At 41.7% G+C, this 72,089-nt stretch overlaps 1 protein-coding gene and 2 long non-coding RNA genes across 3 annotated transcripts; 2 read left to right on the forward strand and 1 right to left on the reverse strand.

Annotated features, from left to right (window-relative positions):
• The first annotated feature begins 6,012 nt into the window (after nt 1-6,012).
• On the forward strand, nt 6,013-18,068 carry LOC102020314. The gene is made up of 5 exons (XR_263152.2): nt 6,013-6,332; nt 6,722-6,932; nt 7,050-7,160; nt 17,148-17,225; nt 17,615-18,068. It is a non-coding gene; the product is annotated as an uncharacterized LOC102020314 (long non-coding RNA).
• A 10,419-nt stretch (nt 18,069-28,487) lies between these two features.
• LOC106150059 lies at nt 28,488-56,099 on the forward strand. The gene is made up of 3 exons (XR_001236630.1): nt 28,488-28,750; nt 54,585-54,672; nt 55,487-56,099. It is a non-coding gene; the product is annotated as an uncharacterized LOC106150059 (long non-coding RNA).
• Nucleotides 45,554-47,668, reverse strand: LOC102020539 (cytohesin-3-like). The gene is given in 4 exon segments (XM_013521492.1): nt 45,554-45,885; nt 45,888-46,055; nt 46,168-46,228; nt 47,060-47,668. Coding segments are annotated over 4 exon segments (1,170 nt in total).
• Nucleotides 56,100-72,089: the final 15,990 nt, after the last annotated feature.

The following is a 72,089-nucleotide window of genomic DNA, read 5'->3' on the forward strand; positions in this document are numbered from 1 at the left end:
AGTAATTATTAAAACATGCAGAAAAAAACACTTGAGAAATCAACAATAATGTCTGTTGATACCATCCTCCTTGTGCAATGTGTGCACAGACATAGATTCCAACAACAGTAGCGCCTAGTAAGTTCCAGTTCACTGGGATTCTTGGATAGGGAGAGTTGTTATTAGATTTCCTGGTTAACTCTGGATTCACTAGAAAATGCCTGTTAACCCCAGCCTGATCATTCCCATGTGTGTGAGATAGCCGTATGCTTTTGTCTTCTTGCTTTCTAAAGCTTAGCTCAAAAGATAAAACCAAACCTTCATTGGTTTTGCCAAGACTTTCTGGCCCCGTGGGTTAATTGTAATCAACAGTTCTTAGTGCAGGAATTAAGGATGTCAAAGCTGAAGGATAGAGTCTGGAAGTTACTTTTTGTCCTAAAATCCTGAAAAGGTTTGTTTCCTAGTTATTTTTCTCATTCTTCCAAAATAAGAACCCACAAAACAGAACATAAACCTCAATCGTAGCCACAGGTGAGTGAATACCATGGTCTGTTGAGCTGCAGGCATCTGAGGATTTCCTTCCTTTGTCTCCCCCCACAGCATTTGCCGCTGAGTTGCTGGAGTGTCTTCTCGCTTGTCATTTTTTTGCATCCCAAGGTGTGCACTCATGTATGCTCATGTTAAAGCAGCAGTGAATTCTTGAAGAACCGGCTTTGGCACCGGTCTATGATGTTTTTTTTCTACCTTCGGGGAATGAGGAAGGAGGCAGGAGTCCTTGAGTCTCTTAGTTTCTGTGAACCCACATTTCCTTGATGACTTCACCCTGTCTCATTATTGAAATACTGTCTGCATGCCAAAAGACAGCAGTATCATGGGCTCAGGAACATAAGCCTCTTTCAAGTTTTGACTGTTGGAGACACTCAAAGAAGACCAGAAAGACATGATTGATGGCACAGTGAGATGTAGTCTAGAAGCTGATGAAGGTGTGACATTTATATAAAGGGAAGGGTTGATCATTGGACTTCCAATAATAATTGATGGACAGCAAATACACGGCTTTAAAATAGAATGTAGATGTAAATATACCATTTTGTAAGATTTGTAACAAAAATTTGTATGAATGGAAGTTAATAGTTCTATGGGAGTGGTGGAAGCAAGAACCATGTCAGTGCTACCAAAATGGCAAAATTCACATTGCATCGAAGTTCTCTAAAAGCTTTGGTACCTAATGATCTCTAAAGGAAACATTACACTCAACCACCCAAGCATTTTAGTGCCACACACACAAAAAAATTAATCAGAAAGAAAAACTTCAGGTGCTCCTTTACCTTGACTTTATTTAAGCAGTCATTATTTTCCAGTTTAAAGTGTCTTATAGACCTCAAAGTACAGAGAAGGAGGCTTCCATTCAAAGGCAATTTATCTTTTTTCTTTAAAAGGTATGGCTTTTATTTCTCTATTTGTACATGTCTGCAGTAGATAATGATCACATTCCTTGCGTGGAGTTAGTGCGTGCACACGGCACATCTTCATTCCTTTTCTTGTCCCCTTCCCCACCTCCCCTTCTTCCCCATCCCTCCCTCTCTTGAGTCCCTTCCCATGTGAGAAAGGTCTGTCCCCCTACTTCGTCTTGTCTTTTATTTTGCTCTTTATTTGTAATTTGGGTTTTTCGTAAGAGAGAAACAATGCCATATTTAAGCGTGTGTATCTGATTCATTTCATTTGACATTATGGACTCAAAGTGCATCCATTTTCCCACAGATGACTCAAGTTCATCTTTCCTTACGGCAGAGCAGTACTCTATTGTGTGTAAACACCACTTTTCCTTTATCTAGTCTCCTGTTGATGGACATATAGGCTGCTTCCAAGATTGAGTCATCATGAACTGTGCTGCTATAAAGATGGGTATGCATGCATGACTGCAGTATTATGTATTTAACTTTTTTGGGAAGATACCTAGCAGGGAAATAGCTGAGACAAATGATATTTTTTGCTTTAGTTTTTCGAGGAATCACCGTAGTGATTTCCATAATGGTTTTACTATTTTACATTCCTACTAGGAATACTGAGGAGGGGTTCTTTTTCCCCACAGCCTCACTAGCATGTATTATTATTTGATTTCTTCATGATATCTATTCTTTCTGGGGCAAGGTGGAATGTCATTATTGTTTTAATTTGCATTTCTCTAATGGCTGGAGATGTTGAGTGTTTTTTCACGTATTTATTGGCCATTTATACCACTCCCGCGAAGTAAGTATTCATTTCCCTTATCCATTTTTTATTAGATCTTTTGTTTTAAAGAGTCTAATTTTTTAGGTTTCTTTATAGATTCCAGATATTAGTTCTCAGTCTAAGGAATGACTGGCACTTTTTTCTCACTCTGTAGGTTGTCTTTGCACTCTGTTGGTTGTTCCTTTTACTGTGCAGAAGCTTTTAAATTTGGTATGATCACATTTGCTGATTCTTAGTACTATTTCCTGTGTAACTTGGGTTCATAGGTTTCTGTTTAGAAACTTATGCCTATGACTTCAAGAGTTTTACCTGTTTTGTCTTCCAGTAGTTTATTTCTATTTTAGCATTTGGTTCTTCAATCTATTTAGATTTTAGTTTAATATGTGGCGAGAGATTCAAGATAGATTCAATCTTCTATACTGGAATGAATCTCCCATTTTCCCCAGACTATATTTCCTTCAGTGTACATTTTTGGCCTCAAAGGCATTTTACCTTAAGATATCTCAAATTATATTAATTTTTATTAATTTGAAATGTATATTGCATTATGACAAAAATAGAAGCGAATCAACAAGAGCATACTGTTAAAAGAAAAGCTTCAGACAAATAAAATTTAAGAGAGCATGGGCAAAGATCAGTTCATGAATTGAGTAGTACTTGAAGCCAAAAGAAATTCCAAGAGCTCCGCTCCACAATGCGAACAGCGTGCTTTCAAAGGCTTTTTTCAAAAAAGTAACTTGAAATGAACATTTCTAAGTTGTGTTCCAGGTTAGTTACACAAGAGCTCTGGTTGAGAGACAGCCTTAAGCTAAGAGACTTCTTATTTGCTTTAACAGTTCTCCCTTTTGGTCAACCTTAGTCTTGAAATTTGATCCACAGGTGGGGAATTAATGGCACTGTCTGAGACCATTAGAGTCCCAGGATTTGGTCACTCATCTGGTCTCAGTGTAGAATTCTCAAGTCACAATATTGGGCTCACTGAGTGGTTCCTTTTATTGTTCACGGTTTTTGTCATTCTGCCTTGGGTGAGACCACTGCATACACAGTGGATGACTGTGTGTAAATATTTCAGAGACCTACATCTTCTATTTTCTTTTATTTTTAAATTTTGAGGCAGACTGTTGCTAAATCACTAAGTTGCCCAGGCTAGACAGATCATCCTGCCTCAGCCTCCTAGAGTGCTGTGATTACAGGAATGTAAATAATAGAGTGCACCAGGGAAAACTATCATGATGACTTTCAGGATGACAATACCAAGCTGCATGATATGCTTCCAAAACAGAAGAACTCCTAAACCAAGGCAGCATGCACCTAACCAACTAAAATTAAATAAATCAAAGAATGAGCCAGAAGACAGATCTAATTGTTTTAACTATAATCTGCTTGCTGATTTCTTGTAACCTTGTTTCTGTAATAACAGATCTGTAGCTACAAGGGCAGCAAGAGGTGTTTGTTATCACTCATACTCTTCCCATTCAGCCAACTGAGAATTCAAAGAAATTTTGTCACCTACAGCAACGTGTAGCAAAGGAATGAAAAAGCTTGTTATACAACCATAAGCTTTGCAGCAGAATCAGTTATAGTGACTAATGTTTAAGAGATTTCTAATCATTATTAAATTTGTATTCATACCAAAGCAGGGAGGAAACATTCTATGAAAAGTTGTCCATTTGGAAGGATTTATTCCTTCTGAAAATCCTTTAATCTGTAGTTTATATTAAGAGTTGTAGATCAAGGATCAGTTTAGCTCTGGAATGACAGTGTTTCTATTGGAACTCCTAATCCATGTTGGCCTCTTATTTTCTACTTATTGGACATAGTACATGGCTGTTCACTGAATCTTCCCCAGATACAAATATCTCTTTGAAGGGCACAGCTGCTCCCTTTGAAACATCTTGTGCAGAAGGTCACTAAAGGAGAAGCAATAGTCATATTTATCACAGGCTACTAACAATATGGAGGCTTGTGAATTTTTCTTGAAACTCAAAGTATCTTTCTCTTTGGTTTTCTTGTTCAGTTGTGGCATTATATAACTGCAAAACCCTCTTTACATGATTTATCTGCTACTAGATTTTTAAAAGGACTTGAAAATGTGGACCCAAATCCCAACCTATAGAAAAGGCCAAGTGGCCAAGTGTGCAATCTGACTAAATTGTCACACTTGTAATGTAAGTGAAATCAATTACAGGATGAAGATCAGCCTTAGTCTTGGTCAGCTTGGTCAGGCTTCCATTCAAAGGCAATTTATCTTTTTTCTTTAAAAGGTATGGCTTTTATTTCTCTATTTGTACATGTCTGCAGTAGATAATGATCACATTCCTTGCGTGGAGTTAGTGCGTGCACACGGCACATCTTCATTCCTTTTCTTGTCCCCTTCCCCACCTCCCCTTCTCTAGGAGATCTTTAGGATCATGTAGGGGCTGGGGTTTAATATGGTATATCAAACATTCCAGTGGGCTCCTTGCAGAAGTTATCAATTGTGAAATCCTAATCATAGCATTATTTTTCCCCACATAAACAGAAGACACATGGAAAAGAAGAGCAACAAAAGTTTTGTGATTATAGAGGAGTTTTAATCTGTGATCTTTGGAAAGCTACCTATGTCTAGGATGTCATCTGCTTCTGGACAGTTTTATGTTGAAGTCTCCAACAGGTGTATATTTCCATGAGTTTGTAAGGCTCTTTTGGGCAATGAGATGTGGACCAAGTCCAAGGCCTTGAAGTGTTGCTGCAGGGTGAATGGTGAGAATTGGGCATCATCCCTTTCAACAGATTCAAGGGCAGTCTTTCTCTGGCATTGTCTTCAAAAGAGCCAATCTCCAGGTCATGGATTGCAAAATGTCCGATCATCATTAGTTGGTGGGTCATGAAGGGCTTTTCATTTTACCTGGTGAAAATATTCTTTGGCATCATGTATTAAAATATTGTGACACTGAGTCATGTTGGAGTTTATAAGAACAGAATATACATGAGGTTCTATTATTAGAGGCATAGGTCTTCCAAGGACTGCTTCGTAACTGTTTCTTCCAGAGTATGTTAATTTGTGTATCCAGTGGAGGTAAGTCTGATTGTCATGAAGGTCAGTGCTAACCTTTGCCCAAGGCAATCCACTAGACTTAGAACTGTCAATTTCAGTTTTTGGGAAATGTCCTCATCTTCTCAATCTTTGAAGAAGACCAAAGCTATCTGGGGAAGTAGTAATGTCATTGTGTTGTAACACCTTATTTGTTCTATAACTAATCTGGTGACATGAATGCCTTTACCCTGGATATTTCTCCAGGAATAACCCACAAAGGAAACACATTTTCTAATACCTTTTTAGCTACTGTTGTAGTTTGACCTTCCTGGATGGGAAAGATCCAGTGCAACCACAGAACACACATTGTTACAAGACCACACTAATTTTCTACTGAGAACTTCACGGAAACAGTCTAATCACTCGTTTTGTGGGAGAAGTTGCCACTGGAGAGAAGCCAACAAGAACAGAATGTGCATCTTGGAGAAAGGTGACTGCCATAGTTTGGAACTGGAATGCTCCCAAGAGGCCCATATGTTAAAGGTTTGGTCCTAAGTTTGTTGTTTTTGGTAGTTTGGGCTTTTAAGAGATGGTGCCTAGAGGGAGGCAGTTAAGTCATCTGGTGTGTCTGGTGTGTGCCCATAAAGGAGATATCACACCCCCAGCCCCTTCCTGTTTCTGTCTTTCACTTCCTGGGCACCATGATGTGAATAGCTTTTCTTTACTAAGTGCTTCCTACAGTGATGTTCTGCTTTGCCACAGGCCCAAGAAAAGTGACACCAGTGATGAACCAAAACAAATCTCTCTTCCTTTGGTTATTGCAAGTATTTTGTCATGGTAACAGGAAGCTGAGTAACACAGAGAGCAAGGATACGCTTGAGTCCAGTGTCATTATCCATTGCAGTCCAGCACTGAGAACCTATGAGGTTACCATCAAGTTTCCTTCCTGCTGAACTTAACCAAGTCTGCAGTTGGACAGAGGAGATGAGGCAATACAATTTGCTTCATAAAAATTGATGATAGTTGTCATCACCATCATCTCTGCAGAGCACTACTTGGCAGTGATGTTTGTGCTTGGCACATGGTTATTGCTTTTGTACAAAGGGTGAGTACAGGGGAGGCAACGTTCCTGTCTTTGTAGGACTCACGTTCAGAGATAGACATACTGCAATGGACTTCTCACCAAGGGAACAATGATAAGGTTATTGACAAAATTCAATATACGCATTTGATTCAGCTACCAAAGAGCAACACCTAAATTATTATTTAGCATCATAACTATTATAACAAAGAGATCCAAAACACCATGGCTCAGAGAAGATAGAGGTTGATTTGTCTCTCACCTAATGTGTGTGTGTGTGTGTGTGTGTGTGCATGTGTGTGCATCCTGGGGTGTTACAGATGTGTAGGAGGCTTTCTGGAGCCCAGTTTTCTTCTGTCTTGTTTTTTCTCCAACTCTAACAATTTTCCTTGGTGTATTGGTGTGTTGTCCAGATTGCAACTACCAGGAAAGGGGAAGAATATGGAGGTGCACACTTCGAAGACCTTACAGGCTTGTCTGCAAGTAGCACACTTCCTTTCCATCGGGCAGAGTGTGGCCACAGGATCAGCCAGCGCTAGGAGGCCTCACGGCGATGTGGTGTCCGTTTGGCAGCACAGCAAGCGCACACATCTCCATCACCATGGAAAAACAGGGTATGACGAGGTAGGCCGAGCATTAGAGAGTGATTCAATCATGCGGCGCTATAGCTGCCTTGCAGTTAGGAGGTGGGGCCTGGCTGTAGGTGAGTCACTGTCACTGATAGTGTACATCTCCCTGCAGGCTCCCTTCTTCCTCTGCTTCCTCGCTTCCATGACATAAGCAGCATTTCCTCCGCTTCATCTCTCTGCCACACTGTTTCATCTTTGGAGCTGGTCAACCGTGGTCTGACATGTGAGCCAAAATCAACCTCTGCTCCTTAAATTTATGGCTGTCAGGTACTATGCCTCAGTGATGAGATAGAAACTAAACCACAGCAGGTAGATTTTGATGAACAGCCATCACACTGTGCTATGCCTTGCATTTTGATATAGTGTCTTTTCCTAGTTTCCAGGTTGTTTTTCAGTCTAACAGTACATTTGCAGAACTCAGTGATTTCCACTGTATTTAGTGTGGCTGTGTGTTAACTTTGTTTGGTTTTCTAAACTTCTATATGCTTTCTTAAGTCCTTCCTACAGCATTCAACATTTGAAAGAAAAAAAATTCTTTTTCTTTCATTTGCATAAATGAGGATTTCTGGCAGAAGTTCCTTAGGATAGCTAGTGTCACAAATCTAGGCTTGGGGATTTCAGGTTTGAAGACTCGGTTGAAGGAAGAATGACCTATGGGAACAGAAAGAATTCCAAAAGCTGGGGAGGACGGAGGTTGAGAGACGAGGGGTTTGGACACTGAAAGTACAAACTCCTCACAGTAGGAAGCCCTCCAGGGATATGAGATCTATTCATCACCGTCTATTCATCACTGTTGTTTTGTCAGACAAAGCTCTTCTTTGCCCCAAAATGGTTACTAGCTGTTTAGTTATAAGAAATAAGATTGGCAACACAAGCTCAGCTGAGAATCTGTGGGAAAAGTGCCTTCATTTATGGCTAGTTGCAACAGTTTCAACTAAATACATATTAATATTATGACATACATTCAGCAAAGATGGCAGGAGGTGATACCTCCAGTACAAATCCTATCCCTTCTCCCTCAGATTTTGAAACTCAATTAGACCAAAAAAAAAAAAAAAAATAGATTTTGAAAAAAAAATAGCTTTCCAAAAATATTTAAATTCCCAGGCAACAGAAGATTTCTTTTTTTTCCTTTCTTTTTATTTTTTTTTTCTTGGACTATTGATCTCATGAAATAAAAGATGCCCTATTTGGAACCAGTAAGTCTTGTATTCCAAAAGATTCTCTCTGCTTTTGGGTGGGCTCTTAAAAACGTTTAGGTTACCTAAATCTTACAATTAACCCCTGTTGTGCAAGGTGTAACCTTTCTGGGAGATATTTTCAATGGAAATACAGTGATACCCTAATTTACAAACTTAATTTGTTTTATGATTTTGAGGAATATGGCTGCATTTGTGTTTGCATGGGGAAGATGGCCGTGGTTATGTTTCTCAAACTATGCACAGTTTGAGAACAGAAGCAAAATTTTGCCAAATGCTTTTATTTGCAAACCAAATTGTTTCCAGACAACAACATTTGTGAATCAAAGTATTATTTTTTTTTGTGGGAATTGATTTACACTGTTCCCCATTTTTAATACAATGCAATTCAGTAGAACCATTTTTACGTCTTAAGACATTCACTCTTTCAAATAAGTAGCTCCAAATCAGCCACTACCAATTAGCAAATTTTTTATCCTGTATTTTTGCTTCTATTGCATTTGAAGTAGACATTAAATTTCCTCAGAAAGGCATGATTAATGTTCAAACTCAGCCTTTCTGTACTGTACATGAGGTACATTTGGTTGTTAAAGATGAATTGCAAAGCAATAGCTGAGTGGAGCCAAAATAGTCAGTGCAGTTACACTTTGATGCATTTTGGAGATAATGATCTTTAAATCAATTTGATTGAAAAAGAAAATAAATGTCAACCTAAATACCAAAGAGAGAGTAACCTATTCCAAGATTGTTAGAATCATAAGCAGTTCCCTTTCCTCTTAATATTGTTCTGAGAACTATGTCAATACACTTGTCTCAGGGTAATTAAAAAAGTCTAAAAAGCCAATACCTACTTTGTCAGAAGCACATATATAAATACAACTTGGCCTATGAAGAAACACAGGGTTCTGTTTGTGCCCAGTTAACTTCTAGCTACAAGTATTTAGCAGTTATTCTTAGTATTTCCATAAAGAACTCTCTTCTGAAAAGCTCAAAATATTCTAGAATCATAGAAGTTGTAAAGGACTTGAGAAACAAACTCCTTCATTTTACAAATTTGGAAGCCATGGCTCACAGAGGTTAAGTGGCTTGTCCACACTGCCCTGACAGCCTGTTTCTCCCGACTAGCTCCATACATGTCCTGGTGTCCTTGCTTTAGATCATTTGCAGTCTCTTTTGCTATATATTAGGAAACACCTCCTTCCTTAAAAACTACTGTGAATTTTGGAGAAGAAGGAGTTGTATAATATAATGTAAATAAATGCTGACTAGAGCTCACCTTCACTCTATCACATAAAGCCTACAGAGACAGACAGGCTGTATAGTTCAGCTTTTCAGTGAGGCCTGATTGGCAGGAAAACTTCAGTAGGAGCCTGAGAGGATCTCACAGGTACATAATAAGGAAGAGACAAGCCAACACTGGCAGTGTCAGAATGCAGGAACGCTCAGCTTAGACAGGAAGAAAACAAATCAAGAAAAAGTAGTGACCAGTAGCCATTAAGAAAGAAAGCCAGGCCCACATCAGAAGCCAGAGGACAGAAATGGAAGAGATTGGATTCAAAAATGGAGAAGGAAACAAGCAAAATGAGTCACTGGGTTGGGTCAAGTGGCTGGAAATGGCTGATAGACACTTAAACCCAAGAAAGTTAAATAAAAGAAGTGGGGCAGATGGTAAATCTTTTAACTCCAGGGCTATACATAGGGCCCAGTGGAGAAACCTTCACCCCAAAGTGGAGCTCCAACTCCAGCTATGATTTTCCTCATTCATCTAAAGTTTATGAACAACTGTATGCTAGACATTGTGCTAGGGAATATGTCAAAGAAGATAAATGTAGCTCCCTTTTCACAGACCTCCCAGTCTAAATAAATCAGTACACAAGTAACAACTTCTTTATCGCTGTAGCCAAAGTTATGAAGAGAAAGCACAGCATGCAAAGAACATTGATTTTAAGTTGAAGACAAGGGCAAGAATTATGATATCAGTATATAAAACAGAAGAAATAGAGAATGGAAATAAATTAATTTGTATTTTACATCTATACCATCCATTACTGATAAAGAACATCAGACAACAATGTGCACCTGAACAAGCCATGTGTAACAAACTCAATGGTGAGGGTGAGAGACAGGGATCCACTGGGAGAGCCAGAGAACATGGGCAAACTCGAGTCCCTCATGCCTCTAACTTTCTCTCGCTCTAGAGGTGAGACTGCAGTGTATAAGAAATAAGTTGTTAAAATTGAAGATCATCACTGTCAGTCTCTGCCCTCAGTGCTCCAGATCTGACTCCCAACATGCACTTGGTTTTCCCATTACTGGGGACTGCTGTGTATCCCACTACCTTAATTTTTAGCTCCCGTAATGGAGTCTGTCTGCATTATTCCCAGTATTCTGGATATAGTACCTATGTGCTAAAATCTTTGTTGGTAAGTATCTGCACTGAAGAAGGCTTGAGTTCTTCCAAGGTAATAGGTATGCCTTGCTTATTACTAACATGTAGGTTAATGCTTTGGTTTTTAATTTCCTTCCCTGGCTGAAACCCCTAGCACTGCAGAATTTCCAATGATGCCCTTATCTCTCAAGTCAGAGGAATACAGTCCTGCCAGCTAGCCCAGGTTTTGGTACTTGGCCCACAGTCACTGACCCTACTCCAAGAACAAGGTCCTGATGAGGTCCCAGCTTCTATCTAGTGTTGGCAGCATCAGAATTGGTTGACCAGAGTCCATCAGGGTGCAGGTGGAACTAACTAACTCTACGGTATCAAATCCTCCCAAAATATTCCTTGACTCTGAAATTGCCAAGTATGACAGGAAGGGTGTTGAAGATAGACTAAAGAATTTCACTTAACAGCAAATGGTTACCTAAATGTCTTGAGCTGCTCTAAGAGAAATATAGGAGGAATGTTTTATTTTATTTATTTTTTTTTAATTTTGAAGATAAAAGGAGGGAAACATTAACAGACATACAACATTTTACAATATATCACAAGCACAATACAGACAACACAGAGTTACAAACAAAGTGGTAGGGAATTAACAATGGTGGTTGTATTACATATTGATATCTTCAAAGTGGCTTCTCGTCAAAACAGATATAAACATGCAATACTGGTCAACCAAAGACTCATTGACAGTTTCTTTCAGCATAGAAACAGAAGACAGAAGAACAACCATGTTAACCATCCTGTATATACATACATACAAAATTTCTCCTTCTTTCCCTTCTCTTTTCCCACATCCCAGAAGCCCTTTACTCTTCATTGGTTTCCTATCATTTCACAGTGTCTATCATACCTCCGAGTTTAAATTAACTCTTTCAAGTTTTACACTAGTGACACAATGCGGTGCTTGCACATGTATGTTTGATTTATTTCACTTATGAGTATGGTCTCTAGTTGTGACCATTTAAATATAAAGGCCTCGAGTTTATCTTTCTTTATAGCTGAGTAATATTCCATTATATAAAAGTACCATAATTTTCTTATCCAATTCTCGGTTGATGGACATTTGGGTTGCTTCCACATTTTAGCAATTACAAATTGTGCTGCTATGAACATAGGTGCACATATATCACTGTGATATGATGTTTTTAGATCTTCTGGGAAAATACCCAGCAGGGGGATAGCTGGGTTGAATGGGACCTCTAAACCTAGTTTTCGGAGGAATCTCCAAACCGATTTCCACAGTGGTTTCACCAGTCTGCATTCCCACCAGCAGTGGAGAAGGGTTCCTATTTCTCCACAGCCTCGCCAGCATTTGTTATTGGTTGATTTCTTAATGCTAGCCATTCTTACTGGGGTAAGGTGGAATCTTAGTGTTGTTTTAATTTGCATTTCTCGAATGACTAATGATGTTGAACATTTTCTCATATATTTATTTGCCATTTGTATCTCCTTGTCTGAGAAATGTGTATTCATCTCAGCTGCCCATTTTTGGATTGGGTCGTTGAATTGGGAGGGGCTGAAATTTTTTAATTCTTTATATATTCTAGATAGAAGCCCTTTGTCTGAGGGACAATCAGCTAAAATTTTTTCCAAGTTTGTGGGTAGGAGGAGTGTTTTAATACCACTCTGTTTAATGCAGAGTGTACAACACATCAGATCATCTCACGAGCACAGAATGGTTAACTAGTGTTAAGTTGGCCTAAAGTTGCCTCTCTTTAAGTTTGTCCTAAAGGCTTCCTGTAAATAATGAACTACAACCTAACTTGATGTGTATATAGACTCTATCCTAATAGTGTAACAAAATCAGCCAATCACAAGCAGCCAATCTTTCAACCCATGTTCAAATGAAACAAACATGAGCTTGTAACCAATCAGGCTGCCATTTTCTGTACATCAGTTTCTCTTCTCTGGCTGTACAACCTGTGGGTGTGTTGGGGCAGAGCAATTCTGAGCCAATTTTGGTGCAGAATGTTTCCCAATTCTAGAATTATAAATCCAATTAAAATCTACAAAACAGGATTTGTTGTCATTCTGTCCTTTAACACTAGAAACAGGGGTCAAACTACTGAAAGGGCCCAAGATTATTCACGTAAGAGAAATTGAACCTGAAGGAGCTAGGGGGTTAGCCTGAAGGAAGGACAGAGCTGCTTTCAGATGTTAGAACAGCGGCTAGGGAGTTTCACTTGCTCTAAATTGTCAAAAAAGCCAATAGAAAGCAAATGTGAGACAGATTTCCAAATCACTACAAGCAGAGTTTTCTAACACCCAAATTCTAACAGATGTGCAAAGACCACAGGCTGCTGTGGGATCAGAGGTGGGGGAGAAGGTGGTGAACATCAAGCCGGAGTTACCAGCCATGCATACTAGGGTTTCCGTGACTGTTCTGAAAGAGACTCACTTTATTTTCTCTCAGGCTAAATGTGGATAAGTCTGGACCCTTTCCCCTGTGCCCACCAAAGATGCGTGCACTCTTGGCTCCCAAGCACTTGAGGCTTGTGCTCAGGGAGAAGCAACTGGTCCCTCTAGGAGACCCTCTGACTCACCTCGGGGAGAGTCAGGATTTCATGTGGTTTTATTTTTTTATTTTTTATTTTTTATTCATTTTTTATTTTTTGGTTTTTTTCTCTGGTACCGGGAACCGAACTCATGACCTTGCACTTGCCAGGCAAGTGCTTTGCCACTGAGCTAAATCCCCAGCCCCTCATGTGGTTTTAAAGAAAACTGTGAAGGTGCAAAATTTGTCCAGGTGATACTGATAACAGTGATGCTACTATTTATCAAGGGCTAGTGTGTGCCAGACACCTTGCTAAACATTGTATCTCATGAAATGAAAATAGATGCTATAGTCCCTATTTCCAGTAAAAGTAGCAGAAATTCAGAGAACTTAAGTTTCCTGCAAGATCACTCAGCTGAGGGGTTGTGTGAGCCCAAGTCTGAGCTGTGCTTATGGCGGCTCTCGGTTTTTCTCCACTGTGAAGACCAGCCAGCCCTTGCTCCTATGGCTGTTTGCTGAAATGCTCTTTCTCGTCCAGTGCTACCATTCTCAACGTCTAAGACTCCCTGGGCCAGTGGGAACAGCCTGTGAATTAAATTCTGACAGGCCTGGGTTTAAAATCCAGCTTACTATTTGTAGCTACGTGATCTTGGTGATCCAGCGTACTATTTGTATCTACGTGATCACGTATGCTCTTTAGCTTTTAATTTCTTCATCTTTTATATGGCAGAGTCACTCTCTTTCTCCCTTCAGTCAGGTTCCAAAATGGGCAAATAAGCAAAAATTAGAAATACAGTTAGTTATACCCTTGATAAATCCCTTAGTAGTCCCCTGTGTATATGAGGCAACTTTTTTTTTTTTAACTGGAGCTACAGATGTGATTGAGAGAGGCAAAGTTCATGTTCTCAGAAGACTTGGTATTTGCTGGTGGGAGACAGTCATCACGTAGCAGTGAATGTTAAGCACTATTCAAAGACTTCAGCAGGGTCAGGGAAGGATAAGAAAAGGCTTCTCCAAGGAGGTGGCATTTCAGCTGAGTTCTGAGTGACAAGGAGCCTCTGTACAAAGATTAAAGGAAATAGCTTCCAGACAGAAAGAGTAACTGGGATAAAGCTCTCATGGGGAGAATGGGCCAAAATAAGGCAGCCTGAAGGAGGATGGTCCAAGAAGAAGCCAGGAAGTTGGGCAGGGAATTTGATCATTTAGGGCTTGTTGTTCTCTAAGTGTACTGCGAGAATTTCAAGTGAAGTCAGGTCATAAGCTATATCCCCTTTCAAGATCTTCCTGACAGCTTTAGGGGAAATGGCCTTCAGCTACTGGGTGAAAGGAAGGGGAAGAAGGGAGACCATCTAGGATGCTTTGTAACTCTGCAGGAATGAGATGCTGGAGGCTTGGACCCAGGGTGATGGAGGAGGTGGGAAGCAGCAGCAAAATAAGTTCCTGTTGTGGAGGGGTAATTGGCAGGGATCACTGTGGATTAGACATGAGGTGTGGAAAAAAGAGAAATCAAGAACAATTCAAGTCCAATACAGTTAGTTTTTCTCCAGTGCTTGTAATGTTTCTTTACTTGAATTTCAAATATAGTTGTCTTTCAGTTGGAGGTCATATTGTAGGAAAATAATGTGCTTCTTTAAACACTAGTCTCATTTTTAGTCTGCAAACATGCTCATACTATGAAAAGCACACAGGGTAAATGCCTATATAGTGGAATAGCCAAGATCTCATGGCAACCATGATATATGAGTTTAAGTGTATTCTCAGTCTCCTTCTCTTTCTCTCAGGTTGAATTCAGATTAGTGAAATGTGCCTATAGAGTGAACCCACACTAGTGAGGACCATGCATTATGTTAGATCATGTTTTGACTAGAACTCCTACTTTATATTTGGTTAACTCTGTAAGATGCGGTCTGTTTGTCTCACACGTGTAGTATGGGGTAGAATAATAATGCCCTTCTCCTACTGTGATTGCCATGAAGCTTATGAAGTTTCACAGAGTGATAGTTCATTGGGATGATTCAGCAAAACTTGTGTCCCTGCTCCTTCACTGAAGATCTTTGAATACTTTCCAACAATTAATTCATTCAGCTACTATTGCTTCTATCAGGATGTGCTTCTTCTTGGCAAAGAGCCAACTAATCACAGACTTAAACCTCTAACACTGTGAGCCAAAAGAAACTTTTTCTCTTTATAAGGTCATAATCTTAGCATTTTGGTATAGTTATGGAAAACTGACTAACACAAACTTCATAATTACAAGCGTAACCCTCAATTACCAGTGTAACCCTGTCATTTTATTTGAAGATATTTAATTTGGTTACCTTTTCCACATCCTTTTTATTCCTTTTGTGTGAGAGGTAGCATAAGTCAGAAGCTCCAAAGATTAAACCATGGACATTTCTGATGGGGGTGGTGAAAGCATTATTCTGTCTACCACAGCAGCTGTCCATCCAAGGGAAATCTGTTAACAGAGGACCTGCTCAGAGTTCACATCCATGCCTACTCCTGCTCAGCCAGTATGCTGGAGTTTCCAATAAGTGATCACAGAGATACTAGTAGTGATCAGTTGTTCAGGATAAACCCATTGCCAGACCCAGTTCCAGGTTATTGGTCCTGATTTCAGGTTGGAAACTTTGATGCCTGAATCCAAGTTGCACTGCCTTCCTAGGTCCATCAGAGGGCCCAGGTGTAACTCAAAATCTCAATAGCCCCTGAAGTCCTCAGAGGACCACAAGAGGTTAGACTCAGAACTGTGGAGGGCAAAGGTGTTTCTGGGTAGCCACCAGGGTCTGTTCATAGTCTTGCACAGAAAACCAAAAGTTAAAACTTATGTCTCTAATTCCTCAGATCTCTGAAGCCAAGGGACCCTTAGCCAGAACTGTGACTATATGACAGCCTGTGAGCCACACTGAGGCAAGACAGAGCAGCTCTGTAGTTCCTGGGAAGCCTGGACTTTCTCCACCTGCAGCCAGCAAGAGCTGGCCTGTCAGCTCTACATCTTTGGGCAAAGGGCCTGGAGAAAGAGGCCACATGCCATGCTGGCATGTTTTATGTGTGTATGTGAACTGACCTTATTTTAGGGATGAAAAAATACCCCTATGTACACTCTTAGATAAGAATATCCATGTGACGTGTTATTCGGGCCAAAGTCTCTGCTCCCTTTTCCTTATATAATCAAATCAAATATAGTTTAATCCAAAACTAGGAAAGAGGTAACTAGCTAGAGATCTCTTTGGCCAACTCTCAACTTTGGGATGAACTTAAAAAAGAAAAAGCAATATTTAGTCTTCTCTTTCAGACTTTTAAAAAGTTCATTGACTGACTCATGTGTTTGTAATGGATTGAGGTTGTGGAGCACAGCTCCTGGTCTTACTGGACTTAGAGAGTAAAAGTAGAGACCAAAGTGATTTTCGGTGGCAGAAGTGTGAGCTGCTGAAGTTGGACCCCTGGATATTTGTGCTGCATAAAGGAAATCCCATGAGACAGGCCAGCGTCTGGGAGTGTGGATGAGCAAGTATGTGCTAGAAGAAAAACATCAGAGCATTCTTTGGCCCAGTGGAGAAATCTTGAGCCAGGTGCTCAGCGAGGAGGCTGAGCAGTGTGGTGTGGAGCAGAGAAGTGCTCCTGGGGGTCAGAGGCCCGTGCTCCTCGTCTGCTCTGAGCAGCATGCGGAGGGGCGCTAGTCATGCAGAGGCCTCTGAAACTCAGCTGTCACCTAGGAGTGAGGGGTGCAGAGGGCCAGCTAGGCCTGCCGTGCTCTTCTACTCTTTGGCCGAGCTCCTGGTGGAGCAGAGACAACTCATGGCCTTGAAGAAACACCACCATCCAGCTGACGAGAAATAAATTGTTTTAATCTGGCAAATGCTGTGATTGATCAATGCTATCTATGCCTTAAACAGAGAACAATTTACAAAGAATAGAAAAAATGCATACGACTTCTAAAACTATAAGAATGTAACACAATTTTCTTTTGATTCATGAAGCATTTTGCAGTCTCATAGCTGCTTTGACTTATGCATATTTATGAAGGGAGGCCCAGCAGCAATTTATTCTAACACTTAAATCTTTTCTCCCTACCAGTCTCCATTGTCAGCTAAACCCAGGTGAAGAGGAAAATGGAAGCAGCATTTCCAGGCCCACCCAGCGCCCTCTTCTCAGGTACTTTCTGCACCTTGCTGCTACTCACAACCTTCCCACAAGCAGACGTTATGCCCTGCCCCAGCCTGGCACTGCTGTGCACACTGGACAGAGAGTAATGGGTGAACAGCCCAGAACTCTGCTTTCAGGAAGCTCCCATCTTTGTGGGGAAATAAATAAACAAGATTATTCAGGTGGCCACACCTGCCTCATAGCAAATCACAGCAACAGTATCAAAGATGATGGGGCAGATGGGGCGGTTGTGGGTTTGTTTTTTGTTGCGAAATCAAGAGGCTTCATGCATCCTACACAAATGCTTTACCAGTGAGCCACATACCAGCCGCTATCTCCTAACTTCAGATTTGTATAATATTCTTATGTGCCATGTTATTTCATTTACTTTTTTTCAGCACTGGAGATTGAGAATGGGGTTTGTCCATGACAGGAATATGCTCTCACACTGAGCCACCTCCCCATAGTGCATGGTTGGCAATGTGGAAGGGAAGGCAAGAGGCCTCCCTGAGGAGAAGCTCTTCCGCTGTGTTCACCGGTGAGGTCACAGAATAACTCAGAACTCACTGACGGGAACGTTGCTCTCTCCAACACTGGTCAGAAATGTGTTCTAATTGATCAGGTGTTGTGGTTTTTCAAGATAGCGTTTGAGTAGAAGCCTGAGTGATGAAAAGGAGCCAACCACGTGGATATCTGGGGAAGGGTTTTCCAGGCAGAGGGGATAGCAAGTGAAGGACTCAGAGATGAGAAACTAAAAGACAATATCTGAATATTCAGTGATATATACAGTCAACATTCCCTATCTTCAGATTCTGTATCTATATTCACCCAACTATAGAATGAAAATAAAGTTGTGCCTGTACTAAACATATACATTTTTCCTATCATTATCTCCTAAATGCAGCATAACAACTATTTGCATAGCATTTACAGGCTATTAGGAGTTCTAGTAATCTAGGGATGGTTTAAAGTACAGGGGAGGATATGCAAAGGTTATGTACAAATACCACACCATTTCATACAAAAGCCTTGAGCATCTGCAGGTTTGGGTTTCCATGGGAGTCCTAGAATCAATCCCTTGTCAATACTGTGGAGCAAATGTACATGTTCTTTCTCTAGGACCTTTACACCATGGATAGTCCGAGTCCCAGTCCCACCATACTGCTGGAATTTAGTCCCTACCACTAGTACACAATTCATGATATGGTAAAGAGGAGGTGCCCTGGCATTGGAGAGTTTGGATTGGATCCTAACTCTGCCATCAGCTAGCTGTGACATGTTACTTAAATACTTTACCACCTCATCTTTGAAACAGAGACAATGATAGGACTTATGCTGGAGGGTTATTGTGAGGATAAAAGGACTTAATACATATTAAACCTTTGAAGCAATTCCAGAAAAATATTGAGTCCATTAAAATACCATTTCCTATAGACAGAAGACTAGAGAGGGAATAGGTATATATTGTAGCCTTTTATTCCCAACTCCTTCTCCTCCTCCGAGGTAGAAGAAGAGGCCAAAGCTAACATGGATGATTCTCTTCATGTTATCTTGATATTTTGGTGTGAGTGGCCTCCTAGGGGCTCACTGGGTCACCTCTCCCCTGCTTTAGAGGACAAGGAGTGTGACTCCTTTAGTCCTTACACAGCAAGTGGAAAAACAGAAAAATAGCAGCACAATGTTTGCTTCTGTCTCTTAAAAGCATTGCTAAGTAATTCACCATGCCCAAGACATAGGCAGATGGTGAGTTCCCTCAAAATACCACTGTGAATATCTGGAAGCTTTATAGATTAATAGCATTTGAAAAATGCTGTTAGAAAAGAAAATCTCCCACTTTAGAAAGTTCCAGTATCTGACCTCTACCACTCTCCCCTTCAGCTGTGCCATATCTCTCCAGAGGAAATAAACTTTAAAATTATTTCAAAATGAAATAGAAAGAAGTATTAATCCATTAAAGGAAACAACCCTATTCTAATTAACAACTGTTCATGGGAAAATTGCTCACTGCTGCAGGGCTAGATAAATGTCAACCCAAAGCTAGAGAAATTGTGCCAGTGACACATTCCAGTTCAATTATTTTGTCCTCACTCAGCCAAGTAATTGATGTCTGATCACTTGGCCCGGTGGGTGTTGATGGACAAGGAGTGATTTCTCCCCAGGGTGGGCCAGCATCATGAGCAGCGTCTGGGTTGTGGCTCAGGGAACAAAAGAATTGACTGGGCAAGCTCACGGGGGATGGGCACCCAGGCCAGATTCCCATGAAGAATGGAGATGGGGTAGTATCCCCATGGAACCAGAGCCCAGACTGTCCCTGGTCATGAGTCAGCTTTCTGAGGATGTATTCCCCTAAGCAGCCTCTCTGACTTAGTCAAACACTCTAGTTCTCTATCTAGAACCTATCCACAAAGCAACTTTGTGCTTGGCAAAAATGAGGTGGTGATTTCCCCGCTCCTGTTAGCAGAAGTAGCTGTGATCATTGCTTAAAAAGCCTATCTTTACGTGATTGATTGTTTCATCTTATTTTGTATCATGACCTGGATAGTTACATGGTTATTTAATGAAGGATTTTTAAATGCTGTTGCTTTATATTCAAGCAGCAGGGGGAAAAGTCTCCTTCAGATGTCCATCTACACTATGAAGTAGAGAGAATTTCTGAATAGCCATCGAGATGATTAGGGAATCTAATCACAGTCCAGGCACGTAGAATTTCAACACTCACCTGAGCGAAGAGGTGGACGCAGCTTATTATCATCACACACAAATAAATGCTAGCTGTTCATATCTGCTTCTATTAAAGGTTGTTGTTTAGCACAAATACAAATCTAAGGCTTATTGATCTAAATATCCATTCATAGAAACAAAAGTCCAATGCTGAGATTGAGAAACATCAGAGAAACACTTTGCCATATCAAATATTTTCATGGACCCGTATAGGACAGCTGACAGCTGCTGGCTGGGCTCTGTCTTGCTCTGATGACAATTAATCAGACAGTGTTCTACACAACAGCCACATCAGTGGATTGTTTTCTTCCTGAGAACAGATACTACAATATAGTGGTCTATAGGACTCATGCTGTTAGAATGGAAAATGTACTTACAGGTGTTTTACAGTTAAAAGAGACTTTTGATGATGCACTGGTCTAATCTGAAGAGGTTAAGATCATTGCTCTGGGTCATACAGTTAGTTAGGGGCAGACCCCAAAAACTAAAACTAGATTTTCAGGACTTACAAGTTGGGCTCATTTTATGTCACTAAGTACCTCTTAAGGGAACAATTTTAATTACTCAAATTAAAGAAATTCAACAGGAGTGTTCAATATACTTCACACTTGAGATAGGCAGCTCTCAAGCCTAAGGTCCAACTTTCTCTTTCTTTCAGAGGCTCCCTGATCCCAGGCTCCAGGATGGAGGGGGAGGGAGCAGAGAGCAGTTTTGGCAAATCTGACTGATGAGATAGAAATAGCTTTAGAATATCCTGGTGACCGTGGGAGTCCCAGGAAGTATTACTAATGTATGACCCACAGACTTCAGGAGATTCATTGAGGAGACACTGGTCGGGAACTCTGGTAAAAGAAAGACATTCTTTGTTTCAGGGCAAATCCAGAAAAGTGAATTCTGTAAACACAGCAAACATCTAGTGCATATCTACTATGAGGAATGCATTAAATCTTTTTATGAAGTGGATTGTAGAAGCACACATGGGTAGACAGAAGACTGAAGAATTGAATCAAGACTGCGCTTAGAATAGGTCACTTGTATGAATTCTGTTAGGTGCACTGGTGTCTCAGAAAAAGGGGGAGGGAGAGCAACACACATGATCTCAAGGGCAGTAAACAAACTCACTTCTTGTTTGTTTGCAATTATAAGTGACAAAGCTGAAAGAACACGCCATGTACCCCTTAGAATTTCCAACACTTCCACAAAAGTATTCTTCCTATGTGTACAAGACACGTAATGAATACTTATTGAGAAGTGAACTGATGAATTGGTGAAAGAATGATTAGTAATACAGTACTTTTTGTACCCTTGGGGAATTACCTTGGGTTGGATGATTTCTCCGCTTAACTAAAAGTCTTATCCTATAAACAGGAAATCATCTTTTTAAACTGTGCTATATGAACGCATCAGTCATGGTCCTCTCTTTTTAAATATATTTCGCTGACCTAATTTTGGCTTTCTTGAGAAGTACCACTGATGATTTTACTCTCTGTAAGACTGTGACTTTGGAGTTTTTGAAGTGTGAGATAACCTGCTAGCACACTGCTTTTTAAAAATTCTGTGCTTCTTGTGTGTTCTTCTCTACCTTGGCTGTCACCACAAGTGTGAGCTAGATGTATGCCAGGTACCTGGAAACCACTATGAACAGCATTAATTTGGTTTCTTTCCTTATATGGCTTCCAGTCAGACCAGGAATTCAAACCAGCTATACAAATAATTACACTCTGAGGCCAGTTTTCTAAAGTACACTCTGTGATAAAGAACAGCATTGGCAGAGGTGAGCAGAAGAGGACTGGCTGAGGAGAGAGAGCTGAATGAGAAGCGGAAAGCCTTGGTCCTGTAGCGTTCATTCCCCCTTTCCTCCCATTTTCCTTTCACTCTCCTTGCTTCTGCCATTCATCATAGTCAAGGAAGGCCTAAAGACGGCCAGCAAATACCGGAAATGCATGTTTGTTAAATAATTAATCTCCTGTAGGCAGAAAATGGAGGCATTGCTCATAAGGGAATTGCAATCTTTTCTTAGGAGATCATGTATTATTTTCCTATTTATTCTTCACCTTGATTTGGCAAATATTAATAAAAGCTTGCTATGAACAAAGCACTGAGCACCAGGGGAAATAAAAAATGAAAAATATATAGTCAATTCTACCTTAGCAATTGTGTTAGTCAAGGTAAGTTAGGTTATGCTACAATAACAGTAACCCCAGAAGCTTAGCATCCTAATCTGGTAATAGTTTATTTCTTACTCACACAATTTCTACTGTGAGTTGGCAGCTCTCTTAGGCTATTTGCCTACAAGTAATTACTCAGGAATCATGGCTCCTTCTGCTTTGTGAAGGTGGTCTCTATCCTCAAAGTGAAGAGAGAAATAGAGTCTCTTTCACGCTATTTTAAAAGACCAGTCCTGGAAGATTTTCTCCCAGTCCACCAGTAAGAACCCAAACACATAGCAACTACCTTTAAGGAAGGCTGGGAAATGAGGGTTTCCTGTGTGTTTAGAAAGAGGAAATGGGACTGATAAAGATATAGTTGTCCTTTATCTCAAGGAACTCTTACTTTATTGACCCCGAAAGATTACCTGACACAAAAGTATCCTTATTAGAAGGACCAATGATCAAAAACATTAAACAGAGATTAAAACAAAGATGGGATTCCACAGAAATGAGATTAATTTTGATTAACCAAAGGGGACCTGTGATAAGGGAAGGTTGCTGCTAGAGGAGCAGAGAAAGAACAACTGGGAATTTCAATGGTGGAAGCAAAGGAGTGCATTTATTTTTTTATGGATGTGTTTTGGGGTTCTTTTATTTTAAAGAGGAAAAACAAAAGCAATGATACAGAATTTCAAAATAATATAATAAGAAATTAACAATGTTTACCATATTGCATATTGTTATCTTCAAAGTACTGGCTCAGATATAGGCATGAAAACTGATCGAACAATATAAGTACAAACTGTTCCTTTTAATGAACTAATAGAAATTTGTAGTACAATTATCTTAGCTATCTTGTGTATATGTATTTATATATATGTTTTCTTTTCTCTTCTTTCTTTTTTCTTGTTCCCTATCCCTTTTGTTCCTTCCTTTTGAGCCGTTTCTTTCCCTTTCACTACCTCTATTGTACCTTTTGGTTCTTATTTACTCTTTCACTTTCTTACACAAGGGATACAATATGCGATTTACACATGCAAGTCTGATTTATTTCACTTATGAGTGTAGTTTCTAGTTGCATCCATTTACCTATAAAAGCCTCAAGTTTATCCTTTATAGCTGAGTAGTTCTCTACTGTATAAAAATACCACATAGAAAAAGGAGGGCATTTAGACAAAGACACTGAAATGTGGAAAGAAGTTCATACCAGCCAGAAACAGTGAGGGGTCTGGAAAGACTGGAAACAATGAATAGAGAGAAGAGAAGACCCAGATTCCCAACCAGGAGTCTTGGATGTTTTATCAAATAGTTTGGATTTTGTTCTGTGTGCAGTAGGATACCATGGTAGCTTTTGAACACGTAATGATATCATCAAATTTGCGATTTTAAATGAGATATTTTCTTTTCCAGGTATTTGACTCCAGGCTGAGGTTAGTGGAACAATTAATAGCTCATAATTAAGGAAGCAGCTATTTCATAACAGTCAATTCTTTTCTTCCATATTTAAAACATGTTAAATATATTGAATAAGCTCAACAACCTTCAGTTTCTTTAAGTGTAGCACAATGAATCAAACACTCCCCTCCAACCTACCATAGTGAACTGAGGAAATTGCACGTGATAAGGAAAATACCATGTAAGAAGAGCTGCAGATTGCATCATTTGTCAGCCTTATGGGAAACTTTGCCATTGGGAGAACAAGAATAACATACCAACTCCACTATGTCACTCAAAGTACTGAAATATGACTGCAGGGATTTACATCATCCCCTTGTGAATGTTGTCATGAGCACTTTTAGTGTCCAACTTTCAGCTGTTTCTGATCAGCTCCAAGCATCCATACTTTAAACTTTAACCAAAAAGGTAAATATCTATTATTTCATGATCTTTGGATCCTATTTCTGCTTTGTAGTATTGGTAGTTGAATGTGTATACAGTAATTATCTCTATATATGGATATTTAGTTTAAATCCTAGCACACAAAAAGTTTGTTTAGTTTTGTTGTACCTTGTGAATAAAGCTCTCAAACCAACACTTTTCATACCCACATCCCTAATCTGGAAAAAAACAGAGTGAACACCTCATTTTACATGGTTTTTCCTCAGAGAGGCTTAGCACACTTCTTTACCTAAAAGCCAGTGCTTCCCTGACTCCTTGCTGATTTTATGAGATGTCCACTTTTTCCTAAGATGACAGAGGAGTGAACCCACGTTAGTCCACTCTGATGAAAACCCGTGTCCCTTATCAGTGATAGGTATAAGGGTGATCTAGTTCTGACCAATAAAGTATCAGCAGCAGCCTGCTGGGGGGTCTTAGAAATGTTACCTAGATGCAGGATTGCTAGCATCTGTGACCTTTTGTATTAGTGAGATTTCTATTATGGTGACAAAATATCTGCGATGAACAGCATAAGGGAAAAAAGATTTATTGTGGCTCCTGGTTTCAAGGGTTTCAGCCAGTAGGCACTTGACCCCATTGCCTTGTGCTTGTGGTACGCAGTGTATCTTGGTGAGTGAATACGGACAGAGGGGCGTTCACCTCACGGTAGCCAGGAAACAAAAAGAGAACAAGGGGCAAAGCTCTCCATTTCCCCTCAAGGGCATACCCCAGCTACTTAACTTCCTTCCAGAGGACCCTATCTCTGAAAGGCTCCACCTCACAGTAGCACCACAGGTTAGACACCAAGGGTTTAGCATATGGATTTCGAGGGTTGTTTGACACCTTTCTTCTGGATGTTGTTGTGTTGGGATATGGTACCTGGAATAGCAGTAACTGCACTGCAACCTTGGGGGAATGCAGCTGAAGCAATGCCAGGACCTTGAAGATGACAGTGTCAGAAGATAAGAGGAACTATGGCTCTGATGACATTATAAAGTCATTGACTGAACAAACCAAGGCGAGTTCTATACCAGAACCTCTTTTTCTGTGAAATGACTCTTTTCTCCTATATGGTAAATAGCGGTTTTTTTTTGTTTGTTTGTTTGTTTTGTTTTTTTTTTTTTTTTTTGGTTACTTGTGACAGAAACACCATAATCAATAAAAGTGATGATTTTTTTACTACCTCCCTGAAGGAAGCAGGTGGGCAAAGCAGAACCTTTGCATTAACAACTCCGAGCTCTAATATATACAGTCTGTGTCCCTGGGGCTGTACAGAGCAGGTTCCAGGAAACAGGTAAATAGCTTGCTTCAGGTCACAGAGTGGACCAGTGAGAAGGCCAGGAAGAATCAAGCCAAGGGAGTGGCTTCCCCTTAGAAGGCCAGCTGTTTTGGGGCACTTCACTTAGCATCTCCAAACTTCAGCTTTCCCCACCTATAAAGTATGGATCACACAGGTCACTGTAAGAATCCAAAATACGGCATAGTACATTATCCAGCATAATGCTTCCTGGCCCGTACAAGGTGGCCCTTTAGTAAAGGGCAGGCTTTCTTTAACAAGTACGATGGTTCACAGACTTCCTCCCTTGGATCCTTAATGGCTGAATAAGCCTCTGGCCCATTTACCCTCCTTTTATCAAGGAACACTACAGATTCAAAGCTGGCATTAGTGAGTTGTTCGTTCACACCTGACATCACAGTCTAGAGAGTGCTGTCTCCTCTATGTGGGCGTGTAGAGCAGGACAGTTCCTGAGGCCCTTCCTGCCAGCCCATTTTCTCAAATGATTTTGCCACTTACAAACTCGGGGGGAAACTGGGCTGGTAGAGTCACTTTAATTAGGTCCTGTGCTACTTACACATGCTCCTCATTAATTTTTTGTGTAACTTCTTGTTAGCCTCCAGTTTGAGAGAAGGAGAATTTAAAAAAAACCTGGAATGTTCTTGCTTAGAATGATAATTGCTCATTAGAACTCTATTTTGTTATAATTGTACAATTCATTATACTGAGCACTTCATTAGAAGCATTGTAAAAATTCTGACAATGTAAATATGTTACAATGAATATCGAAATGAATCTGATTTAGAACTTTACTGTTTCTTGAGGGCATTTTCTAACTAATATATATCAGAGATGCCAGGAAAGTGAGAGTCTCCATATTTTATTCCAAGGGTCATTATTGGAGACATGTTTTTTTAAAAAGCAACATTCTTTTGAAGTAGGAAGTGTTCTTTAGAACAGAACAAAAAATGGCTCATAAACTTGAAATAGTCACAGTGAGTCCACATCTGTCTTTACAAATACCAGTGGCTCAGAATTGTCTGCAATTAATACTAAATCAAATCGTTTTATAATGCTCACATGGACTGTTGGATAAAGTTAGCAGATTGAACATTTTCATTTATTGCCTCCTTTTGAAAGCCTACTAAAAATCACAGTTGTAGGGGCTTAAAAAGGATGCAGACTCCTCCTTCAACAAAAAGGAATCAGGAAAAAGAAATAAAATTCTGGGAGCTGGAAGTGAAGGACAAAGGTAACAGAAGAATTAGAGTAGAGTTTTTAAATTCTCACAATGGGAAGTGAGGAGCAAACTTACTACCCTTGAGAACACTCCAGTGCTCACCATGGAGGATGCAGTGATTAGGAGTCAAGGTGCTATAAAAGGATCAGCTGAGAGTCTGCAAAGGGAGCCTTGGGATCCACAGATCTTGCTCTCTCACTGCCCAGCTGAAACACTGACCCTTGTCCACACTTGCCCAAGTTGAGATACTTTTACTCCTTAAGAGTTGAAGCAAAGGACTTCTGGACCAGAGAACTCTAGAAATAGCTCATTGCAAGAATACCGTAATAAAACAGATTTAATAGTAAGACATTTCCACCAAGCATTCTTCGGCTACCAAAATACTCCAGCCAGGCTTAGAGACTAAGAATGATATTAGGAGATCTTTTTGAGAAATGTGACTCCAAGAAGAAATACCTGAAAATATTCATCTTTTGGAGTCTTCAAGAAAAAGCCAGTTAGAACAGTGGTTCTCCAGGTGTGACCTTCTAACCAGCAGTATCAGCATCACCAAGGAATTTGCTGAAAATTCAAATTCTTGCACCGACCTCTGAACTCACTGAATGAAACATATTGGCCATAAGGCCCTGCGACTGGTATTTACCAAGCCCGAAGTACACACTGAATCACTGCTTTTCAGCAAAGTCCACCATAGGAACACAGTTTCCTTCTTTTGTAATATAAGCAGACAATCAAAGTGAGAAAATACCACAGGAAGAGCAAAATAAAATGGAAGAACTAAAAATCTTACAGAAAAAAAGTGACAGTGTAGAAAAAAATTAAATAGGAAAACAGCGAATATTAAAATCTTGGAGAGGTATGAAAATAAATTTCATCTGTGAAACAACAGAAGGATGTTATTTTTAAGGGATTCTTTACAAAATAAAAATTAGCTTGAAAATTATTTTTAAAACCATAGTAACAATAAATAATTCAATAAAAACTAAGAAAAAAGGAAAACAGAAGCAAAACAATAAAAAAGATGAAGGAAAAAACAGGAAATCCGAGGGTTAGTACAGGAAAATGGTTGAGAACCACTGATTTAAAAGGATAAATGATCACATAGTAAGATATCCAGACAAAGGAAGTAGAGAGGAGGAAATACTCAGTGAAATAATTAAGAAATAATTCCAAGTATTAAAGAATGTGCATTCCCAAATTGAGAGAGCACACACAGCACTGGCCAAGGAAGGTAAATAGATTCAGATCAAAACACATCACTGTCAGTTTCAGAATTGGGATCCACAGATCTATGGGGATAAAAACAAGATGTACAAATTTCCAGAAGGGAAAACTAGGCAGAGATTATGGATTAGGAGCCAGAATGCCTTCAAACTTCTCCAGCGCAACAGAGGATGCTGGGAGAAAATGGACCCAGGTTTTCTTAAGAAAATAATATCCAAAACATTCTATACCTCGTACACAATTTAGATCCAATATGGAGACAGAATAAACCTAAACCCACGTAGAGGGAAATGAATTTTAAAATACACCAAAAACTTGCAGGTGAAGAGGTTAAATTCTGTAGTAAGGATCATGTGGTGCTCTCTGTCATAGTATCCACAACTGCTTCACAGGGGCACTGATCAGAGGAACACATCCCCCCAGGACTGGCTTTATCCCTCTGCACCTCTTCTCATCTCTTTCCTTTTGTGCCCCACCTTGTGACCAGAAGCAGAGGCTCTTTCTAAAACACACATTCAATCAGACCTCAGCTCTGCTTCCAGTCTGTAACAGCTCTCCATTGTCTTTAAGATAAAGTTCAAAATGGCACATAGGGCCTTTCATAATCCTGGCCCTTGAAACTTATCTCCTGCTAGTCTCTCACAGGTGACCTTCACACCCACCCTGTCACATGCTTGTCACTCCTCTCACTGTGACTTCATACTGTGGCTTTGTGAGGCCACACCCTCACACATGTTGCTCCCTGTGCCTGGACCTTTCCTCCTGCTCCCCAATCCAGCAGATGTAACAATAAGTAACTGACATATTGATCATCGTCTTTCCCACTCACTGCAGGTGTCATCTCCCTGCTGGAGGACCTTTTCTATCTTCAGGCTGATTCTGATGCTGTTCCTCTGTGCTCCCAGAGCATCCCAGCCTCTGCACTGACACTTATTACAGCACAGCAATGGTGGCTTATTTGTCTTCTTTTGGATATGTGGGATTCTTGAGAGTAATGAACTGTCTTCACAGAATCCCCAGTATCTGCCAAGGTGCCTGGGCAATGGTAGGTGCAAAATATGCTGGTTGAATGAATGAGTGTAAAGTTTCTTCTGTAAGAGACAGCATTGAAAACATTTCCCACATCTTGTTAGAAGTTAACTCGCTGGTGCCTCTAAGTTCTAGGCAAAAGGGGCAACACAACAGGATGTATGGAGAGTTGATGTCTGATGCTATGTACTATATACAGCAATAGGATGCCAAGGAAGATCAATGTGGCCAGCCTTTGATATTTTTTCAGTGCTAGGAGCATGTAGGATGTATAAAAGATAGCACTACAAACTGGCCTTGGTAAGCAGGTCCTCAATCTGAAAAAAGAGGTTGCAGACTCAATAAAAACAGGACATCAGTTATGAACAGTTCTATTCAGTTGGAGGTTTCAAAAATGATCGCACACTTTTGGTGGGACTGCTAAGTTTGGCTAATGCCACACTTGAGCATGAGGGTGACCCTTCTTCCAGAGAATATCACTCCCTGACTCCTGTTGCCACACTACAATATCAAGGAACAAAAGAACAGATTGGGAGTCCCCACCGCTTCCCATGCTCTTCCCCCACTAAATGAATCCATTCACATGAAGTCCAAATTAGGAGTTATTGTGAATCAGAGCCAGGAATAGCAATACATTCTGAAATACACCACACTGTATTCTATTCAGAGAAATACTTCTACATTGTCTGTGGCTGCAGTTTCTTGCAATATTTAAAACCTTACACTGAGCTGGGTGTGGTGGCACGCGCCTATAATCCCAGGACTTGGAAGGATTGTCATGAATTTGAGGCCAGCCTGGGGCTACATAGTGAGTTCAAGGCCAGCATGAACTACATAGTAAGACCCTGCCTCAAAAAGCCAAAAGCAAACAAACAAACAAACCCCCAAATCCTTACGTTGGCTCTCCCTTTAGTGTCTGCTTGTTCACAAAGATAGAAATATTTAGCAGCTGTACATCAATTTCTGGAATTTGATGAGATCTACTCATAGATAACTGGTTATCCTCTAGTATTTATACTTGTTCTATTGTAGGATGATGAGTCACCATCCTATAAGAGAGCTGCATACAGGCTGAATTAGCTTTTCATTACTATAAGAAACATGGCACATATCAATTTATAAAGAGGAAAGCTTTATTTTAACTCATATGTTCAGATTTCAGTCTATAGGTGCTTAGTCCTGCTGCTTTGGGGCTTGTGGTGGCACAGTACAACATGGTGGGAGCACCTGGCTGGAGAGGGCTTTTTACCTTGAGGTAACCAGGAAGCAAAGAAACAAGAAGGTGTTAGGGTTCCAACATCCCCTTCAAGGGCACACCCCCCAGTGACCTAACTTTCTCCCACTAGGCCTCCCCTCTTAATGGTTCCACCTCCTCCCAAAAATGCCACAGGAGGGGGACCAAATATACATTAACAAACAGACATAAAAAAAACAACACCAAAACAACAGAAGCAATACAAAATTTCAGAGAAGGTGACAGGAAATTAACAATGGTTGTTGTATTACATATTGTTATCTTCAAATTGATTACTCAGTTAAACAAATATAGGCATGTAAGATTGATCAAACAATTAAACATTATTCCTTTCAATAAAGCAATAGAAATCAGTAGTACAACTATCTTAGCTATCCTATGTATACACATTTTCCCTTTTTTCTTTGTTTTCTCTTTACCCTCATCCCAGTTGTTCTTTCCTTTTGAGCAGTTTCTTTCCCTTTCACAATATCTAATATACCTTTTAGAATTTATTTATGCTTTCAGATTCTTACGCTAGGAAGATAATAAAGTATTTACACAAGTGGGTCTGATTTATTTTGTTATGAGTATGGTCTTTAGTTGTGTCCATTTGCCTATGAAAGCATTGAGTTTATCTTTCTTTATAGCAGAGTAATATTCCATTATGTAAAAATACCACATCTTTTTATCCACTCCTCAGTTGATGGGCATTTGGGTTGCTTCCACAATTTAGCTATTACAAATTGTGCTGCTATAAACATGGATGCACATATATCACTGTATATGATGTTTTAGTTCTTCTGGAAAAATACCCAAAAGGGAAATAGCTGGGTTGAATGGTACCTGTAATTCTAGTTTACTGAGGAATCTCCAGAAAAGAGGTCTTTTCAACTTTGCACCTAGTGTTGCCAGAACCTTCTTTCTCCAGGTTGCTCAGCTAGGGTATCTGAGATTAACTTGGACCTCTGTCCAGAATTTCTGGCCCAGAAATCTAATCAAGAATGTTATTCTTGCTCTAGAAGGTTTGTTTCCCCAACATGCCCCATGTTGCTCAGGATTCTAAGCAAATCTTTCTGCTCCCAGCAAGGTTTATCTTGAATAGGCTCTAGACTTTCTATCTAGATGTAGCTTAGGCATAGCCCACATATCTTGTCTTAGGCTTAGAAGTAAGCATACCTGGCACAGCAAAGCAACTTAGATTTTATATCATTTTTAAATGAAGTTTTAAAAATGATTTTATTGACACTAAGGTGAAGACTGAAAATATATTACTTGCACCTATGAAATGTTATTTTTAAATTATTTCTAGTTGGGGTAATTTGAAGGAGTAGTAGAGTTTAGGACTGTGGGTAAAAGGCCCACCTTCAGCTACAGTTACCCTGCCTTCTGGGATGATACTGAAACACAGACATGCCTGCTATATGTACCTGTCATAGCTGTGCCAATATGCTTTCTTGTTCCTAGAAATGAACCTCCTCAGCTCTAATCCATTCTAAGCCTCTCAATAAGTCACCTGGCTTGAAGCTGCCCTCATAAAGTACGAGCTGGGCTCCTGGGACACTAAAGAACTTTGATTTGATTCTGTTTGTCTTTCTACTTTTCAAACCCTTCCAAAACAAGGACTTGGCTTCAAATTCTCTTATCATTCCCAAAGGGGCTATACAGCCAGAGCAACTATTCTTGTCCTGCCACTCATGTTTATTTACACCTTATTTATTGATTTATTTATTTATTTTATAAACCTTGAATTTCCTCTAAGTGAGACTGTTCTATGTATCCAACAGATACATCAAGAGAAAGTCTGGACCAGACAATCTGCTAAGTCCCTACCAACTCCAAAGTTCTGCGATAACTGTTATTATAAATCTATTGTTATATGAAAGATAAAAGTGCACATTACAGGTTTTAAGGAACACATCATTGAAGAATAGTGCTTCGTTGAAATTCCTTTTAGGCATTCATAGTTGGGGGTCATGTTTTTACAAGACTAAGGAGTTTTTTTTTTTGGTTTTGGTTTTTCTCCGGTACCGGGAACCGAACTCATGACCTTGCGTTTGCCAGCCAGGCGCTTTTGCCACTGAGCTAAATCCCCAGCCCCTAGGACTAAGGAGAAATGTGAATTGAATGACCTTGAGTTGGCCTCATTCAGCTGTTCCATGGTTGGCTGAGAATCCCTCTTGAACCACTGCCATTCAGCCCAGGTGTTAAGGTCTACAAAGTGTGGTTAGAGATAGAGTCATGCTTAGAGTAAACATCATGAGTAAAGTATGAGTTTGGAAATCAGAACCACCAGAGATCAATTTTCAGCTTTACTGCTGCTACTGTACATGTCTTCCATTTCATATGATACCATAAACATGATGCCCACCACATGGTAACCACTGGGTCAATGGGAGTTGTTTGTTAAGGTTTGTGTCTAGATATCCCCCAAAAGCCTCATGCAGTCACAGGGTGGGCTTCTAGAGTTTGTGATTGATTCATGCTCCAATGCTGGGATTATGGGTGTGAGTGCTACATCCATCCTGGGGCGGGAAGCCTACATACAATATAAGGGTGGGAAAGAGCCTTGCTTTTGGCACTCCTCCCTTTTTGCTCTTGCTGCTTGTGCTGTTTTCTGCTGCCATGAACTGTTATTCTTTGCCATTTACCACTCTGGCTTAGAGCCAAGTGAGTATGGACTGAAACCTTCACAAATGGTGAACTAAATAAATTTTTTCTTCTTTAATTTTGGGCATCAGGTAGTTTTGTCTGGGCAATGAGAAAAAAGTAGTCAAGACAGAATTTGATACCAGGAGTGGGGTTATTGCTGTGACTATATCTGACCATGTGGTTCAAGAGCCTTTGGAAATGGCTTATCGGAAATGTTTGGAAAGATTCAGAGATTTTGTCTGAAAAAGAAGTGCTGGAACACCTTCAGCTGTTCTGCAAAGGAGATTCTGGTCAGAACTCAGAAGACCAGAAGGCTGATAAACGTCCTGCTGGTAAAGACCAGATTTGGGAGGTTTGTGTTGGAAAAAAGGACCAAATTGGGTGCTGGGCTCCAGATCATGTATATTATGGCTTGACAAAAAGTTTGTTTGCATTTTGCTCATGTCCAGAGACTTTGCCAGAAGCTGACATTAAGGGTGGCAGGCTAATTAATCTGGCAAAAAAATTTCAAGGCAGTTAAATGTTGAAGCTGTGGCATGGCTATTGTTGGGGGCTTTTAGCCAGATTTATGTTGAAAATCAAGAGCAAAGAGCCCAGCAGGATGATTTAAAAAGTTGAGAGTTGGGCCAGAAAAAAAGCTCCAGTAAAGCTGTGGATTACAAAGATAGAGCTGAGGAGATCTCTATTGCTGAGAAGGAATAGAAAAATATAAAATATAGCCTGAGGACATCACAAAAAACAACAAATCTCCACCCTTTGCAGCCTCAAACCTGCAAAAGTAAAAGACTTTGCTTTGAGAAAAAAGCCACTGAGTGCCATATTCCAAAATGGCAGCAGTGGCTGCACCAGGTTCCAAAATGGCAGCAACATAAAAAATAAGAATCAGGTTCACAGTGCTCAGCAATTCAGGTACTCAACCCCCTACAGCCAAGAGAATAAAAACATGGCTACTACTCCAGTTAGCAGCAGACCTTGACATCATCCATGTGACACTGGTTTTAGGTGCATGCAAAATACAAGAGTTCTGAGGTTAAAAAGGCTTCCACCTAGATTTCAGAAGGCCTGGGAGGCCAAGCAGTGTGCCCCTGAGAAGGCAGTGTGTAAAGCTGTGAGTGAGAAACAAAGTGCTGTGGAGACCACAAAAGTTTAAAAAAACCAAAAATATGAATCATCTAAAAAAAGCTGCAAGGATTAAACCGAGCGGGCTTAAGAGAAAAGCCATTGGAGCTACAACTACCAAAAGTGCCCTAGGGGCAGAGCCACACAAGGCCTTTGGAGCTCACAACTTATCACAGTTTCCTTCAGATGTTCCACATGGAATGATAAGACTTAAACGTTTGCCCTGCTGGATTTTGGACTTGCTTTGGTCTCAATATTTTGTATCTCCTTGTTTGTACCTTTTGAAATGGTAATGTTTATCTTGTGCCATTAAATGTTAAAAGTGTGTAACTTTTCATTTGTACAGGGGCTCATAGCTAAGATTTACCTTATATATAGGAGGAGACTTGGGACTTGGACTTTTCAGCAACGCTAAAACTGTTAGGACTTTGAAAATTCTTAGAGATGAACTAAAATGCCTTTTACATAAAATGATGTATATGAGTGTTTGTGGGGCAGGGGTAAAATGTAATGGTTAGTGTCTAGATGTCCCCCCAAAAGCCTCATGCCATGATGTAGGTGGGCTTCTAGAGTTTGCAGTGGATTCATGGTCCAGTGCTGCAATTATGGGTGTGAGTGCTATACCCACCCTGGGGCAGGAAGGTTATATACAGTATAAGGAAGAGAAAGAGCCTTGCTCTCTGTGCTCCTCTCTTTTTGCTCTTGCTGCTTTTGCTGTCTTCTGCTACCACAAACTATTGTCCTCTGCCATGTGCCACTCTGCCTTGGAGCCAGCTGAGTGTGGACTGAAACCTTCACAAAGTGTGAGCTATATAAACCTTTCCTTCCTTAATTTTGGGCTCAAGTACTTTGTCTCAGCAACAAGAAAAAAGTAGCCAAGACACTGTTATTGTTTAGATTTAAAATATCCCCCAAAAGGCTCATGTGTTCAGAAGTGGAGGTTTTGGAAGGTGGTTTGATCATGGGGCACTAGTCATTAGTGTATTAAGCCACTGATGAGTTCATCAATGTACTGTTAGGAGATGAGGTCCAGATGGAGGAAGTAAATCATTGGGGGATGTACCTTTGGAGGGTATTATTTCTCTCTGACTCCTCCCTTCTTACTTTTTTTCTGGGTTGCATGGACTGAGCAGCTTTCCTCTGGTATGCCCTCTCACTATGCTCTTTGTACCTTGGAGCCAGCCAACCGTGCATTGAATTCCCTGAAACTGTGGGCCAAAATAAAACTCTCTTCCTTTAAGTTGCAGGTATTGTATATTCTGTGATGAGAAAGTGACTAATGCAGTAGCTGATAATCAAACCGTTGCTAACAAAGTCAAATCACTCTGTCTGTTGGAAAGACCCATGGTGTGTAGTACACAGTTGAGGCTCACTCTCATGGATATGGGACTCCATTTTTATCAGCAACAACTAGTACCGATTTGCAAGAACCAAACTAGAAGTAGTTAGGGTTATCCCTACTATCATATCAAAAGCATATTTAATTTTACAAATTGAATTTATTATTAATTTAAATAATTTAAGATATAAAAATTATAGTTATAAAAATTATAAAAATAAAAATTTGGGGCAAGTAAAGTTAACCAAGTTAGACTGGTCACTTCAGCAGTGATGAGGGCCAATTACCATGACAGGGTAGACAACTACTTGGCTATAACATTGCAGAGGTTATTGAAAGACTGGGTAGTGATTTGCATTGATGACTTTTAGTTTCCTGAAGTTCCAAATGGGTACAGACCCTGGGGTTCCAAATAAGCTGTTTAGGTCCCTAAGCCACCTATGCAGCTGATCATTTTTGCTTCAAGTTTCTTTCGTCTAATAGACTACCCTCAAGTAGGTGAGACTCTACAAGCAAACATTAGAAATAATATCCCTCATTTATTAACATTCTGGTTTCCCTGGGTGGATTTTCCTGAACCTCATATTCTGGGTGTAGTTTTATTCATGTGGCATACTGGAAAAGACTTCTCCCCTGATCCTTGAAGAAGAAAGAAGATATTTCCTAAGCTCATCTCTTTGACTGCAAAGGCAAGGCAAAAAGACTGCAGTGCTACTTATGGATAAGAATCAGCATTTGTGGAACTAGCCTGCCAAACCTCCAAATTAATAAACATTTCCATGCAAGGAGGAGAGAGGAGGACAAATGATGGCCAGGCCTGTGCATTACTGAACCTATGCCAATTCCGGATCTCAGAGAACTGTACACTTAGATGCTTCATTTGGATTGCTTGAGTATTGACACAGTCTTGTAAGCTGAGACCCTTCAAAGAATGAAAAGTAAAAGGAGTTTAGAAGAACGTTTACACAGAGGTTTCCCTCGGGTGCCAGCTGCCCAACTGAATTAGCATCAAAACCTTCCCCTGAAATGGGACTGTGAGAGTTGATTTTCCTGGCCTCACACAATGACGGCAGTCAATATAGATGCGGCCTGGTTTTCATTTGGAATAAATGTGCATTTAATCCCACCTCCTACCGTATCTACTTGACTCTATAATATTGAGGCTCATGTATTTGCAAAAATGCCTTCACTGTTCTTTCCTCTAGTGACTTGACTGTGAAATTTTCCTCTCTCAATCTTTCTTCAGTATCAACCCTCTCCTCTTGAGTGCAGACTGGTATCAATAAGGAATTTGGAGGGGGAAGCTGAGTCAACTAATTCATACTAAAAAGTAAATAATTGATAGGTCTTCAGTGCAGTCCTAGAACTTTTTACAAATTCAAGTATTCCATTTATATAGTTTCATGGTGAAAAGGTTAATCTCTGGAATGGCAGATTCCATTTCTTAAGACCAGGGGCAAAAAAGGAGTTTTTACTGTACCTGGAAGGGAATTATTTGATGGTAGAAAATGTACCTGGGAATAGCAGAGGACACTATTAATCTCCAAATATATACAGTTAAAATTTGTAGATTTATAGGAGCCTAAGAATGGATATACCAAGAAGACTTGTTAACTCCAGAGAATCCCACTGTAATGGTTGATACACTGTGTCAACTTGAGAAGTTTAGAAGGTTAACTAAATGACTCAGCAGGGGGCCAGGGTCCTTACTTTGTAAATATCCTGAGCTTGTGCAAGAGGTGGGCACAGAGATGATGGGGGCAAGTAGCCTGCATCCAGTGTAAGAGAGGAAAACAGGCTTGCTCCTCCCCACTTTTGCTGTTGTTATGTTTCACTTGATCTTAGCCAAAAGGCCGAGAAGCGATGCTGCTGTTGTTATGTTTGCTGTCTTCTATCCCTTGAAGTGTTGGTCCTGTGCCATGCCACTCTGCCTTGGAGCCAGCTGATTATGGACTGAAACCTCCACAAACAGTGAGCTAAATTAACCTTTCCTTCCTTAATTTTGGGTATCAGCTATTTTGTCTCAACAACAAGAGAAAAGTAACTATGATACCCTCCATGCCCACTGCCAGTCCTAGTGCCTCTGTGTCTTCAGGAATCTAAGAAATGGACCTCCCGCTCCTGCTGATTCTACATTCCCCTCCTCCACATTCTTAGTGTTGAATAAAAGCTTCTTTTGGCTTTAAGTGTGGGAGAAGAGCATCCCTTGATGATGGAGTTTTGATCTTTGAATAGGAAATGTTAAAATTCATTGAAGAGTTACTATCTATTCTAGTAGCTTTATTCATTCATTCAATAAATATTCATTAAGGGACCCTTATATACTCATCATTTTTAATATTATTTATTCATTCATGCATCTAATTCTTGGTCTCATATGTTCCAAGCATTGTAAATTTTTTTATTCATTCATTCATTTAGCAAGAACTTACTGAGTGCTTCCTGTGTTTTAACTGCTCTTTGTTCCTGTTCTTATTTGCTCATTCTTTCAATACATATTTACTGAAAGCTTCATTGTCACACAAACACACACACACACACACACACACACACACACACTGCAGACAGAGTAGTAAACCAATCAGTGTCCCTGCTTTTGTAAGATGATACTCCAGTGGAGGTTTCCAGGCAATGCACAAATAGACAAGAAGGCACATAGCATGTCACACAATATTAAGTTGTATGGAGAAAAAGCCACTGAAGGGGATAAATGGAAATGAGGTAGACATTGTTTCTTCAGGACTTATTGATGAGGTGGCATTTAAGCACAGACATGGAGGAAGTGAGCAGGTAGACCAGGACAAAAACAGAGGAAGCAGTAGGTACACAATCCCTCAGCATTAATCATGCTTAATACACCTGGGAAGAGCTAGCAAAGAGGGAAGGAGTGGCATGAACCAGACAAAGAGTGGTTCACAAATCCAGAGGTAGCTGGGAGGGAGACAGGAGGGCCATGGAGGACTCTGCGAGAACATAAGCTTACTCTGAGTTGGATGGAAACACACTAAAGAATGGTGAGGATTAGAATGTTATGCCTTAAAAATCATCCTTCAGTGACAAATATGTTCATTAACTTGATCTGATTATTCTACAATGTATATATCATAAATCACATTGCACTTCCTAACATATAATTATCACTTGTCAAAAAATAAAAATATTCTTTCTCTTCTATGTTGAAAATAGACTTTAGAACATCAGGCAAAGGCAAGGGCATCAATTAAATGGCTCCACAGTAGTCCAGGCAAGAAGTGATGGTGGCTGTGTACTCACAGCAAGAGGTGGTGAGAGGTAGGCCATGACCATTATATTTTGAAGGTGGAGCTCACAGGACTTGCTAATGGATTGGATGTGGTTCCTGAAGAGGAAGACAGAAGTCAAAGATGACTCCAAGGATGTTCTCCCGAGCAACTAGGATAGAGCTGACATTAACTGAGATGGAAGAGCCTGTCAGAAGAGCTCAGTTTGGGGTATGATGGTGACTGGACATGGCACTGAATGTCACAATACCAGACAGATGAATGCAGTGTTGAGGGTGATTATACAAGTCCCAGCACTGAACTCCGATGCCAGTCAGTATTTAGAAAGTGAGGAGTCAAAAGCAGAGATAAAGGCAGAAAGAAAAGGAGGACAAACTTATATTGAAAGCCATGTGCTATGGTTTAAATGTATTCCCTAAAAGGTTACGTGTTGGGAACATAATTCCCTAGTTGATCTGTTAATGGTATGGCGAGGCAGAGTCTTTGGGGGATTATTAGAATGAGATGAAATCATGAGAATGCTCCCCAGGATGGCTTTAGTCCTTCTACAAGAAGAGAAAGAGAGCCTGGATTGGTGGTGTACGTCTGTAAACCCAGCACTCTGGAAGCCTGAGGCAGGAGGATCACAAGTTTAAAATCAACCAGGGCAATTTGGCGACTTAACCACACCTTGTCTCAAAATTGAATAATCATAAGAGTTGGAAATGTAGCTCAGTGCAAAGATCTTGAGTTCAATACCCAGTACTTAAAAAAAAAAAAAGAGTGCAAGAAACAGAATAAATACACAGGCTCTGCCTCACCTTGCGATACCCTCTGCTGTGTTGAGACAAAGCAAGAAGGTCTTCATAAGTGCTAAGCAGATGTCAGTACCACGCTCTTGGACCTCTGAACCTCCAGAACCAAGCTCTGAACACACCCCTGTTCTTTCAAAATTTCATAGTCACGGTGTTCAATTATCCCGATAGAACTTGGACACCACACAAAAGAGTTTTCAAGAAAAAAGGCCCGGGCAGTCCTCTATGTCAAACACTGTGGATAGGTGGAATTAGATAAAACCTGACAAATTTCCACTGGGGAATGGCCAGCAGCCCTAATGAGCTGTTCAGAAGAGTGATGAGGAGAGGATGATTATAGCATGCCAGGAAAGATAGTATTATGCATTTAATTCCATGGTGGCCTTGACAGAACTGAAGCACACAGGGTGTTAAATCCTGCTGGGACTGGAAAGCATAAGGTATAGATCCTGTAGACTCTCACATGCTCTTCATCATTACCGTAAGCTTTGACCCTGAGCCCTCTCAAACTTATAGATTGTGCTGGAGAGTAGAGAGGAGCCCACTGGCATCTTAGGACAGGAACGACTGAGTAAAGGGACAGTGGAAGAAGAGAGAAGGTGGCAACCTTGCCTTCCTGGAGAGGAATGTGGGAGAAGATAGCCACCAGGGCTGGAGATGACAGAGACCCTTTTCTTTTTCCACAGTATTTTATGATGACTGACATTAATTCAGAATCTTTATGACATGCTAAATGTTCTTGTAGAAAACATGGCATTGAATCACCATTGATAATGATGACAACAATTAATGAGGTTTGATTCTTACATGGAAGTGTTGTGTTGTGAACACACCAAAATTCATCTACGAACTTGGAAGAACTCAGCTTAAGGTCTGTGTGAGGAGCACAGGAAACTTGCATTTGGAGTTTTTAAATTAAATGACCTTTTGGGGGGAACTGGGTTTCTGTGTCCATGAATTCAGGGGGCTCAGACAACTGGTGTGGAGGAGGAAGTAGGGGAGAGAAGATGACTGTACGTCAGCCGTGCAGGATGGTCAGGGTATCAAAGAGACCTTGCAGTTATTTCTAGGGTGGAAAAGGGGTACAGTGGTGTACAGAGGAAATTCTCCCACGCTAATGCCTGTTGCATCAATCTCATGGCTTTTTTCCTTTGGACACTGTCCTTCCTCGGCAGCTGCTCTGAAAACTCTTAACAGAGAGCCTGAGTTATCATTTACCTGGGGTTAGTGCATGGTGGTGGGATCCTGGATTCTTGCCCATAGATAAGACAATTAAGTGGTAGACAGGGAAAACTGTAGGCAGCAGGGAGCACCTCCTAAATGTGCTTCCCTGTTTCACAACTTTTCCCAAGGCTGGCCTCTTAAGCTGTACAGAGCTGGACTCCTGGCTGAAGTCTCCAGTGACCTTGGTGACCCCGCTCTTGCAGAGTACAGGCAGCCCTGCCAGAACCAAATGCTGCCTTCATCCTTTCTTTAGAGAGATTTTCTTCTTTTGCTCCCTGGGAACCAGGGCAAAGTAGGACCACCCAGAGCTCAGCGGTCACTTATAACTTCCAAGCCGAGAGCTGGAAATCAGAGGGACAAACGCTTTGCCTGGGTCCTCAGCTCCACTGAGCTGATATCCTGTGTATGGTGAGTTCTCTTTGGTCTAGAAGTCTCTGGGGATGCTAAGCAGTTTTGATAAAGGTCCCATAATGGTGGAGACAGGCCACCATACATTGGTCTCAACCTACAGATGATACACCACCAAGAGTGAACCCTAATGTACTCTATGGACTTGGAGGGATGATAGTATGTCAATATGAGCTCATCATTTGTGAAAAAGTCTTCCACTCTGGTGAGGGATGTTGGTACTGGAGGATGCTGTAGAGTTGGGTGGGTAGAGAGTACAGAGAAAAATCTCTGTTGCTTTGACTTGATTTTGTTGTGAATCAAAATGAAGCTAAAAACTAAAGACTATTAAAAAGACCCCCAATGATTATATTGATGTTGTTTTCCTAACTGTTCAACTTCAGTGATATTCCTCTATCACTGTGTGATATTCCTGTACACACACAATGTATCTCATTTTCCCCATCCTTCAAAAAACTTTTTTTCTGAAATGGGGACATAGTGTTCAAATATATTTTGACATTATATATAATTATTAATTAATTTATCATTGTTCAAAGCGGAGAACACAGACCATCTTCACAGGAGTCAGAGTCAGCCTAAAAGCAGGGCTTCATGTGAGCCAGTGGAACTCTTCTACCAGACTTCTCTTCCCTCTTATCTGCAAACTCAAAGCATTGCTGTTGTCTTAAGGAGGGTCTTGACCCCCCTATCCAAGCCTCCCAAACCAGAGCACTTCAATACTCCAGTACACAGAAAGAAGTATTCTACTAATCCTGTGATCAGAACACTCGAGCTGCAAGCCCAGCCCCTGTGTTGACAGAGAAAGAAGCCAAGGTTTGGAGAAATAGCATGGCTTGCTGTCACACAGCTATTTTTAGGAAAAACCAGTTCTCCTCACTATGAGAAATTTACTTTTGCTGCCGTGCCCCTAAAATAAATGCCTGACTGTTCCCTATGTACAAGTGATGAATTAACGAAAGGGGGAAAAGTTCAAGTCACCAACATCAAAGGGATGAGAGCTGACATGTAAATCTAGGACATTTTATAGGACTGAAGTCATTTAAAGATCTGGTTTCTGAGGGTGAAGGGAATTGAAGAACTTTTAGATTTTTAAGAAAATGTGAATCTAATCACATCTGAACAAGCACAATTGGGAGCTGGTTAGCAGAGGCCCCGGGGAAGCTTGCTGCCCGGCCCAGGACAATTTTCATCCGGCAAACATGCTGGCAATCTGCTGGCAATGTGGAATGTGTCCCGCCTATTTAGAATTGTTTATTTCTTCTAAAGTATGAAGGTTCTATGGTAGGATATAAGTACTGCGACTTCATAACTTCTGTATTTTTTGCCCATGATATCCCCAGTGTATCATTGGTAGTTAAGTTTTTGTTGAATGAATGCAGATGACTTGTGCCAGACTGATACACCGATGATATGCACTGATGTTCAAAAACTCCTCTTTAGCTGGTATGTTAAGCTAAAATTCAAGTCAAAAGTTAGGTTAAAATGTAACTGGAATCAGTTTTAGCCATCGATTCAGCTTCTAAATAATCAATAAGGACAGGACTGTGGTCACTTGTTCCACCGGTAGTTCCAGTTAAAAAGATTTGAGAGCTTTAGTGTACAAAATCAGTAAGAGTCAAGGTACAAGTTTAGACTGTTTTAATAGAAGAGTAGTTTCTCGATCAAGTCCAGATGTCACTACCTTGTACTCTTAAGTGGTTAAACCTTCCCTGGAGTATTGAAGTTAATAATTAGATGTCACATTCTTAGTCACTTTCTTGTAGCTGGAGCAAAATGCCACAGCTTAAAGGAAGAGAGTTTTTTTTTAACACTACATGTGATTTTTATGTAGTGATTTTTATTTATTTGCAAGTTATAATAGCCATACATCATTCAGTTTTATTGTTCATTTTACAACAAAATATCAATATATATTTTGATATCAATAGGATATTCATGCAAGATGTAGGGAGTATATACATTGAATAAAAAAACAGTCCAGAAGTCAATATATATGCACATTATTTACATATTAACTATATTTAGGTAAAGAGAAATGGTTTCTAAAGAAAAAATAAGAAAACAAGAAATCCCAACTTGTGGTTTCTGGTCTATAATTGACCTAACTCTCAGCAAAACATATCTGTGTAGATATATGCATTTGTAACTTCCAAAATAGGCACTGCCTAAGATGAAGCATTAAATGTGCCTCAGTATGAACAGTTCTTACTTTGATTCCATTAGGTGCCACATCAAACCACTTGACAGTGTTTCAGGAACCTGAAGATATAGTGGCTTGTGTGGGTCCAGGGTCAGTCCAAATAAATCTCAAATGATAACCAGGGCACAGCAAGACAGCTAGAGAGGCTGTGAAGCTTCCATTTTCCTCCAGGGGCTCCTCCTCCGAATGGGCTACTGCCTTTAGTCTCTGGAGGAAAGGCTGTCCTGGCCAGAGTTGGGACTGGTAACTTAAGACGGAGTGCAGACCCTCAGGTGGGGAGGCCAAGGAGCACGGCTAAGCCTCACTGCCCCTGTAGTGGGGGGAGGAGACAGTCTTACTTCTAGAAAACCTGGTGGAAGCCAGTCTCACAGTCAGCAGCCTACCTACCTGGCTCAGTCAGCATAATGGCAGATGCCTTAGGGTTAATATAATCACATGAAACCCGAGAATTAGGTGATTGTATATAATATTTTTTTGAAGGCAAGTTACTTAAGATTCTGAGCACCAGGACCTTCTGCATGATCCCAGGTAACAGCCATCGGGCAGAGTTGGCCCACAAGTGACCATGGTGATGAAAGAGTCAACATCAGGTGACTCCATGCTCACTTCTCTCAACACTAAGACAGAATGCTCCACATCCCCAGGGCCACGCCTGGGTTAGACAATCAGGAGAGAGGAAGTGGCAAGTCCTCATGTGAAATGCTGACCCAACGCTACTGCAGTCCCTATTAGGGCTGGCCCAAGGGAGGCTCACAGTGTGGAGGCATCATAGTTGGTAAGAGTCTGGGCAGCACTTGTACATGGCAGATGGGAGCCACATTGCATGTACACCAATTAGCCATGTCAAGGTAACCAACCTGTCTTGCTCAAACACTAAAGTTTTAGAACTGAGGTACCAGTAAAGTAACAGCATAGAAGCTTGGGAATAAGTTTTATAAATCATGAGTCTAATGCAAAATGGAGAGCTTACACCCCAAGGTCAGCCACCCTAAGGCAAAGGGTCCATCAGTGTACCCATGGGAAGATGTATTTCTGCTGTTTAGAACAAAACATAAGAGCATTCAGTCTGAGGTTTGCATTTCTGGACTTAGTTTTGCTCAGGAATACAAAGGACCTCCAAAGGATGCAAACACTGGGTGCACCTGCACATACAGGGTAGGGGAGCGAGTCTGGGCAAGCACGGTCACCAACCAAACAGCCCATGTACAGAGTTAAAGAGGGCCTAGGTGTTATGCACAGGCACCCCAAAGATGCAAATGAATCTCCCCGGAAGGGAGACTGTGTCACCCAGTGCCCTTGTCTTTGCCCAGTTCGTATAGTCACAATGACATGACCGTGGATTCTTCCTTCAGTCCATGGCCAAAATATCACCTGTTTGTTTTATGTCCAGGGCCACCAAACAACCTCCCAATCATGGAGCTTCACAGACTTACCCAAGTTTAGCTTTGGTCACAGAAAACCCTAAGTGCCACGCACCTTCAGCTATGGCTTGCTCTCTTCTTACTCACAAGGATAGCTCAAGTCTGAGAACATAGTACTACAAGAGGAAGGTGGTAGATTATTGCTAGTTACTTACATGTGTGGTCATTACATTAAGAAGTCTGATTATGTCAGTAAGATAAGCATTTTGCCAAAGGTTTTAAGTAGCAGTGGGTGCTGTCAAAAGCTTATCTAACTCATGTAGTCTGTGAACCCAGGGAAAATTGTTTGTGTGAGCTGGAAATGTTCGGATACAAGCAGTTTCCTGTGACCCAATCTGCAGATGATCTGCCCAAGGAAAGAGCCGCATTTCCTAGGATTCAGCAGTTACAGGACAAAGAGCCCCAAATTATATCCATATCTTACTGACTGGTTTTAGAAAATAATGTATTTGTAGGGCCAAACAGTCTGAGAGAGGGTTGTAGGGCATATCACACCTGGAGGCCCCCAAGTATACTGGTCATCCAAAACTCCAAGTGTCTCCTTTCCTGGAGCTGCATACTGCACCTGCTCAGTAGACCAGGACCTCTGCAGCTCCCGGCCACGTACCAATGCCCCCACAGCCCTCCCTTTGGACTCTCTCTCTCTCGATATATATCTATTTCAGTGAACAATATATGTTTGTGTCCAGGAGTTATATTTATAGCTGTATCTTTCATTACAATATCAAGATATAAAGAGTAATAGAAAAGCTATAATCCATATATCTGAGAAAAATTCTGAATAAAAATGTTTTAGTGTTTCCTTTCCTAATTTGATACAGAACGGTGGCTTCTCAAATGATCACCGACATTGTCCCAGCGGGCAGGTGAGAGGCAGGACCAGGTGGATGTCCCCAGGAATCTCCCTCCACTGGTGCACCCACACTGGCAATGTTCTGGGCTCCTGGCTTCTCCCACAGGAGCTGGGTGGCAACAGTAGGAAACACAGCTGCCAATGATCCAAGCTGCACACAGCACAGGCTTTGAGGTGTGAAGTCAGGGCCATAGGTAGTTCTGGAGACCACTGCAGCCTGTGGAGGTGCAGCCTCCCTTTTGTTTAGGGGCAGCCACCAGTCATGTGCTCTGGGGCTCAGATCTTTAGTTTACCTGCAGAGCTAGGACAACTCTATTTCTTTTTAGCAATCCTTCTTTTCATTCCTACCAACATGTCATGGAAAGGATCCCTACTGATGCTTGCTTTGATGGATTCCATCCACTCCTCCTTCTGCTCAGGGCTTGAGGCTGAGATGTGATACACCATGTGCTTTCCCTCCACCACCTGGCCACCAGCTTCTACCTTGCAGGCTTTGATGACTTTCCCTTTGCAGTTGGGATGGTAAAGCTCCAAGCAGTTGGGTTTCCATGGGCCTTCCACCTCTCTGATGCTGAGGTTTTCCAGGGGAATGATGGCCCTAGGCACCTTGTCTGTGGTGTATTCAAAGTAATAGAGGCAGCCATGGTCAGGATGAGGCAGCGCAGCTTCCAGGTCTTTACGCACTCTCCCAGCTTCAGGAGCCAGCCTTCCTGGTCTGGTTTGAAGAATGTGTGTGTCATGCCATTCCCATCATCCCCTGGGATTTTAAATGGTTCATTCTTCATACTCTCATATAAGTTCCCCAGCAGCTTCTTTTTTTTTTTGGTTTTTCTCTGGTACCGGGAACTGAACTCACGACCTTGCGTTTGCCAGGCAGGTGCTTTTTGCCGCTGAGCTAAACCCCCAGCCCCTCCCCAGCAGCTTCTCAGGGAGGTCTTTCCCATCACTGATGCCACAGTTCATGATGATGAGTTGGGCTTGTGTGTTGGTTTGGGGCTTATTTTGCAAGGGGAACAATATAATACAAGACACATACTTTATATGATTATTTATAGTAGTCACCCAAAGAACAGTATACAAAATAGTGCAGGAAATCTGTCCACACACTAAGACCAAGGAATCCAGCTGAGGGCCTGGATCCCACAACAATGTCCTACTTGAGTAGAGCTGAATACCCAGAGCTCATAACAATGCCTCCCTCGAATCCAACTGGAGGCCCAGAGCCCATGACAACATCTCATGCAGACCTGTTTCACAGATCTGCTGGGAAGGCCCAAAGGTCAGTGGTGGAATCTATGAAGTCTGTGCCAGCAGGATGAAGGACCTGTGCTAGCAGGCTGAGGGATCTGCACTGGAGCCAGGAAGTGATGCTCAGAAGAACCAGAGCTCCCCCAAAAGGTACCACAGCCTTCCTTGGCAACGGTGAGGTCCCAAGCTCCTCCGATGATCAGGATGGCCAAGTTCTCATCAGGAAAGCCAACACAGCAAGCTTTTCCAGGAGGCTGGTAGTCCATCATCTTCCCCTCCGGAACCACGAAGTGATTCTCAAAGTGAGGACCAGAGCTCTCCAAAGTGAACTGAAGCCATTCTCAGTGCCAGTGAGGTCCCGAGCTCCTCGGAGGATGAAAATAGCCAAGCTCATCAGGAAAGCCAGCTTCCCACAGCCTCTCTCAGCTCCCAACAGCCTGCTTCTTCTTCTCCAGGTATGCCTTTATGCTGTTGGCAACAGTCCTCAGGAAGGCCTCCCACACCCAGCACCACACTTACTCCGTTCAGCTGGGGGTTATAAGTTGACCACCAGTTATCAATCCACTACAGCTTATCATGTGCATTGTGGTTGTGGAGGCTGGTGTTGAGCATGATGATGGCAAATGACAGCATATAGCACCTGTCTGTGGACTGGAAGACGCTAGGGTTGCACAGGCAGTAGTGCCAGGCAAAGGCCTCTATCATGCGATCCATCTTCTGAGCATCCCCCAGCAACCTGAAACTCCACAGGAACTGCCTTAAGGCCTGCACGAGGTTGAGATGAACAAACTCCTGGAGCTGAACAAACGCTTGAAGAACTTTGATATTAAATTCATCACTCTCACCCATGACCTTCTTATTTAGGCCTTTTCCTTTATACAGGAACAGGGCAACATCTTCTGGGAAACTCTGTAGCAGGTCATATGCTACCAGAAACTGAATTCCCTTTTTGGAGTCCATGTTGAATTTCTTTCTTCCTATGGCTATTTGCTTGTTCTTCTGAATAGTTTTGCTCTCCTCCACTAAAGCTAGGTTATCAACATCTGTCATCATCTCTTCAGTTTCATAGTTCAGCTTCTCAGTGTCATCAGTAAGTTCCTGTTTTCTTTGAGGAACATCCGAATATTCTTCTCTCTCTTCTAATTAACAGCTTTTAGGGCCTCCACCATCTTCCTCCATCTTGAGGCTGATCCTGGGCAAGCCCAGGCGGTGGAGGAGGGGCCGGGGCAGTAGCACATCTGAAGCCACAAGGGTGACCTGGCTCACAGGGTTAGAAGTTTCAGGCCCAGACTCAGCAAGCTCCAAGGCAGAAACAGCATGGTGGGAGGCCCTGGGTGGGGGAAAACTGCCCACATAAGGGCAGCAGGGAAGCAGAGTGAAGGGAGGAGCCGGGGAGGGAGAGTAGGCAGGCCTCCAACCAGGCCTCACCTCCCACAGCTCTCTTAACTGCTGCTCAATGGATTATCTGCTCAGTACTCCCATGATCCAATTACCTTCCACACCCACGTGGCTTTTGTCAGACATGCCAGATCTGAACCATATGACACATTTTAAGAGGAACATTAATAAACTAGACCATGTTCATGAGATATGAAGTAAGTTGATTAAGAGACTAAATGCTATAATACATTATCCCTTAGAAACAGTCAGACTACTTAGCTAAAACGATCCGCCAAAAGTGACACCAAGGATGATTAGATGATATTTTGAATGTCATCAAAATTTTACAGTGATAGTGGTATACATAACGTACCTCACCAGAAGAGCCAGGAGAGTGAAAAGAAGTATTCCCAGCATGGAACACCCTATTCCCATCACCGAAGTAGGAAAATGCTCTTCCAATCATTATTTTCCTCAAATGACAAATGAAATTATCTTTAGTTTCAAGTAAAGATCATAAATGTGGTGTGATCAAAATATACTGTACAGGGAATGTTTAAATTTTAAAATGTATTACAATAAAGGATGTACTGCCATTAATAGCCTTTCAGAATACCTCCTCTCTACTGCTTTCAACACACTCATCCCATCGTCCTTACCACTTTCTGAAGCAGTGCATTTAAAGAAAGGGGGAGTATTTTGAGAAAAATTAATGATAATGTCTTTTACTGTAATAAAATTTTACAGTTAAGCATTCATCATAGTTTTTGATCATACCTTGTGTATGTTATTAACCCAAGTAATCGTGGCCTCATCAGCAATGTTAAATCTATGAGTATGTTTTCTGTTGCTTCAAATCATTAATAAGAATTTTATGACAATAGAAGCAATACGTAGATGTGCCTTTCCCTTGAACAACACATTATTAATACCACAGAGAATATTATTCTTTTTAGATACAGAATTGTTTTCACTTATGCTATTATCAAGCCTTATTTTATTCAACTTGTATATGTAAGTATAATTTGAAAGGGTGATTTGTTCTATGTATGAGTTCCTTTTATATGCTAGGCTCCTAACACTACTTGGCCCTACCATTTTTCCAGGACAGAATAGTACTCTGTTTTCCTGTTTGTTTGTTTCTTTGTTTTGCAGTGCTAAGTATTGAAACCCAGGGCCTTGGGCAGGCAAAACTCTACCACTGTGCTACATCCCCCACCTCCAGTGTCCTTTGTGAAATTTGGAAGATCTCATTTTCCACAACTTCTCAAAATGATGATAAGGATTCTGGGGTCTTCTTCTAAGTTCTTTCAGGTCACTATAACATTGCAACTGAACTAAGGAGAGAGAAACTAAGGTGCAAGAGGCAGGCAGCTTCCAGGGGACAGACAGGCTCTATTTTGCACACCCATGCTGGTCCCCGGGTGATGTCTACCCAGGGCCCTGTACTGTGCAGGCTTCCTAAACCTCACCCCAACTCAGCAAGATGTGCCTTGAGCAATGGCCTCGGCAAGAGCAGTGGCTGCGGGTGAAATCAGTATTCCCATCCAGCACTTGATGGTTTCTTGATATATTCTTTTTAAGTGTCCTGAGCCTTACTTTCTTTCTAAGCATCACTTTGCACCTTTCATTTTGAATATTTTTTCTAGTGGAAAGAAGAAAAATTGAAGGTGATCACTTCTGTTGTTTATTAACTGCACATCTCTGAACAATTTACCTAATACTATTCTGTAAGTTTCAGTTTCAATAGGTATAAAATTTTCTTATGCTACATTCATATAGTTGTAATTTTGTAAACGATCTTGGTTCTCTTAACACTTTTCTTCCTGCCCAAGGATTTTCTCTCTTCTTTCCCACCCCTGTCCCTCTCTCTTTGCCCACTCCCTCTTCCTCTCCCTCTCCCCCTCCCTCCATCTTTCTTTCTTTTCAAATTCCAGTGGGTGTTGCTGTTGGTGCCTGTAATTCCAGCACTCTAGGAGGCTGAAGCAGAAATATCACAAGTTGGAGCCCAGCCTGGGTAATTTAATAAGTTGGTAAGACCCTGTTTCAAAATTTAAAATAGCAATAAAAAATGCTGGGGATGTAGACCAGTGAAAAGGCCCTAAGGTTCAATTCATACAGAGGCAAAATTTAAAAAAAGAAAAAATAAAAAAACCTCACCAGACTCACTTTCATATTCCCGTGGAACCAACCCCTTACTTCAGGTTATATTTCTGACCTCATCTCACCCCTGGAACCCCAGTCCTTGGATTGTCCTGCAGTCCCAGGCATCTTTGTTGAAAATTTAGGTGTGAATTCCCAGTGTCCCAGTTCTTTCTGCCGTATGATCTTAAGCCAACCCCTTTTACTCTTGTCCTGGGCTTTTCCTGACACCCTCACCTTGGCCAGTCAACATAACTTCCTTGAGAGGAAAGGTCAGAGAGTGACCTGAGGTCAGCAGTCATGTAAGTGAGAACAAAGGCTCTGTCAAGGGCTGAATCATTAGAAAATAGTCTCAATCTTAAAATGTAGTATATTTTAAGACAGCGTAAATTTAAAAAAACATTCTGAGGGAAAAATAATACATGTGCCCTTGGAATTATATGGCATTTGATTTCAGAAACATTAAAATGTTTTAAAAAGCATGTCTCAGATCAGGGAAATGCATTTATCTCTTAACATTCTTCCACATGCCACCCAAACTCCTATGCATCTGCCTTTTTGTTCAACAGGTTGCCTAACAGGCTGGATTTGGTGGGGGGAAATAAGGAATTCACTTTGTTTTTCTCCCACCTTGGCCTTAAACCCATTTATCCAGCTCTCCGCTCACCAGGCCCTGGGCAGATCTTGCAGAGGTCTGGTCACTTTCAAATGTTAGAAAGGCCAATGTAATCAAATCAAACCTTTACCCTCTAATTCAACAGAAGCATCTCCCATCTGCCACCCTAGTCCAGGTTCCACTGCTCCATCTTCCTATCCTTTCATCACTCTCTGCTACTTCTGCTTCTCCAGGGCAGAGCCATGCTCTGCTGATTGCGCTTCTCTGACTTTGTGGTGCTCTCTCTTGTTGCCAGTGTACACACCCGGACATTTCTCCTGGAGCCCTTTGGTAGGGCTTTAGGGATGCTGTTCCCCACTATCACTGCCTGCCCTTCAGCCCCCACCACACAACTCTCCCACATTGTGTGTATTCCTGGACACCATCCCCAGCAGAGGTGCTGTACTTTCAGGGGAATTGCTGGGATGCTACTCAGCCCTCCCTTGTCTACTGCTGGGCTCCCTTCCCTCCAGAAGCAGCCCTCACAATTCTGTCGACAGGGTGCTTACATCACTCAGGTGCCCACCCGCCTCTCTCATCAGTGTGAGCTTCAGCCAGTTCCCTGCCTTCAGACTGCTGCTTCTGGGGAGAGTCAGGAAGCTCACACACAATAACCACATTTGAACTCTCCCAGGGACTCCTCCGTGACCCATTTGGCCCAGAATTGGGAAGGCTCCTAAGTTTGTATACCTAAGCCAGCTTGTGGCCAGCAAGTAAGGCACAAGCCTCCCTTCCTGGAAAACAATATTCACCTAATAGATCTCCAGAGGCCCCTCTTTATTTATCCAAATGGCTGTAATGGTATTTGGAGGAGAGGGGGAGGTGAAGGGACCACAGCTCTACATAATTAGAAGAATCTTTCTTCTCTTCTTCCTGTGGAGGACCACCTGGAGGGCTCTCCTTGAAAGAAGAGCATTTAGCCCTGCTTCTATGAATTGATATGTACAGAGCTGGCTAGGATATTTCTTTATCTCCTCAATTGGCTTTAAGCAATGCAAATGGGTCTAACTGAGGTGTCTTTAAAGCAATGCCACAGGTCAGTGATGCGCTGCCCATAGCTCCCAAGTAGTATGTATAACCTAGGCCCAGTGACTCCATGCTTTCAGCTGAGATTGAGCTTGAAGAAGGAGCCCTTGACATCTCAGGGCATGCTTATTATACATCAAAACTGACGCACTGATCTCAAAGCACTAGCTACTGTCCCAGTCTGTGATATGCAGGTTACTCCTCCTGCATATCTCTCTCTCTGGGTATTGCAGAGATAATTTCAGGCCTTCTCCCTAGCCCAGAGCACAGCACTCACATACTTCCCACCTTTCTCTCAGTCACTCATCCTTGAGCCACTTGCCTCTTCACGAATTAATAAAACCTGGGTTTGGCCCTGAGTAGAGACCTTTGTTCCAGTTAGCTATTCATCTGACTAGACTTAGGACCTCCTTGGCTCCCTACCATTTTAGATATGTATTTGTGTCTTTATTTTTACCATGAGTCTCACTGGAAGTGGTAGATTGGAATTAACTTACTGGAATTCCAATAACTTTCCTCTGGTATTACAAATATAAATATCGCCAGACCGAGGCGATAGGTCCGAGAAGGGATTTCTGTACTTCCTATGCATACGGTAGGTCCTCTCAGACCCACGGAGCACTCAGCCTCTTCTGTTAGGATTCAAGGTGATTGTGGTTGTTCTATTTCTCTAGAATGTGAAAGGATACTTACCACTCATTGTTCACAAGGAAAAATAAGACAGAGGAGTCTTATTTTACTTTTATTACATTCTTCCAGTTTCATAAACTTGGAGCATGTCCTATGGGCCAGATATTGACCCACATATTGGAATTACAAAGGTGAACAAAGCCATACCCCACACCCCCAAACAGTCAGAGCTCCTGGTAGAATTCATCAAAATGGATGAATTAGCAAAACGCAAGCAGTAGTTAGATGGCATCTCTGGAGCTTGGGTACCTGGCTTGGAATTCTGACTCAGCCATTTACTCACAGCCTGACTTTTGGCAAACTGCTTTAACTATCTGCAGCTCTATTTCTGTACCTGCGTAATAGAGATAATCATATTAGTTGAGAATTGTGATAAACAAACAAATTCAAATGTAAGTTTTCAGGGTGGGAGCCCAGCCCACAGTGGAGCTCTTCAAAATACGATATTTTTCTTGCTGGTTCATCAACTTCCGTTCAGCCTAAGCCTTCACTTTCCTTCCTGCAGGCTTCTCCTTTGCATATGGTTCTGCTTGTGGTGGTCTTCCAGCTCATGTTTATATCTTTGTAGAACCCAGTTTAAAACACTAAATACTCACGTATCTCTCCTTAGGACCTGTCCATTTTACTTTCAATCAAGATACTTGCTATGATTCTATGATTCAGTGTTTCATATCCCACTGCTGTGGTTTGAGAGTAACCCCACCCAATTCATGTGTTGGAAACTTGATTTGAATATGTCCCCCCAAAATTTATGTGTTGGAAATTCAATTCTTTAGTGCAGTAGTGTTGGGAAGTCAGAATCACCTTGGGAGGTGATTAGTCATGGGAATGGAGCACCCCTGAATAGAATAATACCTTTTCTTCAGAAATAGTTTGGCTCTTAAGGGTCTGGCCCCTTTTCTCTTCTGTATGTACCACTTGCCATTCTGCTTTCCTCCACAAGCTGAAGTAGCACAATGCTCTCACCAGATGTGGTCACCCAATCTTGGCCATCAGCTTCCAAAACTGTGAGCTAAAACAAACCTCTCTTCTTAATAAATTACCTGGTGTCAGGTATTCTGCAATAGCGAACAGAGAAAAGTATAAAATAACAGAGAGAACACTAAGACAACCACTCTTCCTTTGGGTGTTCCTTATGGGTACATTTCACATGCACATTTCACCCTTTGCGGTCTCCTTTCTTAAAATATAAAGAACACATCTCATCGGGCCATGTGTTCTCCTCAGAATACACAGATAAAGTTCCAAACAGTATCCCTCATGTTGTTTCCTCTCTCTGCCAAGAAATAGATCCAGGAGTAAAACAAACAAAATTTAGCATAATTAGATTTCTAGATGTGGTCCTACCAAAGAATAATATTTCGATATGGTCTGACTGCTATAGTGGTTTCATAAATTGTGACTGTAAAGGAATACTAAGATTATACTCTTCATGAATTGAAATTTGAGTGAAGCCCTCAAAGCTGAGAACTATCTTTAAGAGGGCACTAGATCATTTTTGTGGGGTCAGCAGAGAGGGTGAGGAGTCCAAAGCTCATTCTGCCACCCACCGCAAGAGTTTGAAAGAGAAGTCCAGGGATTTATTAGGAAGGTAAAACAACCAGGGGCAAAGATCAGTTTGGAGAGGACTGGGTAAAGTCAGGATCCCCACCACCTCCATAACCTGTTATGGGGGCAGGGAAGAGTATATTTCCCCCTCATTTTAGAATGACTAGGGTTTCAGAGACCATTTAGAGGTCTTTATCTGTATGGCTCAGAATTGGATAGGTACAGATCCACCCTAAGATCTGTTTTGCATTTGTAAAGCCCCTCAACAATATTGTGGTTGGAACTTCCCTTGTAAACCACAGTAAGGAGACAGAGCTTGAGAGGTGAAGGTACTGTTAGGGTTTGTATCTAGAGCTTCACGAGCTCATAGGCAGGAATTCAGGAAGAGGATTGAATCACGGGATGGATGTAGCTGGCTTGCTGTTAGGAAGTGGGGCCTGGCTGGAGGGAGTGGGTCAGTTGGAGCGTGATCTGGAAGGCTCCATCTCCATCTCACGCTCCTCACTTCTGTCTCTCTTCCTGGCTACTCTGAGAAGAGCAGTTTTCTTCCACGCAGGACTTTTTGCCATGCTGTTGCCATTTCAAGCCTACCAAACATGGACTGAAACTTCTGAACAGTGCCCCAAAATGAATCTCTTCTCCTTTAAACTGCAGATGTCAAATATTATGTCCCAGCAACAAGAAGAGTGGTGAAGACAGGTACCCTGCATGGATCGCACCAGGGTTGACAGACAGTAGGCAGGTGAGTGGGGAGCTAGAGAAGACTTTGTTGGTCAGATTTCTATGCCTGTGATAAAATACCTGAGATAAACAACTTATAAGGAGGAAATGTTTATTTTGGTCCATGATTCCATAGGTTTCATTCTGTGATTGAGTGGCTCTGTTGCTATTGGGCCTGAGATAGAATACTATGGTGGGAACATGTAGTGGAGGAAACTGCTCAATTCACAGTGGCCAGGAAGCAAACAGAGATAGACAAGAGAAGGGATCAGGATCCCCATACTCCCTTCTAGGGCATGACCACAGTGACTTAACTTTCTCTCGTTAGGCTCCGCCTCCTAAAGATTCCATCCTATCTCAATAGCACCAAAGGCTGTGACCCAAACCTTTAATATCTGGCCTTTGGGAGACATTTAAGATCCAAATTGTAAGGAACTGGGGATTTAGCTCAGTTAAAAGAAGTTGCAGATGGAGATTCTCATGATGTTAAGTGAAGTGTCAAGAGCAGACCCCAAAGAACCCATAGAAGTGCTGCACATGAGGAAGAATCACTGTGAGAGCAAGCTGCAGTAGGGACAAGCTGAATGGTCCCCTTCTTATACCTGCCTGCTCTTCCTCTCACTTTCTCTTGTTCTGGAGAAGCCAGGACAGAGGGGGAGAAGTGAAAACAGTGATGAAGGCAACTATGCCTCCTTATGGCACTGCTGGCTCCTAAACTTGTGCTAGGCCCAACCTAGTGAGCAGGAAGGAGTTCAAATTATATGACAAATTTGAGTTTGAGATTGAACTAGACATTTTTAGTATGTGATAAATGAGGCTATTTGTTATTTCCATAGGGTCTGCCTGGATTTCATGTAGGAGCCAAGAAGCACCATTCAGCTTAGCACAGGGAAAGAAAATAATTGCTCTGCTTGTTCTCTATTGAGTCCAACTCATTTAATGAAACAACAACTCAGTAATAAGAAAGTAGAGCCTGTAACCTCCATCTAGATGGTCTGAGATGTGCAATACAATTTGGTGGTAGCACTGGGAGCAAGATTTTTTCACTTAGAAGTTCTTATACATTAGGAAACCCAGCCCTGGAGAGGCAGCCTTTTAATTATCCCTTCTTTTAGTTTTACCCCCTATGCTTTGGCTATCCATCATCTTGAAAAATAGATGCCATAACACCAGGATGAATTCCTCTGCCACTTTTAGCAAAGAACTGAACACATGGACGTGATAGACATAGGAATTATTTGGCAAAGACTGAAGCCAAGGAGTGAGAAAGAAACAGCCGCACCAGGAGATGGACCCTACCACAGGGAGATTCCCACCCATTTCGTTCAGCACTTCCAGATGGGCGAGAGCAGGTGGGCAAACTCAGGAAGCACTTGCAGGGGCTCCTGTGGACCCTGAAAGGCTGGAGTAAGCAGAGGAAGAAGGAAGGAAGAGGAGCAGTGGGGATCTAGCCAGGCAAGTGTCTGAGAAAGCCAGAAGCATTCTGGTATCAAGTTTCCAGACCTAGCAAAAAAAAAAAAAATACAAGACACCTAGTCCTTTCTTTTATGTGGTCACTTTTCTTCAGAGGATCTGGTAGATGAGGGGAGACAGAGCACTATTTGTAGTGTTTGCTGCTGTTGCCAGGAGAGTCACCAACAATTAAAGGAAGAAAGTGAAACTCTGTAGAAACATATACTCTCTATATGAATCTGAGAAAAGGCAAACTTTAGTGATAGTAAGATGGATCAACTTTCGTCACCAGGAAACTAAATTATAGTGAAGAAATATTGTGTGCTTTGGTGATAGAAAGGGCCCCAGAGATAGCAAATTTATATTATTTGCTTTAAAGAAATATGGCTTGAATATGACATTGTAAAGCATATTAAAAAGTAGGGCCATCCAGCCTTTAATTTAATTTTGAGTCAAATAATCAGGGTGAATGTATTCCTCAGGCAGCACATAATTTTAACCTCTTATTACACAAAGCTGACAATTCAATTTAAATCGTGAGGCTATGTTTGTTCAGCATGATTAATTTTAATGATATTTAGCATTTACTGGATCTCCTAAAAGGTAGAGCATCTTGAAATTTTTTCACAAGTTGCTTCAAATATTTTTCAGATCCTTCTTAGCCAGTGAGAGCCCACAGAGGCTTTTGAAAATCTCACAGACCCACATGCTGAATTGGTAGCAGTGTTCGAAGGGAGATTTTCATATCAATGAATTCCTATTGCAGAAGAAGTTCTTGTTGCTACTCCAGGGGCTCCCGTCACAGGCATCTCCCAGCCCTCATCATGTGACGCCAGCACCAGGACATGTCACAGAGAAAAATAAAGCTACTCTCGCCTCTCCAATATTTGAAGTTCTGTCTAATTGAGCAGGAAGAGCCTTCACTGCTCCTACTCCCCCCGTCCCACCCTCATCTCAGAGGAGCCTTCAAAATTCTGAAAAATGATCCTGAGCATACTCTAGGATAACAGGTAGCAGCGCACATACAAATAATCACAACCCACGACACACCCCGGCAGTTGGGACAGAACTGAAATACATCTTGGGGATAAAGAGAAACCAGGAGCCCAGATGGAGAGAGTGATTTGCTTAACATCAGCCAGAGAGGCCAAAGAGATATTCCAGAAACCTGGACCACAGAAATTAAGTTTTTAATGAGTAAATTACTGGTTGGGGCCAGGCTACCAAAGGTAATAGTTTACTGAGCTCAGGGGCTTTTCTTTGTTTTCTCAGCCTTCTGTCCCACCGTGCCTGTCCCCAACTGTCTCACGGGTGCTCCCTGTGCATTGTGGGCCAGGTGCCTGCAGGTGTCTAGGGATTCCCTGAGGCCAACAGCATCCACTGCATCCATTTCAAGCTTGACAGTAATTCTGAACTCATGCTATAAATTTACACACTTTATTCAGTAAATCTGAACATCCAAACTCCAGGCTTAGTTTCGTTTTTAATTGAATTTTCTTAAGTGGAAGTGCCCATAAATTTGTGTTGTCATCAGTACCTTAAAGTTCAAGTTCCTGCTTGAAAAACAAATTGTGATTGCTCCAGAGATTTTTCTCACCAGCTCTTCACAGTCTCCAAAGCCACCATCTTAGCATGTGTCTCTGCTGATTCGCCTTTTCCCGCTGCACCTAAATTGGGCCTTCTGACACTCTTTCCATTTCTCAGACCCCAGACTCTCTGAAGAATAGCAGAAGCCTTCAAAGGTGGGAGAAGCTATCCTTCCGAAGATACCATGTGCAAATACCACCAAAAAGGTCTTTCTGTGCTCTCCCTAGAAGCAGGCATATGATGCAGACATACGTATGCATAGTATTAACACTCAAAGCAGTAATAATTAACTTATACTGAGCTCTTACTCTACTTGGCCCTATTTAAAGTACTTCATATATGAAAATCTGTTTAATCAAAATTACCTAAAAGTGAGTGGACTATTGCTATTCCTGGATGTGCCATTGCTATTTCCATTTTTTCAATGAGGAAGCAGGCCCTGAGGCTCTCCTAGTGTGACAAAATTAGTTCGTGCCAGAATCAGAATCAGAACCCCAGCAGGATGGTTTGACACTATGTTGTCAATCATCAGGCTCCCCTGTCTATCCCCTACTGTGGTGCATGGGAGTCTAGGTGAGCTCACTACAGAACTGGAAAACCGAGGAGCCCTATCCCAGAGTGAGTGTCCTGCAAAACCAGGCCAGATGGACTGTAAGCAGAGGATGCATGGCCTGCCCTTCCCACCCCAAGGCAGCTACTGTCTGGAAATAACTATTTATGGAGTTTAATTAACAGTACACAGCAGTGCCAAGAACAATAGGAACTCCATGGGTGGATGCCTTCGGGTTGAAAATCAGAATTGAGGGGCCTCCCTTGCCATATTTCAAGCTGCCATAGTTAGCAATGGGAGGAGTGGCACTTGCTGGGTCTGGGCAGGTGAATGGCCTGGATTAATTACACAGATGGATCACTTTGCTCAAAAGAAGCTTGTGGATGGTTTGATGGAGTGGCTTCTGCAACCATAAAATCAGGTGATAGATGGCTCTCTCCAAGCTAAATGGGGCCCTGAAGAGACTAAGCTCAGATACAATGTGAAAATGATATGAATGAATTTCACCAGGTGGGGGAAAACTCCATGTGATGCCTATAAGTAGTGATTTCTTGCCAAGGATGCTGGATTTAACTGTCAAACTATGGAAAAGTTCTCTTGACAGAGTGCCCATGGGCTGTGGGAGAAGCACTGGCTTGGGACATACAGAAGATTAAAGTTTGGGGTCAGTGTCCTGAAAAGATCCAAGAATACGTGTGGTGTTAAGGAGGGGTCTTTGCAGGTCTGTTTGTTTATAATCAAGATGTATTTGCAGAGCCAGTTCATTTCATGTCCTTAGCACAATCATAAGCTCAGGATCTCCTTCCTCTGCCATGGGAGGTGACAGCTGGCCAGCTGAGGGTGCAGGCCAGGCTGTCATCTTTGGGGTCAGCACTCCTCACCAGCCCACCCGCATCACTCACTTCTGCTAAGCTTCCACTTCTGCCATCCATGTGGTGACTGCTTCAGGGAGGGGGCTGGGCATGAAGACACATGTGCAGCCATAGCCCTACACCTGACTTGTGGCAAGACGGCAGTGAGCAGCCCCTCGAGCCTCCCTGTGAAGAAGGATAACCCACAAGCTGTTTTGGGGATGGAGACAGTGGGTTTGGACAGCACCTGCAAGCCTAGTGTGCTGTGGAAGGCTGGCTTCTGTGGTTAGCAGAATGTGGCAGCCTAATTTATCCCGGGTCTGTTTTCTACCTGTGGTCCTTCAAGTACCCCATTTGATTTTTTGCTTGTTTTTATTGTGCTATTAAATAAATATATACAACATAAAGTTCATCACTGTAACCAGTTTTCTTCCCCTTACCCTTGTTCAAGGTTGGGTTAAATTCCAAAAAGCAGTATCATGTACACATCAGGAACTTAGTCTATAACCATTTTTAGGTGCACAACTCAATGGCATTGACTACACCGACAGCGCTGTACAACCATCACGATTATGCATAGCCAGGGCTTCTTCACTGTATCAAATTGAGACTCAATGGCCATTAAACAGTAATTCCCCATTCTTCTCTCCTTGCTCCTCCTCCACCCTGGGAACCTCTATCCTACCACCTACAATTTGCCTAGGAGGTACCTCATGTTAGGGAAATCATGTAACATTTGTTCTTTTATGCCTGGCTTATTTCATGCAACATTATGTTTTCAAGATTCATCCACGTTGTAGCATGTAGCAGAATTTCCTTCCTTTTTCAAGCTGAATAATACTCCACTATACGTATATACACACACATTTTGCTCATCTGTTCAGTCTCTGACAGACACTTGGGTTGTTTCCATCTTCTGGATATTGTGAATAATGCTGCTATGAACATAGAGTAAAGAATCAATTTGAGTCTCTTTTTTAATTGTTTTGAGTCTTTACCTAGAGTGAAATTGATGGGTTTACGTTAATTGCTGGATTCTATGTTTAACTTTTGGAGAACTGCCAAACTGGTTTCCACAGCAGCTGTACCATTTCACACTATAGTCAGACGTGCACAAGAGTAGCAACTTTGCCACACCCTCAGGAATACTGATTCTTTTCCATTTTTTAACAATAGCCGTCATACTGGGTGTGAGATGGCAACTCTGCTTGCTTGGAAGAGTGCTGGTTGTATCTCCATGTGCTAAGAAACCCAAGGGAGGTTGGCTGCCTACTGTGGAAATTCTGGCACATCAGGGAGCACGTCCGTCTTGGAAGTCCTTTTTATAAAAGATTTTTTCCAAAGCAAAATGGTTTTCCAGAAAAGGTATGGGAAAATCACTTGGGAACATAGTCACTTGGTAATTCTAGTTATTTGCTTAATTATTCATCCATTCATTCTTTTACTCATTCATTTGTTTCATACTTATTTAATACCTTTTATAGCAGGAAGCAGGGAGGAATTGTACTAAAGGCTATAGTAATCTGGTTTCAAACACCGCAAAGGAAACTAGAAATCATCTTGTCCAATATCTACCCCATTCAGAGATGTTTTCTAAAGCTGAAAAGAGTTGAGTGCAGGTTTCCAAATCAGGGGTCAGACAAGGAAGCTTATAGCCTGAACCATGAGACAAACCCCCTCTTACTCGTCGGGGAATGAGTTGAAAGCAAGGGCAAGCATTTGCACAGAAGCTTTTTCCTCCTACAGCTCACTAACCACTCCAGTCACTTGATCAGCTTGTGAGATTTGATCATAATAAAACAAGTGTCAAGAAAACCTGATTAGATAAGCCCTGTGCACTCACACAGTCCTTGCATTGTGATAACCTCCCACAAAAATGTCACATACAAGCTGTGTGCCCTGGGAGATACTGCTGACTTGGAATTTGAGAGCCAGGCAGGAGTGCATTTGATTTCAATCTGAGAAGATTCCAAAGGACTGAATTTGGAGGATTTATGACTACCACTACGTGCATGCAATTGGATTCATCAAGAAACACAGTCTTATTTTCTATCTCATACTGGGACAGTTCAACTATATTAAAGGGCAAAGAGAAACAGACAGGAGCAGTGACTGGAATATAATTCACAGATACAATTTTCACATAGATGTGCATTTCCCCTGGTTAATGCTCAAATCTCAGGAGTCCAGAAGTAAACTGGACTCATAAATAACATCATTTTCTAAAGTTACATCCTCTGCTATTACCTAGAATTCCTTCACAGCCATGCAAAAGAGCAAGGCGAACCACAGCTACTGCAATCAGGGGAGAGCAGCATTTTTTAGATCTGAGCAGGGACTTGCAGTAAGTTTCCCAGTCTTCATGTTCTTCATAACAACATCTGAGACAATGGCTGGAAAATAAAATTAAATGCAATTACAGGGTCCGAGGATATAGCTCAGCGGCACAAGAGCCTACCTGGCAAGCGCAAGGTCCTGAGTTCAATTCCTGGTACCCAAAAAAAAAAAAAAAAAAATGCAATTACACTGAACTTTCCATAGCATGGATGTCAATAGCTCTAGTTTCCATTCCATCTGCATTCTTCTTTATGCTCTATCTCCTTTAATATTTTACTGCCATTTTATGTACATGGAAGTACTTTGTGGACATAATCTTCAATAAATGTGAGGGCTTTTGTGTAAAGATTATTATGTTCAGAATTCATCTGCAGGGTGATGTAAGGCCTTTAGTTGTGCTCATGTTCTCCTAATTCAGCAAGAAGAAGCCAGGATCCTTCAGGGAAGCAGGGGACTGGAGACCAGCAATCATCCCACCCCCAAGGTGAGTGCAGGGGATACACTTGGTGTGTGATGTATCACTTTGCCTGTCCCAGATTAGTTCATATTCCTAATTCTGGGTCCTAATGGGAAGCCTTTACCAACTCTAGCATCTTCTCTTCTTGCTCACTGCTTAGCATTCTGAATTTATTCTTTCATGTCCTGTCTTCTACCTGCAACCCCCACCAGCATCTTCAGTGCCACCCCAGTTACAAAGTCCTCTCTCAGGTTAATCCCACTGCAGAGGCTCAGCAAAAAGACCCTGTCTTCTTTATGTAGCCCATGCTGGCGTAGAACTCACGGGGATCCTCCTGCCTCAGCCTCCCGAGTGCTGGGATTACAAGCATGCGCCACAATGCCTGGCTGACCCTGTCTTCTTTGAATATAGAGCCAACATATTTTAGAAATATTTGTACTACAAAGGGACATTACAATAACAAGTTAGATATTGATTAAGCTTAAAGTTAAATACAATCCTGCTGCAAAGCACTCAGCTAATTGAGATTGGTCACCAAACTCATAGGAGGTTCAGCACAATTACTGCAGAAATTGTAGGAAACCATGTAAGCAACTCTGATAGGGATTGTTGAGAGGATCTTTCGGAGGAGTAAGAGATTCAACAAGGTGACCTTCCAATTGTGGCACTCACTGCCATCTTCAAGATCAGGATTGGTCAAAACAGTCCACAGCATTATCTAGATTTACCAGTTTGCAACCACATGAAGGTGAATGGAGACGTGGTCAATGAGCCATCGAGTACAGACTAAGGAGGATCAGTTCTGAGAAGGATCACACAGCCACCCTACTCTCAGAGAGTTTGACAGAGGTAAATCAGACCTGAGGAAACACAAGATGGTCAGGGAGGATGTGAGGGCACCCTCTGGCCTGCACAAGCATGTATCTTCTTCCGACCCCATTCCTCATGCCCTGTTACACAAACACCTGCCTCTCTGCACTTGTGACAATAACACTAGCAATGTTCATCTTGGAAATCTGTAGAACTTCACTTCTGTCTGCTAGATCAGTCTCAGATAAAGGAAATCTTACAGCACAATATGGGTTCTAATTGTTGCTTTATGTTTTCATAGGAGTTGTTAAAGTTTAGGAGGACCCTCCCCCAATCCTCAGTGCTTTTATGAGGAGCAACCTCTTTTAAGGTACTGCCTCCTTCTCCCCCAGTCTCCATTCGCCCTCACTGTCAGGAAGGTGTCTAGTTGGTGCATTCATGGGAGAAAAACTTGGGCCTTTGTGGCTTGGCTACTGTTGGTCTTTTCCTGCTTCTGACAGCCAGCAGGAAGAGCAGATCCATCTTCGTGCTCTGGTCCCTACAGAGGGCGTGGCTCTGTGGGGGAATCCTGGTAGATTCTAACCTTGCCCAGAACTGGGTTGATCCTTGTGGGCAAAGAGTTAGCACAACCCATGGGTGCAGATCTAAAACCATACTCGGCAGCCAGCATACTGCTAGTAAAGCTGGCATGTTGCTCTCCAGTTGATAACTGCCTGGGCTTTCTATTTATGGGTTTTCTTCCAGGTGGAGGACATGGGTGTTATGTATGAGCCTCCTTCAAGAGCTTCAACATTCAGAGGAAACATTACATCCTTCTTTATTCTAGCCATTCTCAAATCCAACACATACACCCCACACACATTTCCTCCTCGTGTTTTATAGTTTCCAGCCCCTGCTCTTTTCCTCTGGAGATCCAGGACACCCAACAGGTCAGGCTGGACTCTTTGGCCTGAGACAGCTTCTGGCTTCCTTTCACTGAGGGGAGGCTTGTCACTGGTTGGCTGCTGTGGACCATGCCCTCCTCAGCTAGTGTGGGCATAGCTCTTCACTGAACCCACAGTATCCTGAGCTCTCAGGAGTCTTCTCCTCTTTGTCAAGCAAAACATGCATACTGGGGTCTTTGTTGTTTCTGTTCAAGATTCCTGGACTCAATTACCTTAAGCCTTGATGCTCAGGGCACTGACCTGCTTGGGAGGATTGAGCAGTCATTTACAAAACAGAAGCATTTTCTGGCATGAAACTTAGCACCAAGGAAACTAGACTGTCTCCAAAATCAGGTCAGTGTCAGGTCAGACAGCCACAGCCTGGAATTTTCAAGTACCACCAGTAGCTAGTCATACAATCTTGTCCATTTCATGTGCGAGGCAGGGGAGACTGATGATTTTCTGACAGTTGCCAGACCTATGGCTCTGTTAAAGATAGGACCTGAATGCAGAGTATGCCCCCACCCCCATGCCGTTACAATGGCAGTGGAGGAGAATCCACACCCCATTTACAAGTGGCTTTGGAAGCTAGGCACTGCATTACTGTAGCTGTTGGGTCCCAAAGGACCTCACCAGGGGGCCCTGACCTGACTCTCCTTGCTCCTAGTGCTGAGAATTGCTGAGGACCTTCAGCATGTATTGATTGAACTTAAATTGGAAACTCATTCAAGCAGTTGTACACAGAATCATTTTCTCCATGTCCTGTTTCCAGTGCCTTTGTGCACGTGTGCTAGGTGTGTGAAGAAAACAACCACTGAGGCATGCGCAAAGTCCTGGGGCCATGCAGAGAAGCCAGAGGGCTAACAGACCTTCTCTACAGAGTGGTCTTATGGAGCAACTTTCCCACAGTGGGGCTGGGCCATCAGTTTGGGAGTTTCAGCCACCTCATTTGTCAGAGAACTAGAGACTTCTCTCAAGGAAGGGCCCACCTTAGCTGTCAGCTACTGGAATTATAAATGAGGAATACATCAGCCATTCAGTGGGCAACCCGATAGGAACACATCTTTCCTGGACAATGCTGAGGTGGTACGGTGGTTACACACCCTATGATGTTCCTACTTCTGTAGTTAGTTACCCTTTATGAGGCGGTGGTATTCTTTAAGAGATCCACCAACCGCATTTCTAAATCCTCATTACCACTGAGTACCACAGAGACAAGGGCATTCCTCCTTGGAGGGTTTTGCCACTCTTGCTTTGATCCAGCATGGACATTTTGTAGTTTGACTCACAGGGTACTCACCTCAATTCCAAATTATTTGAATAGCTTTGAGAAACACCGACATGGAAGATGCTACTGAGGTTCAGCAACATTCTTGACTGGTCCACTGCCCACCTACCCATGAACACGTCCATCCACTGGGTGCTCTCTCTCCAGTTCATGCATTTAATGATGCTATATCCTCCAACACACACTGCAGGCCCCGCCTTTGGCAGGAAGCCTTTCCTCACCCCTAACTGATCTCTGAAACTCTACTCTACAGTAGTGGGACATAATTTAGTTATTAATTGGATATTGATTAGCACTTATCATTATAATTTTCTGTATGTCCTATTTCACTGACAAGGTCATTAAAAACTAGAAAATGTATTTCATATTTTTTAACCTCCCCATCATATTTAGTGCATTAGAATCACTAGGAGATATTGGATAAAAACATGCATACTGGGGTCACGAGAGCTGCTTGGAAGCTGTAAACCAGGAGGACCTTGCACAATACCTGCAGAGACTCACTGGAAGCCATTCTTCCCCTGACAGTACAGGCTGTGGTGGAGCTCCGGAGAAGTCTGCAGCAGGATTCCTGCTGCCTGTGCTGACAGCTGGGGAGAGGACACTAACTGGTTGTGGGGTCCCAATGCGATGGGAGGCTGGAGAGAAAACGCTACAAAAAATGGCTTTCGCCCCAGACGACTCACTTGATTTTTGACAACCCTTAGGCTGTAACTACTTGTTAGATCCTTCTTGTGTATCTCTGACTTCCTGAAAAACCCACTTTGAAGATACCACCATGTATTACAGCAGTCATTGATATTTTCCTACTAATCTATCCATAACTCTGTAATGTTTGTATTGTTCCTATCCTATTTCATAAATGGATCCATGTTTATTATTATGTGTTTCCTACAACAACCATTGAGAATTATTGAATGATTATTCAGTAGGTCACTTATGTATAGTTCTATTTATATTCTTTAGAAGCCACTTTGAAGATACTTAAGTATAGTACAACAACTATTGATAATCTCCTACCTCTTTTGTCTGTAACTCACTATCATTTGTCTATTTGTTTTCCTGAGAAACTATCTTATAGATAACAATATGTAAAACAATAACCATTGATAATTTCCTACCACTTTGTAATTTGGTAAGCCCCTCCTATTATTATGCTATCCTTCTTTTACTCCTTAAATTAAAAAAATAAAATAAAAACATGCATATTAAACAACACTTAGTTTCTCTAAATATCACCCCTATTTGCTATGCATCTCAAATTTTCTTTCTGTAGGAAACCTTCCCTGTCACTTTGGCTTACACTGATTTCTTCTGCCCCTCATGACCACCCATTACTGCCTGAGCCAGTATTTTTTTTTCACTCAATTATGTTTCTGTCTGAATTTTCACTTTGGCTGCAGTCCTGTCTGCACAAATGTCAGAAGAGTTTGGGTGATATTCCCACAAGCCCAAGGTGGCTCTGGGCAAGACCTTGTGTGTGTCCTGATCTGAACAGGTCTCAGCCAATGTTTGTTGTTGCCTAGAAGATCACATTCCCCAATAACTGAAGGTCACCCTCCCCAGCCTGCACTCTGCTGTTGGTTGAGGGCAGACTTCAGCATGAGGGAGATTCTGGTGGGCACCCTGGTGCTGTCATTTATGAGCTATCACCTCACCTAAGCTGCCTAGGCCCCCACTGCATTTCTATATCTATAAAATAGGGTATGGGAAGGGGAATAATACCAAACAGAGTCATGTGTGCCTAAATGCTGTCACCCAGTGCAAACCTCAGGCATGTGGAAGAGGGGTTAAGGGCAGGTCCTCTGGAATCAGACTCTATGATCTTGACCTAGTGACTTAATTCCCTAAGCCGCAGTCTCCTTATCTGTCCAGTAGGGATAATCAAGGGAACCTCGGGGGCTTCTGGTGGGGATTCTATGAGATGATATGTATAATCAGGTATTTATAGAATTCTCAATAAATGTCATCTTCAGCCATGCCAGGGGATTAGGGTCTTCTGTTTCTCTCCTAAGTATCAGGATTTGCTGCCCTCTCTTCCATATCTACACAGAGCTTGCAATCACATTAACTCTTTATCTTTTCTTCCAAGGCAGGCCTAGGAAAACGAGGACCTCAGTATCTCTAGAGACATGACTTTGTTTCTCTCAGCATCCCATTGCATGAGTTATCCCACATCTCTAACTCCTTAATCTTACAGAAGAGCTGTGGTAAATTCTTTGCTCAAGGGTGTTATGCAACAATTTATAGCATAATAAAATCTACAGGAATCCTCCCTGAGCAAGAATTCTAAGGTCTAAAACAACACTTTTCCCAAAGCCCAGCACAGAAGAAGCTGGTGCTAAGTGGAAAACTCAGCTCTCAACCCCACAAAGCTTTGGCTGATCATTGTGTTTGGGGCTCGATTTAGCATTTTTAGTCCTGTGGCCACCACTGTTTTGTATCCTACCTGTCAGTCCCCTCATTGTGTGGACAACCCAGGTAATTCCTCAGAGGACAACAACCTACCTCTCTTTGGTCCTGAAGTAATGCAAGAAGATTCCCTGACCTCTCAGTTCTTTATCACATACTTCCAGCCCTGGAGTCTACAAATCAGAGCACTGCACCGGCACCCTGGACAGCCGAGCCCTTTAGTTCACCTAACTTCTGAATTCTCCCTTCAGTTTCTGTCACTTCTAGTATACTACTTAATTACTACCTAAACCTTTTACACTGAGAATTTGTTACAACCAAAAAGATGCCATAATTTACCCCTTCAAGAAGTCTGATTTTCTGCAATGATAAAAGAAAGTCACCATATTCTAGATTAATCATATTACCTTGAATTTGCGTGCTGCTTCCAGGTGAAAAACAGAGTATAAAAGCAGCCTATTGTGTATTTTTGCTCCTGGATTTCAGAAAATCAAGACCATTTATTAACGTCAGGGACAGAGCTGGAGACTATAGCTACAAAAACGCAGGAGGGACTTTGAGGGAAGAAGCAAGTCTAGGTATAACAAGGATGATTCTAAGAAGTGTCAGCATCACTAAACACGATGCACACCAGGTCCAAGAGGAAGAATTATTTTGTACAGCAACACAAACTCAAAGCCATGATAAGCTGCACAGCGGGGAGGAGGGCAGAGTAATCAGGCACTGAAAGCACTAGTACCTCTAAGATGCATTTACACATACTCACGAAATACAGTCATGCTCGGTCACGCACTTCAACCTCAGAGTCAGAGTAATATTCCTTGCTCAGAGAGACTCCTTTTCACTAGAATCCCATAATCAGACTTGTTAGAGACGTGAAGAGATAGATTCATGAGGTCTGGAGTCAATCCCCCTTTTCTGAATTTTAACATTTACCCCAGGAGGTTCCGATGCAGATGGTTTGTGGACCACGCTTTGGGAAACTCTGGAGTAGATGACTCCAGGATTTTCCAGCTGTGTAATATATATACAACCTCCAAGCCTTCAATTTTTTGTATATTTTTTGCATTCATAGCCGTGTGTACATAAGCAGGGAGACTATACACCATCTGTCTCTGTTTCTACTGTCTATATGGATTCCACATGTGTCTAATTTATAATAGAAAACTGAATTATATATTTTCAGCAAAATCAAATAAATACAGCGTATGACTTTGGGTATTTACATTCCATACTTGGCTCAGAAGAAGAATTTGATTTATAAAAGATGACTAGAATCACAAGTACAGCTCCACAGCTCTGAGAACTAACCACAGAAGTGTTCATGGGCTTGACTATGGGGACCTTTTCAAACAAACTTGGGGTTTTGTCTTCGGAGTTTGATGGCTCTTTACTTCTTTCATCTTTGAACTTGGGATTTGACCTGAAAAGTCTGAAGCCTCATAAAAGCCTCCAGCACCAGGAAGTTATTGAATTTGCTGTGCCCTGCCTTGACTAAGTAAAATGAAATTTTTAATCCTTGTTAATCATTCACCTTTAGGGGTGGCGAATGGGTTTCAACTCACGATCACTGTGCAGAGGCAAGCAGGGGAATCAGCGGAGACTGATCGCTACGCCGGCTTCAACGAAGCAATGTGATATGGAGCCCCATATGGTAGAGGCGGGTCACTTCCGCATCATCAGACCAGTTCTAGGCTTTCTCTTACAAAGACCTATTGTTTTTAAACATAACTTTAGAATGTAGACATCTGGAGGCTAAGGGTTAAAACTTCTCCCTCTGAACTCCAAATTTTATGTTCTTTCCTATAAGCTTGTTCATAATTAATCATCTGTGCTAGTGGGGGTGAGGCCATTGGTGGTTGTAAAATGTCATCCCCACATTCTCATCCTTCCAGATGACCTACTCATATTTGTAGCCAGGGCTTTTTCTGTCTAATCCGGACAAGCTTTGCCCACAATAGTGATTTGAGGCAGAAGATGAGAAAATACTAGTCCCATGCCAGGGGCCTGGGGATTGTATGAAAAGGCAGGCCTCGCTACCTTAGTGTTGCTGCATCTGAGTGGTATTCTCAGGCCTTTAGTAGCTTGCCCCAAGTGCCCTGCTTTGGTGGGATACTTCCACCTCCTGACCCAGTCGGAAGACTTGTCAAATTTGCTGATTGTGAAGCCGTATATGCACACATGCAACAGATGGCTTTTACTCACTCTAAGTGTACAACTCTCCTGAGCTTCCCAGGGTTCTTACCACACACCACATGATTCACTGGATTTGTTTTAGTTGGGGAAGAGAAAAAGAGATTGAATAAAATGGAAGTAAATATTATGCACCTCAAGTATTAACTTCTTTAGTGTTCGATAGGCTGATTAGTGGTCAGAATCCAGGTAATGGGGGTAGCATGAAAGACAGAGAAGAGAGGAAGCAAATGACAGTTAGATGAAGCTGACTGAAGCAATGAGTTATTGGGTAGCAATGCAACAGAAATGCTGCTGCACTGCTTTTTTGTAAAGATGGTATCAATAAAGGGGATACCATCTTTACAACTGAGCTGGGGATATAGCTCAGTGGCACAAGCACCTGCCTGGCAAGTACGATGTTCTAAGCTCAGTTCCTGCTACCAAAAAAAAGGATGGTATCAATAAAAATATGCTCAGGATGTTGAATTTACTGTGGCTTATCTGCAACCAAGTGCATCTGACAGTAGCCTGACTTCTTAAAATGCAAACAGTGTGCTCAGATTTATTAATTTTTATGTTATGAATATTTAAATACAACCATCCCAATGGTATCATTTTACATGGAGCTAATGCACTTACATTTTTAATGAAATGAGTAGTCAACCATTAAAAATAAAATATTGATATGAACTATTATACTAATTGATTGGGGGAAGAAAATTTTTGTGCAAGCAATCAGAGAATTTAGAAAAATGCATAAAAATCAAATGACCTAATTATTGTCAGCCCCTGACATTTAGGAAGACATTGTCCAATATATCTCTTTTCCTTTATGAACAATACCTTTTTAAAATATCCAAAGAAAATTATCACTGTAAATCTACTCTCAGGTAGGAAATGTGAGCCAAAAAGCAATATGATCATCACAGCAGTACTTAACTGCTTAGTTCCTGCTACAAAAAGGGAGCTGGGAATTGAAGTAATTTTCTCTTTAACTCAGGTCCCAAACCTACTTTTTCTAAGTTCCTCATAAAATACAGCAACTCAAACTAAAGATAAGTCTCCCTGGAATTTCGAGATACCTGTGCTCTTATCAAGATGTGAATAAATGTAATTGTAAAGTCACTTAAAAGAGTACTAGTTTAAAGACCCTTTGAAGTCTTTTTTTTTTTTTTAAAGTGGAAGGATTTAAAAGGTGGTTTAAAGCAAACCCTAGCATTCCTTTGCTAAGTAAGCTTTTCTGTGCTTGATGATTTTAAAGTGAGACAGGCCTTTCAGAAGCTTAGGCTTCCTTAATGAAACTACTGCAATTCTCAAAATCTTTATGGAGGCTGATAAACCTATAAATAAAGACCAGATTCACTACCACCCCATAATTTTTGTTGGCCAATGAATTACTAACCTCTGTTCAGCTCAGGGTAAATTGGAATAAATAGAAGAAGCAAACAGAGCCATAAACCATTTAAGAAGTCTGAATTTAGATTTCTTGCTGAATACCTCTCCCACTGCCATTTGACCCACAAGGTGTGGATCTGATTCAACAGAATAGGCAGGGCTGTTATGTCGTGGTAACATGCACAGTGCTGGGGCCTTAGAGAACAACAAAAGTGTGCGGAAAATGAACTCTTGGCATTTTGTTGCTAGGAGTAGAAAGATACCAGGAGTGAAAGGATTGAGGATACTGGGCGAAAATGGCTCAAGTGATGCATTAGGGAGCAGGAAGGAAAGGGAAGGTGAATAAGAGCCACGTTTAAGGAAGCAAAAAAGATGAGCCCCCTAAAGAAGAAAGCCCACGAATTTCTTCCACTAAGCTAGCTGATTTAGTCCACTACGCAAGCTGACTTAGTGAAATGATTTTTAAACTGGAATATGCTCATGAATTGCACAGGGAGCTTGTGGAAAATGCAGGTTCTGAAAAGCAGGTCTGAGCAGGGGGCCTGCCATGCTGCATTTCTACCACGCTCCCAAGTAAAGTCTTTGCCCCTGGTGGCCCAGACTACTCACCGAGTGGCAAGATTACAGGATCCCAATTTCATTTGCTGGAGCATGCAGAACATCTGTACTGACAAATGAATAATTTATTGTCGGTTGTGTACCTAGCAATTTGCTAAGTACTTTAAAAAGTTCAAAAAAAACGGGACCCCTTTGTTCAGGAACTTAGTCTTTTAGAGGAGATAAGGCATGCAAACACAAAACCACTAGAGCAAAACAGAGGAGACTGTGTATTATGGAGCCTACGTGTGGCTGGAAGGCTTTGGGAACAGAGAGGGATCTGTCTGAGCATGTTAAGGCTTAGACAAGCAGAGAAGAGAGGGAGTGGCCTTGTGCTGAAAGTGAACACAGAGGGAAAGGGTGGGATACAGGTGCCAAAGAACTACAGAGACCTCTGTGGGGGACTTCGTACCCACTGCAGCCCCACACTGACCATCTCCAGAACTGAACAGGTTCTGTGCTTTGGTTGGGTCGAATGTCGGCTGAAAAGGCAGGTGTGTCTCCCATAGTCTCCAGAGCATCTGGAGAATTACTGGGCACATTAATTGCATCTAGTAAGTGACTGATTCATTGTCAGAGGTGTCTGGTGAGCAACAGAGCAACAG

Source organism: Chinchilla lanigera, unplaced genomic scaffold (genome assembly GCF_000276665.1).
Source record: "Chinchilla lanigera isolate Chin_1 unplaced genomic scaffold, ChiLan1.0 scaffold00062, whole genome shotgun sequence".
Taxonomy (NCBI): domain Eukaryota; kingdom Metazoa; phylum Chordata; class Mammalia; order Rodentia; family Chinchillidae; genus Chinchilla; species Chinchilla lanigera.